Raw genomic sequence first — 54,012 nt, 5'->3', positions numbered from 1 at the left:
AAATACATCATTACCTACATCATCACACACAAATTTCTAATTTTATAACTCTTATTTTCAACATTCAAATATTCAACTATTACTTTTTCAACATTCAAATATTATTTTCAACATAAATAACAGCTCTGATTCTTGATAATAAATTAGATATGCCTTGACGACATGAAATAAAAGTATAAAACACAGCAGGCCCCCAAAATTATCACATACTCGATAAAAAAAAAAAAAGAAGTCTTGGTCCTACTCCAACCACCCAAATTAAAACATCAAATAAAACACAGCAGCCCCCCGAAAGGGATAAACGACATGAACTGGAGAAAAGAGGGAAATTTTTTTGTTTTTGAAAAAACATTTAGACGGTCTCACGAATCTTTATTTGTGATACGGATCAACTTTATCGATATTCACAATAAAAAATAATACTATTAGCATAAAAAGTAATACTTTTTCATGGATAATCCAAATAAGATATCTGTCTCATAAAATACGACTCCTGATATCGTCTTACACAAATTGTTACCTTTAATTTTTATATTCGAATTTGAAATCTTATATTATTCTTTAAATACTTCAAAGATATGTCAGACTAGTGACACTGAATTGTTAAATAATGTTCAACAAATAAAATAAAGTTGGAAACTTGATAGAATCCATTACATCGACCTGATTTTGTACAAACAGTTGGATGTATCATTAATGCATTTTAGGATCATTTCAATTGTAATAATAAATTATAATGATTATTTAATATATGTTCTAATTTTATTTGGAGTTATTGGAAAAATATCACATTAAAGTAAGACACGCTACATATGTCATGTGTGACTTTATACTACTCCGAGAAATTTGCTCTCAGTTTTTATTTGTATAAGATAATCGAGTGATCATTGACTTGAAAACAAAAAATATAAGATTCATCAACAATTTTTTTATTTTATAATTAGATGATCGGTCGATCATTTTATATAAACAAACCAAAAATTTGACTCACCCACGTTTCACAAAGCTTATCCAATTTAAGACAGACGGGGTAAATGTACGCTTGCTTGTTTCGTTATTCTTTGTCTTGGTTTTATTAAATATACTAGTAAAAGATGCACATGCATTGCATGTGTTATTATTATTTTAAATTTGATCAAATAATTTTAAACAATTAACACGAAATTATTTTCAATTTCGAAGAGTTGTTCGATTTAAAAGGGAAGTTTTGTTTATATTTGTTTCTATGTAAAATATGGAGTGAATTGTGAATGTTTTTAGTAGAGTAAGAAGGGTAATTATGGAATTAAATATTTCGGTGTCTTCTAAGATAGTTACTCTAAGAGTCTTATACTTAATAATATTGTATAGATAGTATAGATATATGTTACATCTTTTTCATATTTGTAACACCTATATTCTGTCCGAGGTACAAATGAACAAAAAGATAATAGTCCATTTGCATAATATGTTTAAAATTTGTATTAAAAAATAGAAAGTTCTCCCCTAATTAATTTCAAATTACCGTTTATCTAATCTCCTTGTACTAAATTCAAGCTATTACACAATGAATGAGTGAACCTATTGTGAGACGGTCTTAAGCACGAGATATGTGAACTCTGCCCATATTTACAATAAAACAAAATACTTTTGATATTAAAAATAATATTTTTCATTGATGACCTAAATAAAAGATTTGTCTCACAAAATTGACTCACGAGACCGTCTCTCAATAGTTTTTTGTATTATACAATATACATATTGAGTACTCTCGTGAAAAAAATTAAAAGTAGAGGACAAAAATGTAATAAATTAAAATGAAAAACGTGTAATTTATAAGATCAAAAAAATTAATTTCTCTTTCTTAATTAAAGAATAAAGTAATTTTTTTATCTATACGATTCAAAATTGTCATTTTTTTTTTTTGAATGATCCTTAAAAAGAAAAAAAATATTCTATGATGAACGAGGATAGGTATAATGTATATGGTAGAGAGACGAGGGTGAATTAATTCAAATTTGTGTGGGCCCGTAGTTTTAGCCATCTTGGGCCGCAAAAAGTCGTCTCTTAGCGGATCTCCTGCACGTGGTGTCTTCAAGAAATAATCCGAGTCCAATGGAGTGGTAAAGCATTCCAATAATATCGAAGAGTATCGAGACTCGAGAGTTCGAATTTATTTAGATTGTATTTTGATTTTTAGATTTCAAATTCATGGATTTTTAATATAATTTTATCATTATCAATGAAATAATCGATAAAATCTTATATCCTAAACATTTCCATTGCTTTCCATATATGATATACTTGCGAAACATATATCCTCACGATGGAAGCTGATATTCTCAACTCTAGTAATTCTACCAAAAATTGCAATGATTGTGAATTCAATTCCTGCGCTACGTGAGAATCAGAACTAGTTGTGTCAGCATCATTTTCAACTTCAACATTTGGATAGTCCCATAGATTACGTGGTGTATAAGACTGCACCAATTTTACATTGGGCCATTCTTGACAGCTCACCATGGTAGTCCCACATTTTGTATGATTGTTGTATCCCATATTTTAGTAGGTGTATCTCTACTAAGCGCAATGGCTGATACAGATGATTGAAACAAGTATGACATGGACATCTTATCCCTCTTCATTGACGTACTAGATAGCTCGTGTTACAAATGTCCGAACACCATTTTTATATTCGAGAGAGATTCTATTCGTCACACTCATCCAACTTATGTCAATCATCATTTTGAAAACTAGTCAACAAATATATACCTTAAGTTTCATTCAATGACATGAAAATCAACAAGATTTCATACATTGCTGTCTACCTCGGTATTACTAACTATAGAACAAATTATTAACTTCTAACAAATGATCCACGAACATTTTAAAAAAAACTACTAACAAAATTATCGACAAACCAAATAAAACTATGGAAAAAGATGTTGTAGTCATGTCTTAAAACACATGAGACATATATTGTAGTTCAACAAATAATACAAAGACCACATAGAAATTAAGCAACAAAATGCCGTTAATTGAAATTCTTGCACAATGAACAATTAGAAACAATGGAAATTTGAAGGCCCAATAATCTTCGGTAAAAGGGTTTGATATTTGAAATAGAAAGTGCGTAATTATATACTCAGTCGAAATATTTAAAAATTGACAATCAAATATTGAGTAACTAAAATTAAGCAACTTTCTTCACCTCAACAAGATTTGACGTCGATGAAAGCCGGCCCTGCCTCTTCTGATTAACAACAAGTCCTCTAAAAATCTTTCACTTGAAGCCACTTCCCGATAGAAGAAAAGAACGATCACAATGATTGAGGATTCTATGAGGCGGGAGATATTTGGGGATTCTATAAGGCGGGGGAAAATTGGGGGAGAATGAAAATACTTATAATAAATAATATAAACATAATAAAAAATTATAATTTTGCATATAAATATAATATATATATATATATATATATATATATAATACACATAAAAAATAATTTATAAAATAATAAATTTTACCAAACAAAAACTAAATATGAGTCAAGATAATAATGAAATAAAAGTTTTTATAATACGTGGAAAATTTTTCATTATAAATTTAACAAGTTTAAGTTTTTAAAAATAATTGGCACAAAAATCTTAATGTAAAAACTCCCATTATATTGTCTAACAAGTCAATTTTGTGAGATAACTATCTTTTTCGATCCGACACATGAAAAATATTTTTTTTATGTCAAACTTATTATTTTTCATTGTAGATATGAGTATAGTTGATCCACTTCACGTATATAAGATCTGAGATATGTTAACAAAATTATATTTAATTAACTAAAAATTATTTTATAAAATAAACTTTTGGATATGATCTATATAAAAAAAATTAACAAACTTATACTTAATTCACTAAAAATTATTTTATAAAATATATATGATCTATATAAAAAAAATTATTAACTTAAATTAAATTTTGGATATTTTCCGTCCTTTCGGTTTTGAAACATAATCTGAAATGTAATAATATAAATTTCATTTTTAGCATTTGTATCCAAAATAAAAAAACTCGGTTGTCGGTTCGATTCAGTTCGGTTACGTATTTTTTCGATTTGAATTTCTAATTTTCGATTTTAACAAAAGTTTGAACACCCCTATCATAAGACATACTTAAAACTTAATGGAAAAAAGAAAAATGTATTAAGTTTAGATGTTAATATGAGATGTGTAAATGAACTAAATCAATCTGAATACAATGAAAAATTAATGGCTCGAATTCGGATTGAAATACATATAATCGTGTTCAAACTCGATTCAAAGTTCAAAAAATTTAAAATGTTTTGCTCACGAGCTATTCGAATCATTAAATGGTTGAAATTTATTTATTAATATATATTAATATTATATTAATAACATATCAAAGCTCGCGATCGGCTCGCGAACTATATTATATAGACCAAAATAATTTGAGCTTGAGTTAAGTTGAATTCGAATTAAATATTTTCTGAGTCGGTCCAAAAAAACTCGTGAATATGCTCAGCTCGTAAGCAAAACATTCCTTGATATTGGTTGAAAAATAAAAGCTATTCGGCGACACACAAAGGCCAATGAGTCGCGTTGTGAAAGGACACTCCACGCTTTAGCGACGTTGAGTATACGAGGCGCCGTGAAATGTAACAATGAAATAACTTTTCCATCAAAAAAATTCGGCAACGCTTGCTACGCGTCGTGAAAAGATTTACCACTTTTGCGACGCTCTAAGATTATCTTTCTGCGACACTTTAGTTGAGTCATGTTGCCAATGGACCCAGGATGTTGGTGGGAAAATTTCCCGCTATGTATCAGCGACGTTGAGTGTGCTCGTCAAATGCTTACATTTCGTGACGCGTTAGCTTTGTCTCGTCGCCAAATAACCCAAAATAAAGGTGGGAAAATGAAGGCACATGATTCGCTATTTGAGCGACGCTGAGCAGATTATGCGTCGCCAAATGGTGCCGTAAGACGACGTTCAACGTGCGATGCGTCGCGATAGGTCATATTTCTTGTAGTGACATTTAAAAGAAAATGGTTTCACGTAATATAATCATGTTTGAACTAACTTATTCAGGGGCTTAAGAAGTTATAATTTTTTTTTTGAAGATATAAATTAAAGATTTTAGTTCTTTTACTTCTATTTTTATTTGAAAAATAGATTAAATACTTCTTATCCTTCTTCTATCTATCTCATGCAAATAGAAAACCAATTTTAGCTTATACACAATGAATTAAATAAATAATACGCAATAAAATAATTTGTTAACCAAGATAAATTTGTCTACAAAACCATAACAAGAAAACAAATCTCAACAAAAAAAGAAGACATTTTAGATAAGAATATAAAATTTGCAAAATCTATCCTCCAATTGCAACTCGTATCCTTTCTTTCTTTCTTTCTTTCTTTCTTTTTTTTCCTAAACAGCAACTATGGTACGTATAATCGTATATCGACTTATACAATGAAAAACAGCCAAAAGTTGAAAAAAAGAAGGCAAAGTTTTTTAGTGATGATCGATATTCCTACATCTGTTTATCCTGAGTCCTCCAAAATTGTTGCTCCCACGCTTCTACTTGTTGTATATTCTTCTGTTTTTGCTCAAGAACTGAACGAAGGGTCGCAGGATCGTACGGTGGAGGCATGGCGCATGGATTCGAATAGCTATGGTCTTTAACCAGAGAATCGGTCATGAATTTCTTCTCCAGTCCTTGTGCATGGCAAGCCATTGATTCTGAACAGAGTTCGACCGCTTTCTCGGGGACCGTAGGCTTGTAGGTCAAAAGCTTAGCATACTCGTTCAAGAGATGAAACATGTAATCGTAGACATAATCCATCTTTAGTTCCTCTAGAATGAATTTGCTTGCAGTCTTGCCAATGGCTTGAGCCTGTTTTCCAGATTATGAAAGATTCAAAGATGGGTTTGAATTCCGATCAAGAGGAGTTGATAAAACCAAGGACAATGCAAGAACTCAAATCTTTTTGCTCGTAAAGCAGCTCAAACTCTACATTTCATCCCAGCAGGGGAAATTGAAAATTTGAAACGTAGGAGTGGGAACGGGTATACCTCTTGTTTATGGCTATTTCCACGGTCAACTGCATATTTAATCGATCTACACTTATCGTCCTCCTTAATCGGCCAGTAATGTTGCAATGGCATCAAGTTTCTAGTGAAAAAATCGTAGTAATGAGGCTTTACGAGTAACGTCACAGAATTGCAAGCTAGAATGTATTTCTCGCTCACGGACCATGCTGACCCTTCAATGTAAATTTTGTATCTGTATATATCGCATGATGAAGAAAACAAATGAAGAAGTTTATAGGAAAAAGGTCCGTAATAAAATCACATTCCCATGTGAAAATAAGCTGCAGTTTTGCTACTGGGGAAAAACGAACCATAAATAAAGAGTTCATCCGTCTCACCTGTGAATGCATTGGTTTGCCAAATCTGATTGCTTGTAACCGTGCTCTTGTTCTTGTTTCCAATCCTGCAAATTTATCTAGAGTAATTGCTTCAGTGTTCTAACATTTTCCCTGTCAAATATCAATGGCTGTGAATGAAGAAGGAACATGCCCTTAAAAACCTTAACGTCAGTGGCGGAGTGGACGCAGCAATTACCGTGCAGTACAGCCACCCTTCAAATTTAAAAATCCAACAATTTCGTGAACAATTAAAAAAATGTATGTTCTGCACTTCAAATTACGTACACCAAGTCGAGGCTTTTTTCAAAGTTTTTGGGCAGATCTCTTGTCAAAATTCTTGTTCTTGATTCCGCTCAGGAAAGCCACACCGTTAGGGTATGTTTGGTATGGGTGATAAGCAAAGGATAGATTGTTAAACCATGTTTGTCTCATTTTTTATTGGTCCAATTAATCAAGAAGGTCCTGATAAAAAAACCTATTGGGTGAAAAGACATCTCATTGTTTTGGGAGGATTGATAATCCAATTCCTAAAATATAAAGTAAATTACCATTTTACCCACAACTGATGGTTTATATTTTTTTTATTTGCACACACATCACATAAATAATTTCATGATGAAACTAAATAAAATTTAAAAATAGAGAAAAAAATAATTAGAAATCTACGTATCATCCTCTGCGCTTAAAAAAATAGAAAAAAAAATGAGATAAAATGCAAAATCATATTAATTTTTATTAAAAAATAAATTATCAGATAAATACATAATCTATAATTTAAAATTTTATAAAATATTTATTTATTAATAGCTGAACACATGATTTTGAAAACATTACTACAAATATCATTTTATATACCAAATTGTCATCAATGTTAGTTTAGGGTATTTTTATCTCAACAACAAAAAATGTAAAATTTATCATACTCATTAAAATCTTATCAAACAAAATATTCTTCATCACTACACATTATATATCCTTACCTTAAGTTTTATCATCAATCGAATTAGTTATCTTATCTTACACACCAAACATAGCCTTGAGAGATTTTTAATCTTATCACTTCATATAATTGTTTCCTATCCTAACGCTCAATTCACCTTCACAGCTCAAAACGGAGCTTCTAATGATTCAAAACAAATATAATTTGATCCATTCTTGAAGTAAAAGTCCAAGTGAAAATTAAACTTCACCTGCGCATATACACGAGCATTCCAATCTTGTTTATCTGAAACATTACAATTGAGCAAATCCATCCTGGTGGCAGCAACGGCTGGATTTCCCTTCCAGTAAGCATGTGGTTCCCTGTCCTTCCATCTAGTCCGCATGTTTCCTTCTTTGATATCTTTGGACAAATTGTCCCACGGTTTTATATTTATCTCCGGCCTAAACAATCAAATCTAGTCTATAACTCCACCCGTACTTTAGTCACACTATATACTCTATAGTCAAGATTATTATAAGTACTCCAACGAAATACAAACTTACCATCCCCAGAACGACCAATCTGGAAACACGATATCATATGTGGCATCGTCGCCACAGTATCTGAACAATGGTGGTGGAGATTTATACTTGGGCTCGTGGAAAGTTTCTTTCCTGATGACCGGCCAGTCTACACAATCAAACATCAACTCCAAATCCGGGACTTTTCCAGGGAACTTCCTTAACAATTGCAAGATCCCCCAAAGAGTAAATGTATCTCTACTTTGAAACGACTTTGTATATGTTTCCACGTATGCTTTCCCGTTTAATATCACCAATCGGAAATTTGCTGTTCGACTGGCACTCATCACCGCTTCTTTAATGATTCCTGTCTCCCTCCATGGCCACAAATCATCGTGAATCCAACGGAAGTAATCAGGACATGCAGGCGGTGGGCTTAAGTTAAGGTCGTCGTTTTCTGACGGAACTTTGGAAGGGTAATAATTGGCAGGGCAGATTCGAGGCAAGGTACCAGGTGAACAATTCAGAGGTATTTCTATGATCTTGGGATGGATTTGAAGTGTTTCGGGAGCACGATGGTACATTGTTTTCGTGGTTAATACTGGTTTCTGAGGGTTTCCAGGCATGACCTGCAAGAGGAGATATTAAACAAAATATGAAAATGATTTAGCCTTCGTTTGAATGGCAGATTTGTGAAGGAATACACACCCAAAGGAATCCACAAGCATATGATGAAATCATGTTCAAGTTTAGACAACTATTTCTTTTGCATTCTCTACAAATGGCAATGGTCTCTTCTTCCCTTTTTTTTAGCTTAGGAGGGGTTTGGAACCAAGATTTAGTCCAAAATTTGAGACCTTGATGTAAGATGAACTATCCGTCATCGGCAAAACGACATTGGTTTCTAACAATCGCTATGTTTTGATATTTTTACCTCTATTTAAAATTTTTAATATACTACAAAAATTGATTTTTTGCTGGTATATATATGTTCAAAGAATAAAAAATCCCACAAGATTGAAAGAAAAAATGATCGCCACTTCCAAATGATTTTAACAATCAAGATGGAATGGACCAAATTCCTATAAATAGGATAAAATCAAATATTTGAGAAAAACATTATTTTATTATATATTATTCACAAACAAGTAAAATCAATATTTTTAGAGGTAATAAAATTAATATATTATAATGAATACAAAATTTTTCATTGCTACTTACTATCCGCAGCAGGTCTGAAAAAGTATAAGGGACATATTGATACTAGACTCATCTGAAGTCGTCGGGTCACACCCATAACCCATTACGTGAAAGCTTTATCAACATCTGTTTCCTCCATTCACAAGACTTGAAACTGAGACCTTGTCTAAGGGAACTTGAAGCTCCAACAATTCGAACAAGACAAAAACTTGTGTGAGACGGTCTCACGGGTCGTATTTCGTGAGACGGATCTCTTATTTGGGTCATTCATGAAAAAATATTAATTTTTATGCTAAGAGTATTACTTTTTATTGTGAATATCGGTAGAGTTGACCCGTCTCACAGATAAAGATTCGTGACACCGTCTCACAGAGAGACCTACTCTTCTAACAAATATCGTCAACGATAAAATTTTCAACTCCCATTTTAAAGCCTGTTCAATCGTCTACATTTTTTTAAAAATAATTTTAATTTATTATGTTCGTTTTTTCGCAATATGTATAATCTATGTTGTCACGTTATGTTTTCAGTCTTATATCTTTCAATTTTTGGCAATTTTCAGTTGTTTCTCATTGGCAGGAGTGCTGATGTGGTATTGCACACATCAATCTCGTACTCACACCATATTAGCGCCACATCAATGCCACATCCGAAAAAATAACAAAATTGCAAAAAAAAAAAAAAAAGAAGCCAAAAGATGGCAGCTAAGACTAAAATTACATTTCCAATATAAAAGACTACCAATATAAAAGACTACCAATATAAAAGACCACCATTGCACATCAAACGTACTAAAATTGCAATTTCCCCTTAGAAAAATAAACATTTTTAGAACAAACCGAAACAAGAAACATAAACTCCATTGCTCCCGCCAATTTTGCATCCAAAATGGCCTCATTACTAATTCGGTCTATACCATTATACTAATCAAGATATATTTTAAGCCCAAAATTGGTAAAGATAAAACCAATAAAATTAAAGAATACGTGAGAAAAGTGAGCCCGATCCATAAATAGACTTAAAAATACTAGTTTAGATATAAAAAATAATAATTTTTCAGAGTCGGTAATGGTAACAGTAAACCAAACCAATTTCAGCTATCATTTAATTAATCACTATCATTTATTTCTTTACCATTAATCGAGGAAAGTACCAGAATTACCAACCGAACAAACCAAACGTCGCCGCTTAAACTAAAAACATCACCTAAACAAGAACGCATAACAGAATAGCCTCCGCTAATTAATGTTAGCAAACAAACCGATGAAAAAGGGTCAACCGAACCATCGGAGGAAATCAGAAACTCACAGAAACTGCAGATTCCAGGCGGCGCGTCCAAATGAACGCGCCGAAAGACACGAGGCCGACAAAAGGGAGGAGGAGGGCTATCAACGAAGATCTTCCAAGTAGCCGGCGGATCATTGCCTCCATGGGTCAACTCAAATGTCGAAATCCCGCTTGAATGCCACTTAGCTCCACAGATTCATTTTCTTGAAATCAGTGGTTTGAAGTTTTTTTATTATTTATTTTTGGCAACAATCGAAGCAAAAGGGTCGCAACTTTTGACTTTATATGCACACACGAACACTAGTTATATATATTTTTAAAATACAAAAACTTATTTGAGACGGTTTTATTGCTCCTATTTTGTGAGACGGATATTTTATTTGGGCCATTTATGAAAAAGTATTACTTTTTATGTTAAGAATATTATTTTTTATTGTGAATATCAGTAAAGATTCATGAATGAGACCATCTCACAATAAAAATGTTTTTTTAAAAAATATATAAAGTTACAAATATTTAATTTCGGTTTATATTAGTAATCTTACGTGCATGTTTTACAAGAAAATATCGAATAAATAGAATTGTTTAAATATTCAGTACGATAATTTAACTATTTTCAAAAAATTAGTAATCGTACATATAAACCAACAAATTATTTTATATTACTTTTTTATTACAAAATTTTACTTTGTAAAGTTACACATTTATTTAGTTTTGACTTATATTTAAAAGTTAAACATCACAAGCCTATTGAAAAATGGCTGACCTTTTCTTTTTCGAATGTAATTCAAATTCATTAATCGGTATCAATCGATACTTTAAAACTTAAAAAACGAGTGCCTTAGTTCTTACAACAATGTTTTCTTCAATAAATCATTTGGATTAGTTTGTTTTAGCTACCTTTGATATATAAGAAAAGGGTAGAGAAAATGAGTTAAAACAGTTGATTTGTAATGAAAGAACAGAAAGTTATTTGATATCTACAAACGAATGTCTTGTATTATCAAAAATTGATAATAGTTTAATTATATATAATATTTTCAAGAGTTAAAAATACTTACATAAGAGTTTTTGAATAATGAAAAACAATATTTTGATAAAGGAAAGTTCCGATTAGATTATGAATAAACTTTCATATATGTATAATCAATGGTTGAATTATATACAACATTTTTACCTACAAGTTTTTGTCCACCAAATTTTTTTCTCTCACCTGCACAAAAAAAATTCGATCACCCCCTTTCTCTTTTGACAAGGCACGGGTCGCCGTCTCGTCGGATTTATGAAATTCCGGCGATCAATTCTCGACGCAAATTTCGTTTAGATCTCTAATGTGAATGAAGTGGGTGAAAGGGTATTTTAGATAGTTTAAAAACAGACGAAGATATCTTTTAATTACTCTAGCATACTCAACTTTAATAAATAATAAAAATCACTATTAAAATAAATTTCATATATAAAAACTTAGAACATATGCATCATGGAAAATTGGGTTTAAGACAAAATAAGAGTGAATATTTATTATTAATAGTAAAAGACGTACATACGTTGCATGTGTTATTATTATTTTTAATTTGATCAAATAATATTAAAAAATTAATACGAAATTATTTCAATTTAGAAAAATTGTTTGATTTAAAATGAAAATTTTATTTTGATTTTTTAATATGTAAAATTTAGAGTGATTTGAGATTATTTTTATAAAATAAAAAAATAATTATAAAATTAAATATTTTAATATCCTTTGTAATTAAAATTTTTTCACATTTGATAATATATTATAAATTATTATTTTTAGTATAAATAAGAGGCAACTCCTGCAAAATGGGGTCTAAGACAAAAATTCAACGTCCTTCCAATCCGTGCCGGCAATGGTGTCGCCGCATGGAATTCTACTAGCGGCTCACATAATATCTTCTTCTTACGGAGAACAGTGCTCGGTGACCATTCCTATCTGATTTTTCATTCTCCGCGGGTCGTTTCCTATTCTCTCAATTTACGTTTTCTGTAATTTTTTGGCGTTGCAGAAAGTATGCGACTGTTTATTGCGCCGAGGAGCCCTAACCCTAGGTCAGATAATCCGATTCACGGAGCTCAGAAAGGAGAGTGTCATTAACTGCTTGCGCGTTTTAGTCAACCAAAATTGTGTCCAACCCTTTACATCCCAGCGGGAAGGTAGAAGTGGCAATTGTTTTCAAATTAAATTCTTTTAGAAGTATTTTTTTAAAAGTTTTGGTAAATACTTGTTTGAAAGCTGAAGACTAAATGTTTGGGGCGACGTGGATGTGGGGAACGTAGGGGTGAGCTTGTTTTTTTTTTTTTTTAAGGATTAAATTTCAAGTTTTTCTCGTGAGGGAGATTATTGGTCCTTTCTCTGGAATTTTGAGTATGAAAACTGTGCTATGTTGGGGATCAAGTAGTTATGACATGGGTATGCAAGAGAAGACTAAAAGTTGGATGATTTGAGTTGCTGGACTCATGATTATAATCTTTCAACTAGCAGAGCCTAATTTTTTCATGCTTGTTATTCATGATAGATTGTTAAAAACTTATTTCGGGTCAAGTAATGTTTTAATTCATTTAAATTTAGGTGCTTATGATGAGGCCCCGAAGATTTTGACCGAGTATATTGCCTTATTTGACAACATTATTCACAAGTCGAGGGCTCGGAAATTTATGAAAATCGTTTCGGAGGAGCTTGGAAGTGATGTGAGGATTGTTTATAGATAAATTTTTTTGCTGGTTAATTTGTTGTTGCACTTGTTCCTTCTTGTGCTGAAGTTGGTTTCTGGAGCTATTTATTAATTCTTTTCGATACAGTGCCTAAATATTTTTCATGGGCTGATTCAGCATGGAAGGCTGTCTCTTAATCGAATAATTGAGAGGAATGAGCAGACCACGGGTAATTCATGTATTATTAATATTTTTATGTTTATTTTTATGACTGATTTATTGTTAACACTTTAATGGGTGGTCACTTCGGATCGTGCAATCTGGAAATGATTTGTAACAATTTCTGAAATTGTTGACCACCTACCATTACCATCTGCGTTTGTTTTTAGAGTTGTTGGTGACAAGGTTTGTAAGAGAGATGGGGAGGGATTTGGGCGTTGCTTTCCAATTTGATATCCCAATCCCTTTGATAGTTTGATCACTGATCCTAGCTAGACTGGTTCAGGTATTTAGTTTGGGTCCGCCTTTTTCCACACAGATATATGTCACACAACATCCACTCTATGTCTTTCATCATTATCATGATAGCACGTTACCGCTAGTTGCGGGATCGGCTACAAGATATTATTTCTCCAACTAAGTGATTTTCCCACATATCTTCTCTTAAATCAAGATCTAAAATATTCTCCTTTATCCAAGTTTTCAATGGCCTACCCCTCATTCAAATTCTTCCATTACCCTGTCAATATAAGATATGTCGGATTGAGGCTGTGTTTAGTCTCCTCTTGACATAACCAAACCATGTTATACGTCCTCCCTAATCTTATCATCTATGAGGGCTACATGTTAATAGCTCATAATCTTTTCATTCCTAATTATATCCTTGCGTGTTTTGCCACACATCCACTCTACGTGTTTGTATGAAATAAAATCATTGTCATGATTCTGATGCCTTGACGCCAAATTCATGCCTACAAGTCTTAATAAATGTCGATACTTTGTTGTTGTGCATTGTTGAGCTAGTTAAAAAGAAACATTGACATGGGTGATATGCAGTATCCAACCTCAATCGAGTATCTTTAGACATATGCACTTCCTGACAAAGTTTGTAAGCAAACGTCGTATCTCAATCTGATATAATAGAAATGTTTTTTTTTTGGGGGAACCCTCGATTTTAAAACTTTTTTGAATAATCCATGGTTCATTCACTTGTCAGGAAACATATTGTTGAGCACTTAATAATATTTACATTTTTTCTCTAAACTATTGAAGCAGGAAAGTCTGATGCTATAGCTGTAAAAGAAAGCTTCAACAGGCTTCTTAATTTCAGATTTATTGAACGATGTCCTAGCCCTGAGCCATTTCTTGCGCCTGTTGACGAAGAGCCTTCTGCGAGGAGACGTGGTGCTAAGAAAGGCAAGGTAATCGTTTGCTGATTCTGTTTTATGTTCCCCCCAAAATTGGTTATCCCCAGCAATTCTTCCTCATGCAATAAAATAGAGCTTTAAGCTGTAGTTGCCCGATCTAATGTATATGAATTTTAATTCATGTCATAAACTTCTTATTATTTTATTTTGTTAGTGCGATTTGTTAGAAGTATGTTTTACCCTTAATTTCTACATATTATTAATGAAATTTGTTTCTCATAAAAAATTTCACGTCTCGAACTGAAAAGCTTAGTTGATAAATCATACATAGAATTTATAGAAATTCTGAGTGGTGTTGTGTAGGTTTTAGAGTATATTTGAGTAATAGTTAAGATGATGAGGCACTGTTTCAGTTGTGGTTTTATTTATTTCAGAATGCTAATATGCTCACTTTGTTGTTCCTGCATAATGTCTCCTTGGCAACTCTTAATATTGTGGTGGTTAATTCTGAATTAGTTTGTACATTTCTCCGACCCATTTGGTAGCTTTTCCTGACGTGTTAGTGCTCCTTGTGTAAAAACAGACTGAACAAGTGCAGACAGTAGAGCAGCGTGTTTTAGAAGCAGCTGCTCCAATGGAATCACTAAGATTCTTAGTGGAAATACACTCTCCTTCTGAAGAAAACATCGAAGAAAGGAATGCAACAGTGACACTTGGAAAGAAGGTTAGCGTGCTACCCTGTTGTAAAATTTCTTCAAATTTTTGATTGAGTTTTGATATATGATTTTTTTTATTAAGTAGCGTAAAAAAGAGGCTATGATTCCAGATGAAGATTTGTTGGGAGCTGGTGAAAAGAAAGATGTTATGTGGCGTGTAAACTATGAAGAATTTGTACGACGTTTGAGGGACAAGGTTTGTCGTAATGGTTACTTCTTGGATTAGTGCCTATGGTTTAGTCTCATTTGACCAGGGGAGCAACACTTGATAAAAAGTTGCTAAACTTTATGGATTGTATTTCTCTAATGAGTGTCCATTGTGATGCATATTCTCTCAAGCATTTGATTCTTTGCATATGTGGTTTAGACTCGCATTTCATATGTAAAAACAAGACTTAATGACGAGGCTTCGATTGTGCTGAGTGCAATTTTGGAGCTAAGTAAAAACTCTACTGTCAGGCAGAAAGCTGAAGAATCGGGTAATTAATCCCTAGTTTTCATTCTCAAATCTACTTTATATAACGATGTTGCACATCCTTTACGTTGCTTGGTAGTTACTCTGAGGAATTATATCCACCGTGGGACCATTTTCGACTGTTGAGTCTCTTTCATTTCGCTTCTAGTGTACATTTAGAGATCCATCAGTAAAGTTTTTTTTATCTCTATTTACTCTTTTAGTTTTTGCAACATTAAATCTCATTTGATCTTATAATTTGCTTTGATATATGTCATTCATCAGAAGCGTATCATTATGAAGCACCACATGACCTTATTTCATATTAGTATGTTACATGCGTCTATTCTCTTTATCTAGTTTGATAAAAAAATATCTGCAAAGATATCATGATCACGAACTTTTTGCTATAAATCGACTCGAACAGAAAGGAAAGAAAACCCCCTTCTAGTTTTCTATGACTTGAAATATAAAGGAATACAAAACTATAACCAAATTTTCAAAAGCGAAGATTACTGCCCCAGGGGAGAACCGTTAACAAGAGAATGATTTCTCTTACCTCTAACTCAATCTAGACAACACTTAGTAAAATGATATACTGAATAACACACTCCCTTAACACACGCTTTCTTATTTTTCCACTGTAGATATGCCTAAAAATTGGGTTCAATTTGTTTAAGCCCATAACTAGCCCAACGACAACTGCTCAACTCCTCATGAGTTACTTGGATGAAGTATCCGGGTTAACCTGTTCTGCATGGCTCATGTGCCCCATTAACTTTGATTTCTTTAATTTTTCCAACTGGTGCATCTAGAACTCTGTAGGCGGTCTGTGAATTATGAGGGTCCATGTTAAATGCTGCTCATTGATTTTTCGCATCATGGTGCTTAGTTTTGTAAGATCTGTTCTACTGTGTAGTTGAACTTGATGTTGCACTTCGTAATTTCTCCTTCAGCTCATCTATCAATAAATGCTATATATGATGAGGTGATTAAGAAGGATGGTGGTGTTGGTATGGATTTTGATCGTATTAGAGCTTCACTTGCCCAGCTTGGCTGTACACGCTCATCAGCAGATGGTGAAACTTATAGTATTGGTATGGACATACTCTTTATGCTGCTTTCTGGTGCAGTGATCAAATGTTTGCGTATCAGCCGTTGTTTGCCCCTCATGTTATAATGCACTGGCTTCACCCTTTTATTCTCTCAACAGATTTGAAGGGCATCACTGAAATGGCTCAAAATGAAGAGGTCTGTCGTTTTCCTCCATACTCTTGGCTTCTTTCATGTATGTGGCTTCTTATATTAATTGCAATATTTACATAGGTGGAGTCGGTGGTATTGAAGAGATATGGGAGGGAGGCCTACAGGATATTCAGATTATTGTCCAAGGCTGGTCGTTTTCTTGAGACTGATAAGGTAACTCTTATAGATTATTATTGTGACGCTTTTTATTTGGCATGTTAATTTGGACACTGGAGCTGTCACTCGATGTCGAACTAATTTGCCATTATACTGATTCATCCACTTGGAACATTTAACTCTTCCTGCAAGATGGATTACTCTTGTAAAACCTTTTTGGCATCTAATCTAATTTTCCACAAGCTGTTCTTATATTGTAACAAATGTTTCCTACATTCTGTTCTTGAGACACTTTTTCTTGGATCGAGTTGTTATAGCATTTAACTAGCTTTGAGAGATTGGATTATTATGACATTTGGTGTCAATTTCATGTATTTAGTCATTATATATTCGAGGCTGTTCAATAGTCTTCACTGATTCGGCATTAACCTCATGTTCTCTTTTTTTTTTGTGCTTTGCTGGAAAATGATAACTTGTTATTATGGTTTCTGATACCCTTTTCTGCTCGGGGTAGTAAACTTTATCCCGTGTTATAAATTGTGAGATAGGGTAGAATAATGTTTTTATGGTCCTGTTTTGACGGTATATTTGAGATGTTTAACTATTCCTGTGAAAACTAAATATGATTAGATTTAAGCTGATTTATAGGAATTTCTTGTGGAGCATCTGATATATTAACGCCTGTAGATTTCAGATGACACATTTGTTGAAAAGAAAGATACACTCAAGATTTTATACAAGCTTTGGAAGGATGATGTCTTGCACATGGAGGTAACTTTAATTGCTTTATCATTGTTCCTGAGTATACCTCATGTTTAAGCTAGACACTAATGTAATTTGATCCCATGAATCAAGTCTTGCATTATTATTCTGTGAAGTTTCACAGATAATATTCAAAGATATTAGACCAAAATGAATGCGTATATAATGAAACATTATTTGGTAATTGCTCTTGGCTGCTGGTGAATCAGTGAGGTGAACTATGCATAATACACCAGTCTCTATTAAATGTGCTTCGAGAATGCAGCTACATACGATAATGTTGACTGGTGAAATTGCAGAAAAACAAAGACATAAAAGGGACTAGATGCACTGGATTAGTTTTTATTGGTGGCATTTTAGTGTTGAGATGCTTTGGATAATATAATGTTTATGTTGTAAATGGAAGCGCTTCGATATAATTTTTATTATTTTGCAGAAAATTACGGTAAATGGAAATAAACAATCTGTATTCCTGCTGTGGAGAGTAAATAAGCAACCTTTATTTGAAAAATTTCGTGATGAAATGTACCATGCCGCTTTAAATTTGCGGCTAAGAATCACACATGAACAAGAGCAGGCAAAGGAGGTACGTTTACAAGAGCTCATTCTGTAGTAGTGATTACGTGTTGTATGAAAATTTTAAGCCTCCCACTACCTCTCGGGCTTTTATATTCCTGCCACCATGAGTACATTTTCTGAGTCAATTACTGGAAACGATGATTGAAAAAAATAGTATATTGAAAGTATATACATTGTCAGTGATTTGAGTTTGCATTATACCTATGGCAGGTTCTTCAATTACCAAGAGAAAAGCTGGTTGGAGAGATGGAAAAGAAATATAAACGATTCTTTAGAGTTGTGGTTATTTTGGAATCATCGATTATAAATCTTGATGATGTTATCATACTTTTTCATAGTTTTGAATAACGCTATTTATCCATCATTTTGCATCTCTGACAATTAAATAAATCTTTATATTGTTTTTGCTCTAAAATTTCAGATATTGGGTGGTATGTATATACATAGATTTAAATTTAATACATAATTTTGTTTCCTATCGTGTGTGTTTGTACAATATTTTTTTTCTTCAAGTACTATCATCGAAAAAGTTAAAAATAAAATTTGGAAAAATTAAAAAGTTTAATTTTTTTTATAAAATAAATTTAGTTTTTTTTCCCAAAAATAAATAGATCTCGAGTCAGCAATGAAGATGTGAAGTTTGAGGGGATTTTATTGTATAAAGAGTTGAATGTTCGAACGTTGATAAATAATCCTTGCGCGTGTAATTTATATTGTTCCGCAAAATGAAAATGGATGTACATCGCAATAAATTGAGAGCAACCAAAATGTTAATGATACATTTTTTATATTATAATAAATATAATTTCTAGTACAACCCATCGCCAACTAATCTCCATATCCTAGTAGCAATAATTACGGGTGCGCAAAATTTCGGTTAAACCAAATTAACCGGTCGAATCGAATTAATTCGAAAATTCGGTTCGGTTAATTCGGAAGTTCGATTTTGAAATTTTAAAAAATCGGTTAATTCGGTTCCGTTTTATTTTAATTTGAAAAATTCGATTAACCAAAAGAACCGATTAAACATTTATATTAATTTAAATTGTATATGGGTCATTAGAAATTCGTTGTAAAGAAGCACAAATGTTCATCTATGGGCCAAACTTGTCAACCCATTATAATTTTCATTTGACATAATATCGAACATCTTGTCATTTTGCCATTTGCGTGAGAATTGAGATAACCTTCAACTTTTCATTTTGGAAGGCATCTTAAGTGAAGGACATTTCACGAAGAACAATACTCTGTATTCTATGACTTGTCACGAGGATGTATTTCGAAGATGACAGATGAGTGCGGGAGGCAAGTGCTGAGAGATGGACAGTTGCACGTGATATTGTTAATTTATATGAAGTTGAGAGAGAGGTTAAAAATTTTCTTGAAAAATTCATCACAAAGAGTTTGTTTGTCCACAGATACATGGACATCGATTCAAAAGATCAATTATATGTGTCTGACAAGTCAATTTATTGATAAAAATTGGATTTTACGAAAAAAGATTATCAATTTTTGTCTAGTTACAAGTCATAAAGGTGATTCCATTGGTTTAACAAATGAGACATGTTTAAGGGATTGGGGAATTGACAAAATTTTGACGATTACTGTTGACAATGCAAGTTCAAATGATGTCGCAATCAGTAATTTGAAAGAAATATGGCAAACTGGGATTCTACTATCTTAAAGGGAGAGTGCATTCATATGAGGTGTGTAACTCATATAATCAATTTGATTGTTGTTGATGGCTTGAAAGATATGAGTGAGTTAGTGACAAGGGTCGAAGATGCAATGAAATATGTTAAACAATCTTCTTCTAGATTAAACAAGTTTAAAGAATGTGTGAAGATTGAAAAAATTGAAAGCATGAATTCTTTATGTCTTGATGTATCAACAAGATGGAACTCAACTTGATGTTGAATGTAGCTCAAAAATTTGCAAGGGATTTCGAAAGATTTGATGAACAAGATCCATGTTTTAAATTGGATCTTCAACTCACAAAATGGATTGATGTTGTGAATGATTATGGAAAGGTTGTATTCGGTGCAGATGGTAAACCTAAAAAACAAATGAGAAATTTCGATGGAAGGCATACTAGTGCCGATTGAGAAAATGTAGGATTTTGCTGCTTTATTGCAAATATTTTATGAACTAACTTTGAAAGTTTCAGGTTCATTGTATGTCATATACAATATTTTGCACATGAGATTAGTTTCATTCACACAATATTGAAAGAGTGAAAAGAAAGTGACGATATTGGTGTATAATCTATGGGAATTAAAATGAAAAAATAGATAAATTTGACAAGTACTGGGGAGATCCCGAGAAAAAAATAATTTGCTCTATGTTGTGGTGGTGCTCGATCCAAGACACAAATTGGATTTTGTTGAATTCATGGTGTTAGAATTGTACGGAGATGAAATGGATGCAAGAGAAGGAAAGATAGTAAAAGAAACTTTGCTTTCTTTGTATAAAAATTACAAAGAGAAGATGGAGCCCCAAAGAAGCAAATCAAAAGTGTTATCTATTCAATAAGTAAGTGATGTTGAGCAAAAAAGTGCAAGTCAAACAGATTTAAAAAGACGATCAATTCTTGAGAAGTACAAAAAACAAAAGGCACGGAGTTTTGGTGATTGTAATATTTCAGAATTGGACAGATATCGAAATGAGATGGTTGAGGAGTATTCTGAATATTTTGATATTTTGGGATGGTGGAAGCAAAATTGTCATAGATTTCCCATACTTTCTGAAGTTGCTCGTGATGTGTTGGCTATTTAAAAATCAATTGTTGCTTCAGAATCTGCTTTTAGTACAAGTGGTCGAGTACTTGATTGTTTTAGGAGTTCATTGACTCCTAAGATAGTGAAAAGCCTTATTTGCACACAATATTGGCTTCGTTCATGCCCAATATCAATTAATGTTGAAGTGACTTTGGAGAATATGGAAAACCTAGAAAATCGTAAGTTCTCTTATAAAAATGTTATAGTTAAATTTCTTTATTTATATAAACTTCAAATTTATTTTACTTGTATTTCGTACTTTCTTTTTCAGATATAGCAAAACTTGGGTTAGACTCGTCTTCCTCAACAATACCTGTGGCTAAATCATAAATTAATTACGTAAGTGATAATGATAAATGATATGTTTTGTTATGTATTTTATTATGATGAGAAGATTGTACATCGAGCTTGAATTCTAGAACAAGCTTAAATTTTACTTTGCTTTTCTGGGTGATTTACGTATTTTGCATAAATATGTCCTAGTATTCTAAGTTTAGATAAGACTAAAGTATGTGTTCTTTTCGTAGGTTTGCTTTGATTTATTCAGTATTGTCCAAAGATGAGATAATTATGTGTATAGCAATTCAAATAATTATCTATTAAAGTTCATAGGATTGGCTTTATTTTCTTGAATATCATTTCTGCTGTTTGTTTGACAACAGAATTTATGCTCCCTGTTTCATCTTTTGAATTCTTACTTCTCGTACATTATTCTATGTCCATCCATGGCTGATGCTAACACATTTTTCTACGATAAACTTTGTTTATCGCCTCTTATCTTGTGCTCTTTTTTGTGTATTTTGGACTTTTGGTTTCGAATTGTGGATACGAGGACGTGCAGATTATGTGGAAAATGCTGAGAAGAATATAATCCAAGTAATATCACGCCACGACAAGCACAAAAGTAGATGGTTTTGGAGAAATTTTTTATGGTCCAGCACCCATTCAAACCATGATGGAGCAGCAGTTTCCTTTTCTTAAAATCAATCTTGATGAAGAAAAGCTCCCCATCTTTTGCACAATAATATTATGATGAGAGACTAGATTTCCTTCAAGATAGTCATGCACTCATGCTTATGTTTTGGTGATTGTAATATCTTCAAGTTTGTATCGTTTTAAGTTTTGTTGTGCTATTTTTTACTTGCAAGTTTTTTGGGTCTTGGCTACAAAACCCATATTTTTAGTTATCGGCTGATTACAGGTTGAATCGCACATTTGTAATTTGAAAAAAATAATTTTATCTTTAATATTTCTATTGGTTATTGATAATTTTTGTTCAATCTTTCATGTTATTTATGAGGTCGGCTTGTTTTATTTTTCTTTTTTTGGTTACAATTCACAATGTTTTTTTAAAAAAATATTTTTTATTTACCGATTTAAAAATTGATTCGGTTAATTCAGTTTCTATGGATATTTCGGTCGATTCGGTTATTCAAAAATAAAATCAGTTAAATCATTTATAGGTATGTCGGTTCGGTAATTGAATAAACCACTGAACCGAATAGACCGATTGCCCACCACTCGCAATAAGTTTGACGTCTAGAGTTTTCAGCTTAACATGTATTTTTAAAATTTTAAAAAAGTATAAAAACCTTGGTTTGACAGCTTAACATGTATTTTAAAAAGAAAACGACATTAGATCATGTATAGATGATTAAGTTGTGCACATGAAATCATTCAATGGTTTAGTTCAAAAACATGGAGTAGTTCATCTATGTAAAGTGAACAAAGGATGAAACAAAATAATCTTGGAACTTACCATTCTCACCCCATAACCATAAAGAAAATCAGCTAAAATTAGAAATCTTGAAAAAAATGTACAAATTCTACATTAATATTACAACATAAGTAATGGTCGTAAATGCACTAATTGAGAAAGAAAAAACAAAGAAAAATCGGAATTTAATTGTGTTAGATTAGTACAGATACAGAGATGATACACCGAAACTGCAGCCTAAAGGGAATAAAATTGTGAATACAGATGATCCCGGATTTTGTAGTACTCTTCCGATAAGGGGCCTTCAAGAATTATATGTTGTATATTGCCACCACCCTACAACACATGCTCCAAAATTTTTCTCAATCAAATTATGAATAAATATTTGAGCCTAGGCCTAGTATGAAAAAGTTAAAACCTTATTTCATTGAAAAATCAACTTGTTCCGAAAAGCACAGCAATATAAAGGTTTTTCTGTAGTTGATGACTGCTAAAAAGAATGAGAAACAAGGAAATATCTTACAAATTCAAGCAAAAGTCACCAACCTTTTGGTTGGAATCTCCAACTTTCCGCAGAGTCACATAGTCCCCACAACGCAAGGCGCCACTAGCAAATTCAACCTGAGAATATAGCACATGTTAACCACATAAAATCTAAAAAAAATTGAAACAAAACAGAGCAGACTAGTGGAGTGCCAAAGGCCAATTGTCAGCCCCTCGAATAAAACAATAATAAAATTACATGTATTTTTGTTGAAAATTTTGTGGTCATTTCTTAATCAAACAGTACAAGAACATATGGCTCGTTTACATAGTCAAAGAGGGCTGTCAGGGACCCAGAGGAGCATATTTTGTTTAAACAAGTGATTCGTTGTAGCTAATATACCTGGATCCCTTTGCTAGCAAGAAACTGTTTGAAGTCTGCCATTTTTATGTCCCCAACCAAGACTGTTTTATGAGTTGGAGCAGGAGTTGAAAGAGGAAGCAAAGACATTGTTCCACTTTCTGTTTTCTCTACTTCAGCGTCAATCCAAGCTACTTCATAATCTCCAAGCTATAATAAGAATGTGTGCACTTTTGAGACAGAAATATTATATTTTGAGTAAACCACAGCCATTAACACATGGTGACAAAACCCTGCAAGCTGCAACTTCAGAATTTGGCGTATTTGGCCAAAAAAAATTAGGAGAAAGCCACTGGCCAAAATCTTATCAGCGTTACACTCGCATACATTTATACAGTGAAAGTCACAGGAATCAAATATATATTGTCTACGAATCAAGATTATTTCTTTTTATAAATCCAATTGTTCGAACCAAATGAATGGTTAAAGCTGCCAGATCTATAAAAACAAAGTAGCAAGAGTTCCTGCCATCTATTCAAAGTGACTTCTCGATATACATAAAAAGTAACCGTTGGCACAGCTTCTTAAAGGAAATACCGAGATGCTTATTGTAAGGAGCAAGAATTAAGGACAAACTGCTGAAATCGATGATGAAGTGATGGAAGATTCAGAAATTAGAATTAATCAGAGGATTTTATTTAGTTTCTTTATTTAATATTGCATGCGTTCTAGCTAGATAGGGGAATTACGGCAGATTTCTTGCTAGGGAAATTAATTGTCTTCCTTTTATTTAAATGACCATTGTCGCAAGGAACCATAAAAAGTTGGTATCAGAGCCAGTCGTCATGGGGGGATTCCCAGCATTACAACAGCAATTTGAAGCTTTTGTAAAGCTGTATCAAGAGGACATGGCAGCCAATGAAAGAAGGCAGCAAGCTCTTCTTGATCAATTGGAGGAGATATCAAAATCTCTGCCAAGTGTCAACCATGCGATTGGAAGAAGATCGGGGCAAAGACAGCAGCAATCAATGGGGCTCCACTGACCAGCATTTTGAAGGAGAGCGAGACAACGAGAATGACTTATCAAAAGTACCTCAAAATTTGAAGCTAGATTTTCCCCGGTTCAATAGCCAATCAGACTTGACGAGATATCTTAGTCAATGTGAAAAGTTTTCGACACCAACACAGACCAGAGAAAGATTGGCCTCTTTCCACTTTGAGTGCGATGGCGAACTCTGATTCCTCAAATGGGAACGAGATCGTCCAAAGTTAAAGTGAGAAGAATTTAAGAATTATTGCCATTTGCGCTTAATCCTTGAGATACTACTACAACAATTGTTCTTGAAGTGGTGGAGAATTTTTCAGAATAGGAAGAGAGCAGCAACAATTTGAAAATCCTGTAATCTTTATTTTCCAAGGGGAGGTAGATGTAATGGGCAAGAATTAAGGATAAATTGCTGAAATCAAGGATGCAGTGGTGGAAGATTCAGACATAAGGAATTATTTAGAAGGATTTTATTTAGTTTCTTTTTTTAATATTGCATGCGTTCTAGCCATGAATAGAGGAATTGGGGCAGATTTCTTGCTAGGGAAATTAATTGTCTTCTTTGTATTTAAATGGCTATTGTTGCAAGGAATAAAATTATTTGGAATTCTGAAATCAAATAGTTAATGTGAGGTCGCGATGTTCTCTCAAAACGAGCCTCGAAATCCTATTCAAAATATATTGATCATCCCATAACATGATCCAAACCTGGGACCATAACACTTACCTTCTTGAATAGAATGTTGCTCATTAATTTCTCTGAAAGTTGAACCTATATTTCAAAAAGAGAAACATAATAAGCCCCAGATTACATGGTCAATTGCTCAATGAATCTCAAAAGGAGGTCAGAGCATTTTTTATACGTAACAAAACATGGAGAACTTACTTTATAAGCACACAAATCTGAAGTGACATCAATTGATTCCTCAATCTGAGGAGCATATACATGGGGGCAAACATTTTTCAGACAATGTTGCTTTAAATGCTCGGTGGCTTCTGCTGATCCATGTACTAAGACCTAGGTCCGAGACAAAAAAGAAATCGTCGAAACAACTTAATTCAATCACTAAACTCTTCGTAAACAGTCGAAGGCAACAAAAGATATCACATAATAAGATATCAGTCACGGATAATCTCAATATACTACCAGAATCTTCCTTGCCCCCAAACATATAAAATTGCATGTTCTAAGCCAGAAAGAAGTTGTTTATTATCAACAAGAGATATCACAAACTTAAACAGAAAATTACTAAGTATCATATGATGTTGCTTGCTTTTAAATTTTTAGAAAATAAATCTCGTACGCCACTGCGCCGGTAATAGTGTGGGAGGAAACTTTACTGTGATTTGATCACATTTTCGTGTTAAAATTATATTCAACAACTACCCCGGAATACAAAATATTGAAAACTTCTATGTTTATGACAATATCTTGGAGCAAAGATACTGTTAACTTCTTTAGGAAGGAATATATATGAAGCAAGACACAAGGGTACAAGAAGCCCAGGAAAGTTCCTTACGAGCTTCAAGGGGGAAACATGGGCGAGAATCTTTTTGATCGAGCTTCCATCGGATCGGCCCTCAAAATCCAAAAAGAGCAAGGAACACTTGACATAGACCTGCAATGTTGCGTTTAATGAAGACCTATAATTAATGAAATAAATAATTCTTCTAAAGTTGCAAGGAAGAAATCAAACAGGTGGACTGTAGATTCAGATCTGACAGGAACACAGTAAAATAATTTAAAGACAATCCACAGTTACTAGTAAACGGAAAACTGTAGACCTTAGACATGTGATTCATGTATGGTATAAAATATAGGGTGTGTAAACAAGTTGAGCCCACCAGAGTAAACAAATTTTGATGTTTCAGATCTAGGTCGAATTGAATTCAAGCAGGCTCCAGCTCAAATTGAATTTGAGTGATATAGAAATTTTCAGCTCAGGCACAAGCTATAAAGAAGTCAACACAATTTTTCCGTTTCTGAGAAGAAAAATCCAATGCAACGTAATGTTAATTTTGGTAATGTGGTTTTTTTGTTCATGAGTAACACATTGTCGAGAAAATAACTTCAGCTTCTTCAGATCTAATTTCAAAGAACTTGGGAAAATCAAAGGCATATTCTCTACTCTAGTTTGCTCAGAAGACATTACTTTTAACAAATGTTTTTTGCATTTGTGAATAACACTGAGTTGAGAATATAACTTCAGATGTAGTCAGAGCTAGTGGTTGGTAAAATTTGGAAAAGTAGAAGAGATTCTACGTACAGTTTGCTCAAAAGATACTACTTTTGACGGAGTTGTATCAAATATAAGACTAGCAAATCCTTCATCAAGCTTTCCATTAAGGTCACCATCAGCCTACAAAATAGATGCTGTGAGATATATATAGCGCCGCCAATAATAAAAGGAGTTGAAAATTTTATTTTTAGAACCAAGTGTATGTGTCCTATGTTCTTCCAGATGTGAAAAAATCAACACAATAACATATGAAGGAAAGAGACGACTATTCTTACCCCTCAAGTTGATGAAAACTAATGCACATAAAGAGGCATGTTATTAAAAAAACTGACCCGCATCAATGCTTGGTCCATGTCTTCATCCTTGATTATGTAATCATCTGGATTGATGACTTCGCCAAAATCATCCCATTCTACAGAGTTCTCATAGAATGGGAACATTGGAGCGGCCGCAGATGGAAGGGGAACAAACCCATCAATTAATACGTCTCTGAAAGCCCCATGTTGCAAACCAACAGCTGAAAGAATGTAACGTGTTTGAGCTTGCAAAACTTGCGGCCCATGCAGAAATGTAACTTCCTTTTAGTTGGCTATAAACTATATATAATATACTTGAGGACCTCGGTTTCTCTATCCTCTTGTAGGGCAGTCTGGATTATTCAAATTGTGCCCTTTCTCATATATGGATTCATTTTCAAATTATATGTTGAAATAATCTTTTTTGTAGCTAAATATTTTGGCAAAGAAAAGTTACTAGGTAAATTAGCAAATATTTTTGAGAGTCTAGGGATTACAAATTGAAGAAGGATTGGCGATGCTGGTATCAACAACCATAGGATCACCCCCAGCAGGCTCAGCACTGAGGGAAACTTTTGATTCCTCCTTTTTGATAAGAGCAGCTTTAAGAGCTTCCTCCTGTCTTCTCTGATCTTGCTCTTCTTCGTAGGCAGCTAACTCCTCTCCAACCAAGGGAACTCTCTTCGACATTATTACTTTAACAGCTTTAGGAGGAGGGTCTGACTGAAGCATACGAGCTAGGGTCGCAAACTACAATGTGCAGAAGTCAGGACAAATGCGCTTGAACACTCCGACAGCAGCAGGGTAATGAAACCAGTTTTCTCCTCTTTCTTATCATTTTTCCCTCTTGAATGATAAGGGAAAAATTATATGATTCAAGAACAAATGCATGAAGTGAAAAAAAACAGAGATCCAAAATTTTCAGGCAGTGGAGAGCAGCCAAACTAAATAGTTCAATCTTATAACAGATGCAATTTGTTTTCGGAAATGCAACTTGATTAATTGAAAGGTATCGGAAATTATGTTGATGGCAGAAACATCATAGGAACTGAAAAACACAAACTTATCACATATCTAATGAATGCAAACATAAAAGCACTTGAACAAACCAAAATAATACAAAGCCTCCCCTAGACCTATACTATCGTAAGAGCTTAAAAAGGGCTCTAGCATAAAAGCGAAATGGCAAAAAAACTCCAATAAAATTAATTATGGAGATTTCCAACACTGTCCTAATTTGGGGCCCAAGACATGATTAAAATATGCAACTAATTACTAAAAGATTCACAAATAGAAAGGTAAAAGCAAACCTGGCCTCTCTCAGTAAAAAGTACAAGGTTCTTCACATCAGCAGCCCATTCAACAAATATATCATGAGAGAATCCGGCCTCCAAACTTGCCATTGATGCTAAAACAATCTGACAGAAAAACAGTGCCAAGGAAATCATGAAAATGCAAAATTCAGAAAAACTGAAATGATCACGTAAAGTAATTGTGCATCCTAACCTTTGGGCCATCAGGAACATTTTCAAGCTCACTTTTATTAATCAAAAGAGTGACATGTCTGCAAGTGTTGTATAAAATAATGAATAAGAACCTCTTCACAGATTTTTGTGAGCTTGATGATAACAAGACACAATGAGTCAGCATTTGCATCAAAACGACCAATCAATTTCTTCTTGCTTAAATTTTGTTTATTGGTCAAGCGCTAGGGTCAGCACATGTACAAAAGAACTAAATCAAAGACCGAAACATCCAGTTCCTAAAATTCTCAGGACAATAGAGTATAAAAAATGCTGCCCAGATAATGAAATTATTTCAAGAACTGAGTGAAACTAGATGGAAAATTTCACAATCATCTTTGACAATCCAACAGTTTAATTAACGCACCATGCAGCTTTTTCTGCATGCTTTCAAAGCAATTCACAACTAAACCAAAAGGGATCAAAGAGATAAGAAGATGAAGATATCTTACTTCAAAAGAAAAGCATTGTCGCGTGTGTGCTCGAAGGATTTAGCTATTGAATCGCTCATCCACTCGAGAAAACTCTTGGCATAATCAACGGTACTTGATGAGACATATGTAAGGAAGAAGATGGGAAACGTCAAGTTGTGCTGCTCCCAGTACTGCAATTTTCTTTTTTAATCTTTCTATGTTCGATATAAATCTTAATATCCAATTAATAATAACCAGATGGATAAACTCCAATATCATGAAGGCCAACTTACCTGTTCCAGGATTAAAAGTACCTCCAGCACTCGCCCAGCTGTATCTACTGGCACCAATATCTTCCCGTCCGTTCTCAATATCCTCAAGATAGCATCTAAAATATACAAGAATAAAGAAAGTTTTTTCCAGTAAATGGCAATCAAACAATTAACAGATTAGAAGGCCTGATTAGGATTTATAGTGCATGCCGTCGAATCATAACAAAAGAAATATACATGGAAGATGTTTCTTTTCCGTCAATAAAATAATTTTAAAAGTGGCTGAGTATATGAGAAATTAGTGAGCTCCTTCCCCGTGTGTGCATACATATGTTTACATATTACTACCATCCAGACCAACAAGAGAAGAGGGTTTTGTTAGTTCTTTTTAACTGAAGTTTGGTCCAGACAGCAGAAACGAATCTTTTCTGGGTGACTGAACAACAGAAATGGAAATGGGAATAAAATTGAAATGCAGTTCAAATTTATGAATGCTAATGTATTACCTAGAAATTCTTGGTCCCTCTGACGCCTTGGAGGCTGATTACTTAATAGAGCATTATAAGCATCCGTTATTAGAACTGCAGGGCGGACAAAAGACTCTAAAACAGTTCCATTCAAATGCCTGATAAAAAGAACAGTGGAGTTAGCTTCTCCATATCATGTACATGAATATCACTTTGGTACTAAAACTTCTCGTGCGCGGGGGGCAGGAAGAAAACCTTTCTTTACGATGATTGAAGTCAACAGCATATATGACATCTTCGCCATCTTTTGTTATCTTCCAAACTGTGCCACCTAAAAGGTGACCAGCTAAGTGAGGAGCAACAACGATTCCTTCTCCTTTTCCTAGCATTAGTTAATAGGAATTGAAATACATGTAAAACAAAAGATAAGGCAATGTTTAACATGTTAGACAAGCATAAAATGACGAGACACGAGTTCACGTGGAATCACCAGCAACTAACAAACTGTTCTCATCTATACTTTTTGACTAATTTACATGCGCTCTCAAGTCTCAAAGCAGTCATAAAAAGATAAAACAATCATGTTAAACAAAACTACAAAAGAGAGCTGAACAATGCAAATATCAAAATCAAAGCCTAAACACTGAAATTTGAATAAAAAAAACTTATTTACAATAACAATAAAATAAAGTCTGAGTTGTAAGTTTATCATTGCAAAATTCCAGCGTAGATGATACAGCAATACATGATGTGCCACACCCCAATTCTACGTTCTTCCCTTGAGAGGTAAACTTAATAGAATAAGAAGAACAATAAAAGAAATCTTGAAACTCAAAAAACAACACAGGTGAACAGAATTGACAGAGATAATAAATGAAATAACTCATAATGTGCCCAAACACCAGAAGCTTTTGGAATACAAACTCTGGTGCAAACTAAGTCGAAAGAGAAAACTTACCAGACATATAGTAATTCTGAGAGTATGTCAATCTGGTAATGTTTTGAAAAGCAGAATCGATGTCATCGAGTGTAAATAAATCAAACTCTGATACTTGCTGCAAGGAATCAAATACAATCGGATAGGGAAATGTATTGAGAATAAACATTGCTCAATAAGATGGTACAACATTTCTCATACCAAATTGAAAATTGTGGTTTGATCTTCACTGTTAATTGCTATCACTTTTTGACGTCAATGTACAAACACCGAATATCAATTTTCAGGTGCAGAAACAAAACTTATATAACTTATAATCAAGAAATAACATGTGTTATATCGTCATCAGTACTAAAAATATAATAATTGTATAATTATTTTTGAATCGGCAATTGATATATGAGTTGAATTACAAAATTGTTTTATTTTAATAATTTTGGTTTAACATAGATCCCTAACTGATAATATGAGAATGGATATTCCATCAGTAAAAGCATTTGTGCATTTTAAATTCATCTGAATTTTGATTCAATTTGGTAAACCATAGTTCTTACTAGATGAAAACTTCCCATGCTACCATCTAAACTTAACCCAGAAGAAAAGCATAAAACATACTCTACTCAATTAGATACACACGAATATGATCAGTAGTTGGAAAGAAATGCCAGAAATCAAGTCTCATATACTCTCAGAAGGAATATCACTTGGTTCATGCTCCACCTGGTTACATTCTTACAAACAAACATCGTTTTTCATTGCCATCAACAGAAAGAAAACAAATAATAAAAAAGAGAGGCAAATGAAAGGTGGTTTCACACTTTTTAATTTCAATAGCACTTATAGATGCATTAACTAAAAGGAAACTACTTGCTTTCAACTGCTGACATATTAGACAAAAGTATACCGTTCCATGATGTCAGCGTTTGTATACTACAGAAACAGTAGAAAAATATTGATTCCTAGCGCAGTCAAGAAAGCTAAATCACGTACACAACTGAGAGGGTCTAAGTTTGCACAGCTGTTATACAGTAGCTAATAGAAACAAGAAAGAAGAGCAAGCAGGCTCCTCAAGAACAAAAAGTTCCTGATTAACATTTCACCTTTCGTGAAAGATAGTGATCGTACATGGTCAGTAGACCCAATCTGTACACAGGCTCGGTCGCATAAACAGGAGCACATAGTCCAAGTTCTTTCACGGCGTAAGGTAATGCGCCTAGATGGAGTGTGTCCGGGTGCGATAGCAATACGGCATCCACAGTTGAAGCGACCCTGGTCCACATTGAAAGCTTTCTCCACAGTTATAATCGTAAACTTCGAAACCGACAATGACAAGTAAACCAATTCCATCTAGCGAACACAAAGATTCCACAATATGTGTGTTATATCAAACCTGGCGAGGGGTTGAAGAAGGGAAGCATCAAAATGGTCGTTCCAACCGCAATCAATGAGGACATTGAAGCCGTCGATGGAGACCAAGTACGAAAGTGGATTCTCATTGTACACTCCACATAGAGGCTTCACTTGCACCGATGTCCCCATTTCCGTACGAATTTGCTCTGTTTTTTCGCTTTGATTGATTTCTTCTTATTTTGTTTATGTTCTTCTGCGCTCAGGATGGGGAATGAAGGGTTTTAGGATCCGTCTAGTTTATCCGGGTTAAGATCAACCCGTTAAATATGATTTTAGTCAGTGAAATTCAATCTTTAATCATTTATTAGCGACGTGTGTTATGCATAAAACAAAAACTTGTGTGAGAAAATCTCACGAGTCGTATTTTATGACACATATATCTTATTTAGATCGTCCATGAAAAAATATTACTTTTTATTGTGAAAATCGATAAAATTAATCAGTCTCGTGTATAAATATTCGAAAATTATCGGAGAAAAAAAGAAATTATTCGGTTTAAATCTTGTTGAATTAATATTAACCAAACTATGTTTAAATTTCGATATCATAGCCTGATATTTAATAATAAAAACTCCTTAAGAATGGTGTATATACGCCCTATGATTCTACCCAATTACGAAGATCATTGTGATTTCTGTAAATGTAAGTGAACAAATGTAATCATCTTTCGAAATAGCCATAAAATAGTATTCAAGTCTTGCTCCCAAATATAAAGTTCCTCATATGGCCTCAGATTTCTCAGTACATGCCAGACTGCTCGGCGTTTTATCATATGCCGATTTGGTATCAAGTGGACCAAATCATACCCCCTTCATATCTTTTCCGAGTTTCTAACGTCTACGACGGCGGACGGGTTTGAGACCACACGTAAGTATCAGGGCACTGTTAGATGGGCTTTCTCATCTACATTTATCGCATTTCCCTCCCACAGCTCGGCCAGGTTGTTCTTCACCCAAGAGCGAACAATTACGGGTCCCAGGGTTGAAGGCACCTGCAAAGGCGAAGTCGGATAATATCTGAACGTACTAGTACAAGTCAAAATCTAAAGGCAATGTGGAACTCTTCAACTCTTAATACAATATATATATATTTGAATTTCACCTTAGTTTCAACTGTCTTTAGTATAATGTCAGAATAATCATGTTTAAACATACCAGATACAAAAGAGCTGGTTGAGGTGAGCGTGACAAAATGCCAGCTGCTAATGCGGCCACCAGTCCAATTGCATATCCAGTAAGCGCGTGTGGAAAGTACTTGAAACTCTTTGAAGATTCTACATCAAAGGCAGTAGCAGAATTCCTCGATGATCAAAACAGAGAACCATAGCTAAAAGCATAGATGGAATCGCCTGCGAGAAAAATAAGCATAGCAAGAGCTTAAATTGTTGTCACACAATATGTACAAAAAGCAATACACAAATTATGCCGGAAAATTAGTAGGATGCTGTAAACTCATGCTTTGAGAGCCAAAATGCAGTGAAGGTGACCGACAATATTAATAAATAAAGATTTAGTAATGGTTAAACAGTTCATTATTCTTTTAGCATCGCAATAACATGCTTAAAATGCTTTGCATTTCGAGAGAGGAACTTGAAAAAAATATGAGCCTACGAGGCTGTGGACAAAAGCTGTGTGAGCTTTCACAATCTCTGGAATGGTAAATTATGTCCATAAAAACTGGTATCTATTGAAGCCATGGACAAATTTTGACTAATATGGATAAAGATCGGTTAAAATTAGACAAACTACAGACACCAAATTGCTTGAAAATAATGCAAAAGAAAGACATTAGGGCAATAGTGGTAAGATCGAGATGATTTTTAACAATATGGTCCCACTGAATATGTAGAGCTAGCTCACACGCTGTGAGCCAAAACAACACAACCCAAATCTCAAAGCATTTTAACTGTCTCCAGCCAAGCCAGCAACCAAATGATGTATATCTAAATCACCAGGAACATTTAACTGCATACTTACCATGTCTCCTAGGCCAAGCATCATGTAGTCAGAAGTATTACTCCCAGGTGCTGCACCGCCTAACATATTTCTGGGAAACACAATCTTGACAGGTAACTCAAGTTTTTTCGCAATCAACTTTAGCCCAGGAAGACTCAAACTATCAGCCACTGTATGTACTGGATTAGATGCTTGTTGAGTTGCAACCGATACCATAACATTAGCCCCAAAAATTCTCTCAGAATAGAAAACCCAGAATATGTCATACAAGAAAAGACAAAACAGAAGCATTGCACATATCTTGATATTGGGAAGTCGAACATGGCTGACAAAGGCAATGCAAAGAGAGATACCCAGAATGTTGTTCAATATCCAGTGCCCAGATACAATCCACGCCATAACTAAAGCAATGCAGATAAACAATAAAAGACTTTGGAAACGCGTAAATGGCTTGGAACAGCACTGAGATACATATGGGTCAGACAAACTGAACTGTGACTTGATGTGAGTAACATATGGAGACAAGCAAAAGTATAGGGCGAATGCTGAGGCAACTGTGGTAAAAACAGTAAGAAATTGAGAAACTGAAGAAAACAAATAAAACATAACAAGCAAGCTGCAAGAGCTCACTATTGGGATCATCAGAGCCTGAGAGCTGTCCAAAGTAATGGAAGCTTCTGAGAGGTCACGGTTTCGTTCCATTTCCTTTCCATAACTTAACGCCCTAGAAGCAGAGGCATATGTCACCACTACGGCTGTTATAAGTAGAATGATTGAAGGCGGTTCCAGCAAATAAACAAGTGTCCAGAGAGGCTCCATCTTGAAAATAAACTAACACCTTTTGAAACCCAAAGTTGCCTACTAACTTCAAAAACACAGTGGTCAACAATCAGTGTCCGTTATAATCCAAACTCATCCCTTTGAAAACCATAGGCATGTTTTCTGGAATCTGGAAAACACAAACTGCAAACAAAAGAGGAGTTTTTATATCCTCAATGTCTGCCCCAAGAATTGCCTGCAAACAAACAAATTCATGAGTAAGAGATCATACCAACGAGAAAAAAAGTATACAAAATTAAGTGCATCAACAATACCAAAGAATAAAACTCACAAGCATAATGCCAACAAATTGGGTCTCGGAGAAGAAAATTTACCTTGAAAACAGACCCACAAGACTGCGAAAAAACACCACACAGACAAGCACATTCCTCCCTTCTTTTTCACTTTTCTTTAAAAGAAAATCAGCTCATCGAGGCCGTTTTAGTAATTTCTGACTAAATTAAAAATTCCCCACAGATGATTCGCGTCAAATCGCAGAGGAAAGGGATATGCATTTTACTTGATTCTTGTTCACTCACAAAAATCACTAGCAAAAAAAAACAGTACAAATCCAGAATAAGAGATAACAAAATCTTTAAAACTCGGAGAAACTTCTATAGAATGGAAACCAAATCACTAGATAATCAACAGTGATATAAATTTGTTCAAAAAAACATGCACATATCGCACAAAAATCAACGATAAATCATCGGCAATTCATCAAATAATTTCACCTAGGGATTTTCGCAGAGTAAGATCACCTTTGACTTGAAATCTTTGAAAGCAGACAGAGCTTCCAGGGAAGTGAAGGGAAATATAGGGGATAGGGAGTCCATTTTGAAGTATTTAAAAAAAATGATTTATTAATCAATTTATTTAAATGTTTTTTATTTTAAGTTTAAATATATCATTAAATTTGATTATATATATATATATTTACTTTAAACATGTAATTCATTCTCATCCGTCGACTCAACCTAAATCCTCTCCGTCGACTTCATTTTCTTTCCGACTACAATTCTCAGTACAAATCGACGCAATGACTAATAATAATATGATAATATTAACGTTTATTTCGATTTATTTTTTATTTTCATTGGTCGATCGACTTATTGAAGAAAAAAATTTCTCAAACGTGAGTCGACCAAACTTAGATCGACCATCTATTCACTCTTGAATCTACCCAAGACCCAACAATGATCGATCAAAATTAAACAATGGTCGACCATTTGACCAAAGGACCAAAGCTTTGGTCAAAGACCAAAGCCAATTGGTCGACCAAAGCTTTGGTCGACCATTGTTGATGGTCGACACTGTTGATCGACCAAAGCTCTTTGGTCGACCAACAATTGGTCGACCATTGATGGTCGATATTGTTGATTGTTGGGTATACTCATCATAGTCGATTAAATTGGTTTTGAGTCGATATATCTCGATTTGGGGAAAAAAACTCGTAAATTTTAATTGGGGGAAGACTGTGTGTTGACAGAGAAGAAAAGAAGGGGATAATTAATTAAGTTAAAGAGTTTAATTGCAGTTAACGTAATAATCAGAAGTCAACTACTTGTTTCTTAAAAAAAAAGTCAGAGTCCTTATTTTTTAAATATTTTCTATCTCACTCCTACTTTTTTAACTGACCCGGAAGTGAGAACGAAACGAGTTTAAGCAATCTAATATTCACCCTCTCCCCCCTTCCTTGTGCATATTAGCGAATTGGCACCCAAATTCTTGGACATTTATTTTCAAACCAGTATTTGACATGGACCGGAGCCAACCGTCTGGTGTCTGGGCTAAGCCCAGATTAAATGCATTTACAAAAAGCCCACCCGGAAATAATGAAAGTGACCCGTTTAACTTCTCCAGAATATTTTTTTCCCCTGAAGCTTTGAGGACCATTTGGTCTTACGGATAGATTTATGCTTTGGCCAAAAGATTTTTTTGGAATACATATTTTATGTATAACTAGAAAATAGGAATGTTTTGGTGTCATATATATAGATAGCATAGATACACAATACACTTTGACCCTGTCGATCCGTGTCATACTACAATTTTACATCACTGACGTTCACGTATCAAGAGAAAACACAATTTAACACATTCCATACCGTTGGATTCTCCTATTCTTTGCCCTCTTCATATATATGAGGAAAGAAGGGTCGCAAGTAGATAGGAGTGGAAAAAGACGGAGGAGAAGAGAAACCCGGCTACAACAACTCTGACAGAAGCAACTCTCTTGACAGCGAATAATCCCTGCATTGTTAGAAGGCCCAAAATCGAACACGTGTTTTTTGGGTTACCGGCTACCAAACAAAAACAGGCTCATTTCAAATTTTTCATGCTTTCATATATGTAGATAATAATAATCAGAAATTGAGAGAATATTAAAATAAATATAAATTGTTAAATATGAATGAGGAAATATGGCCAACACACTGCTAATATAGTTTTTTAAATTATGAACAATGTTTGGTTGATGATGCATTGTGAAATGGTTATCCAAATCCAAGTCTGTCCAAAAGAATTTAATGTCATTATTTTTTCAGAAAATCGAAATGTTTGATCATTAAAAAAATAAAAATTGGTAATGAGAGAATAACCACTTTTATACAAGATAAAAGAAATTAAACTGAAATTTTTAAAAATGATAATAACTAGTAGATAGTTTAAGAAGAGGTGGTTTTTATATATTAAAAATAATGCTTCATCATCTAATAAAGATGCTTAGCCCGGTAGCCCCCGTGGCTGTAATTATATCTAGATGCCCAACTTAATACCCTTTTAGCGATCTTTTTTGACTTGGCAATGTTAACTGCCAAGGGGGCAAATTATTTTCCAAGAGAATATGTCTTTTATGAGACGATCTCACGAATCTTTATCTGTGAGATGATTCAACTCTACCGATATTCACAATAAAAAGTAATACTACTAGCATAAAAAGTAATACTTTTTATGGATGACCCAAATAAGATATCTGTATCACAAAATGCGACCCATGAGACCGTCTCACACATGTTTTTGTCTTTCAAAAAATACAATTAAGGATGTAAATTAACTAAATTGGTCGCAATCAATTTGGAGTTTGGTTTGATAAAAATTTCGTTTGAGATAGTTTGTTAAGCCTATCGAACTCGAGCTTAAGAATATTCGGCTCGTAAGCTCTCGAGCTCCTCGTAAGCTCTCGAGCTCGAGTTCGGGAGCTTACGAGCCGAATATCCTTAAGTCGAGAAGAATGAGATACAATTTATATTATATTGTTGAATAACAAGTGTTTTATTTTCTATTTCAATCTATAATATAGAAAATTTGTCTATGGAAGTCCCTCATGATTAAATGAACCAATATTTTATCATGACTTCAATTTTAGAGAGACACAAAAGCGAAAGCTCAGGAGTTTATGTGGCCCAAGCTCGAGCTTTGCTAATTTTTTGAGTTAGTTTATTGGGCCGTGAACGTGACATTGGAAGGCAACATGCATTGTTTTTTTGTTTGTCTCAAATTGAAATTGTGATGAAAGAGAAACATAAAAATTCTATAAAATAAAAAGTATAGTCCTTATATTTTCATACATTAGTTGACCTTCTGGCTAATATTACTCAAAGAGCTCGGAATTGAGCTTGTTCAACGAGTTTGAAAATGAATTTGTTTAATGAGCTCAAGCTCGATTCGTCATGAATGATAAACGAGCTATTAACGAATTGAGTTTCAGTTATTCATGAGCTTAGTAATTTTCAAACGAGTCAAGCTCAAACCTAATGATAAAAGCTTGAATCGAACTAGAGTTTATATATATTTAAACGAGCCGAGCTCGAACCTAATATTGTTCGACTCGGTTTTACTCGTTTCCCTAAATACAATACAAGTAAACAGTTGCGAACTCGACTTCTATTTCACTGGAAATCAAATTAAACATTGTTAATAGTTTTAGGCCTTCTTTTTCTTCGCTATACTTTGACCACTTTAACCTTAAAATTTTTTAACACAGGTTTTGTAGTAATTTAAATAACTAATTGAAAATATTAAATTTCAAAAACTGTATAGTATGTTATCTCACATGGACTTGAATATATAGTAGATGTTTAAATGAACTTATATTGAAATACATTAGAATTTTATCACACTTTGAGTTAAATATTTTCATAAGCAGTGATGAATGTGAATTAGTTATCACATAAATCCATTGTGCAGCAACGCAATGCTTGCGTTGCCTTAGACCCGAAGAATATCGAATTAGTAGCAGATAGTCACCAACATGAACATCGAGAAATAATTGATACACACCACAAAAAGTTACGTGTGTAATAGTAACTTATCGAACTTGCTGGGCAATATGCTATATCATGAGAACCACATCTTAAACTTGTAGGAGTCACATAGATACTCTTAGTGGTATTGGATCAAGGAATCAAGTCGCGATGATGATTTTGTTATAAGATCATGTTGTATCTCAATATGAAAATGAAGACGCTATGAATTATTTGATATTCTTTGTATCTTTCATGCATGGCAAAGTGACAATATGTGGACAATTCAATCAAGGGGGATAGAATGAGATAGAAAGATGGTTTTTTTTTTTTTAAAAAAAATAAGTTAAAAACAAAAGATATATAACACGACAAAGTTAATTTATCAAAAACAATCGGCATTTTTTCACTTGAACGATACATTCGACTAAGTGGCCTATGAATCGACTACTCAAAGTTTGCATATCCAAAGAAATTTGATGTTTTTAAATGCGATACTAAAATTTATATGTAAAATTGTAATAAAATATTTGGTAATAAGTTATTTATTTGAAATGTGTAAAAAAAAACATGGTCTTAAATTTTTAAATTTTATTTATTTATAAAACCTAATGGAAAAAAAGGGAGTCTAGTATCTACTTTTCACAGTGTATATATTCTCCCCATTTCATGACATTCCCACCTTCATTTCAGTTCTCTCTTTAAAAACCTTCGCCGACTCTTTTCTTCTCCCGTTTAAGTAATAGATTCATATCTACGAATCCGAGGACGTCGTTTCCGCCGACGAGCAACCGTTTCACTTGTTGCCGGCGATCATCCTGTCACTTAATTGGACCGGTACGTGATTCTTTTCACTCATATATGGACTGGACTGTAAGTTATATGCGGATCGCAGATCACGTGATCTCATGAACCCTAGCATCTGTTGTTTGTTTTTCTCCTTCATTTTAGCCGCGGAAAATTTTTTCAGGCCGACATGTGTGGGATTGCTGATTGTTTATATGTTTGTTTTTATCTGTCTATTTGATTTTGTTATGGATTTTGAACTGAACCATTCGGTACGTTGCTCGTTTGTTCATCTGAGATTAATGAGATTGTTTGCGCTTATGCAGTTGATCTGTTTTTAATGTTTTCTTTTCCGCCCTTTTCATTGGAGGGCAAGTTTTATGTTGTGGTTCTAGGTTTTCCATGTAGAATTTTGCTTGAGTTTGTCCTATTTGGAATTATTTGCATCATTGAATCAGTTGACGGATAAGATTTTGACACGTATCATCGGGAATTTCTTTTGTGGTGGTGGGATGGTCAAGGGAGCAGGGGCGTAGCGAGAATTTCAAAATATGGGCACTAAAAAATAAAAAAAATATTAATCTAGAAATCAATACAACATTTTCCATATGACATAAAGATTAAGTGCAATCCACGATTTTAACAATATAATCATCAAATCTGGATAAATATTTTCCAAAAGTTCAAACATTAAATCATATGAAAGAGTACGCATAAAAAAAAAAACTTACGCGAAAGAGGGTAACTTAAATAAACACTACTTTAGTCGCAACCTTCGATTTTTCAAAAAAAAAAATCTATCAATTATGTAATCTATATCAATGTCATGAGCAATCTCTCTCTCAATATACAAAATCATTGCATTGTTTAAATATTCATGCTCCATTTTTTTGCGAAGTGGTGTCTTGAGAAGTTTCATCCCTGAAAATGCTCGCTCAGTTGTAGCAGTGAAAACTGGAAGAGTCATGACCAAACGAATCAGTCTATCAATAATGAAATAAATCATCGGCTTCTTTGTTTCAACTAGTAGTCGACATAATTTAGGAAGAGAATCAACATCTTTAAACCTCGGATCCTCAAATACATCAAGCTTGTAATGATCCAATTGAGTTTTCAAATGTTTCATGTCATCTTTAGAAAAATCATTGGGATAAAATTTATCAATCAAAGAATAAATAGCACTTTCAGAGAATGATTTGAAGCCATCACTGGGATTCAAGGCTTCACAGAGAGTGAGAAGTTCTATTGAGATGAGAATTCCAATTTCCAGGCGCTCCTGAAGCTGAGAGAGATGAGCTTTTTTTCTATTGTTTTTTTACTCTCTCTCTTTTTTTCTTTTCATTTTATTTTTGTTATGGATGAGCTTAAGGAAATAATTGGACTACACTATGTCTATATAAAAAAAAATTGATAATCTTTGCTGGGCTCCTATACTATGGCTACACCCCTGCATGGCAGGAAAGAAGAACATGGGCTTCAGCTACGGTGTATTTGCTGATTATGTATGTTGGGGATATGATTATGTTGTGCATTTGGGAAAATTTGATTCCTAATCTTTGTGATTCACTATATATTTATTGTTGGGTGGTGGGTGTGCAGTGTGCTGACATGGATATCACTTGTTAGTACAATAACGTAGATATAGGGCTAGCAAAAACATTGAGCTTATGAAATTACTTTATCAAGCATTGTTTTTTTAGTGCGTATACAGCAGAAACAGTTCCTGTTGGACATAAGACTTTTTTTTTTCGATCCTTAGTTTGAATTTTCTATTTAATCACACTCATAGAATATTTTCAGACTATCTTATGTATGCTATATGAATAGCATAATCTTTATGTTGGTCAGTGGTCAGTCGTGAGACTTAAATAATTACGTTGAAAACTTCGGATGATCTGTTATACGAGATTCTCTATATCTATATTAATTATTAATGTTTATCACGTTGCAGAAGATCAATCTATATTCTAAACAATAACATCATTTGACGTACCCTCACTCACCACCTAGTCACTATACTGCCTCCAGGGGCAATTAAAAAATCGTGCTTGTCTACATAGAAAATTTGACTCGATTTTCATTTGGGTTAAAATGCATTAGTTTTGCCATATTAACTATTGATACTTGGTTGTCTAGATTTTTTTGCCCAAGCTTTATTTCCTTCATGTCGCGGCTGCTTTAGTTCTTTGCATATGTCCATTCATCGAGGTCTTGTTTTATGACATTGGAATTCAACTAATTGAGCCATTATGAATCCTTATTTTACATCCCTTTTGAAAATCAATTTCGACCTCCTACTCATGAGATGATGGGTTTTCACGAATGAAGTCAAATATTTTTCTTACCATAATTTGAATATTTTTGTATAGCTTCATTATTTGGTTAAAGTATTCTATATTACTCTCTTCTTTTGGTTCAATTGAGTCTGCATTTTTTGCTCTCCTCCATATATGATCATGCAATCTATATATCCGTGCAGTGCCACCATACGATCTTCTTGTAGTTCGAGCTTAGATGTCTGTTGCAAATCTCTGCACCAGTGAAAATCTCAATGCAATGAAATCAGATGAAGGGAATGATTCCCTTGAGAATTTCATCAGACAAGCTGTTGGAAAGGAACCTGTCCTTCCCTTTTCAAGAACTGGGGACAGCCCAGTGCAGTGGATTCAGTTGCTTCACTCCTTAGAGCAGCCAGGTGCGTAAACAATTTAAGCCTATCTATTTTAATGTAATGCTCTTATGTTGCTATAGCCTATAAGCCATTGACCCGTGGAAAAATCACTGGATATCATCAAGTTGTCAACAGCTGCTATAGTTTGCTTATTAATTTTTGCCTCATTCGACTTTCTTACAGATCTTCCTGGTTGGCCCTTGCTTACTCCCGTGAAAGTTCAGATGCAGAAGTGTGAGAAGTGTTCCCGAGAGTTTTGTTCGTCAGTTAACTACAGGAGACACATTCGAGTTCACCGTCGGTCTCTGAATGTGGATAAGGTTTTATGAATTTTACATGATTAAATGAGAAATTGTAGAATATGGACAGCCATTTCCTGAATTCTTGAGCTTTCATAATAACATTAGTTTATCTATTCTGTTATCATATGACAAATTTTCCTAGTGTTACGTTCTCCTAGCATATTGTGGTGAATCTTAGATGTCAAAATTGGTGAAGACAGACTAATTGTTTTTTTTTTTTTGAGTTTGCGTTTCTCAAATATTTCTGATTCTTGAGTTCACATTATGTAGGAATCTCACAAAAACAGGAATTTATTGGCGGCTTTTTGGGATAAGGTAATAGATTACGTTCCCCTGTTGCATTTGTTTCTTATTAATTTCACCATTATTTAATTAATTTCACCATTATCCCACAGCTATCACTGAAGGAGTCCATGGAAATAGTGTCGTTGAGTGATGTGATGCTGAAGGTAATTGCCAACTAAATTATTTTCTACGTGGGGCGTATATCTGTTTTACACAAATATTCAACCTCATGAATGTTTGACCTCATGTTTAATTGTCTGCCTGTCTGCATTGTTTCAAGGGAATTGCTTTGTTTGATGATAAATCAATATTGTCCATGGTAAGAAAATCTAACCTGGACTTGGTAGTTCAACAATATGGACATTTGCCTTTCCTTTATTGTCTGTCTTTGTGGAGCTGAGCATCGACTTTAGACAGATATGGAAGCATGAAAGAAAGAAACAAACCATATGTGGCCAGTACCACTGACAAATAGTAGGAAAAAACGATGGATGAATCAAATGATCTCTTTCTGTGTCAAAGTGTTAATGTAGGCTAGGATTTTCTTTTGGTTAGTTACCTGTTAGTTTGTTTCAGATACTCCTATCTTACCATTTTGTGTTTTCATTTTTCATGTAAATAATTTTGGGCATTTATTAGCTATACCAGTTCTTGACCTCAAACACGTCTATTATGCCTCCTATGATATTGTCGTAATATTTTTGTACATAGCTCTTGAATCTTCGATAGCGATCTAAACAAGTTTTTAGGCGAATGAAAGGTTTTCAAATATTTGTTTCACCATATCTAAAATGTGAATATGTATGGCATGCTGCTCAGTTTGTAGATATTATATCTGTCTTATATTTCATCTGGATCCTTTATGAAATAGGTTGAACTTTAGTATTTTCTCATTTCGTAGGAATTTCTTGGCTGAGTACTAACTGAATTCGGAAGTCAATGGACTTTGTCTTGTATATTCTGAGAAAACAGCATTTGGCTTTTTCATCCATAATGACACTGGGCGCATGAAGAAGATTCGCGTGTGTGTTAATGAATTTTCTACACATATCAGAATCTTTTACATTCTTATAGAATGTCTATATGCTTATCTTTCTTTCTTATGTCTACTAGTATTATGTTATGATCCTTGTGCTTTGACGGGGTTCAGTGTTGCATTTGTGATGGTTCTAGGAGTTTCCTTAAAAGCAGAACACTCATTTTAGTAGTTAGAGTAGATACGTTCAAATGAAAGTGCACGCACTTAAAATCATTTCTAAATAAAACTGTGTGTGCTGTTATGTTCTGTTTCATTATTCTGTTTTCTATTCTGTTTTATTGTTGTCGTTGACTGTGTTTTTGTATCTAAAAATACTTGAAATATTGTGTGCTTTTTTGGGTTGACGAAAATCACTGACAATTGATGTTGCCTACAAATATGAGAAGCACAATAATACTAGGCAACTATTTAAGGATTTCAATAGCTAGTTTCATAAAACGAGTTTGAAATATGGGGTCTTGTCTTCCTTAGGTTGTTTTTATTTATTTTTGAATGATTTCAATGTCTTCATTATCAACAAATATCATTTTCTTTAAATTATGCATACATTATTGCCTTTCCTAATCCTTTTATTCAAGAATAACATGGTCTCCCAATTAATGAATTAACAATGCGATATCCGTCCTTTCTTTTTTGTTGAATTACTGGTCTTTCCTATAATATTCACTGATTAAACTGCTATGTCATTGTTCAGGATATTCCTGGATCGTCGATAATTAGGGCTTTGGCATCCTCTATTCGCAAATCAGGGCTGTGGACTCTTCCGCCAGTTTATGTGAAAGCTGGCTCTGCATTATTGGTGAGGAAGCATAATTTTAGGCCAAACTGACACCTGTTCAATCGTCCCTACGTTCTCTACACTGCTATCATTGCTTTTTTCTTTTTGTTCTTTTTTCCCTAAGTGAAACTTTCTTTGGTCTCAGGACATTATTCATGCTAAGCCTCCCAGGCTGCCAATATCCTCACAGGAGTTGTTCAGCATCCTTGATAATGCCAGCGAGAGAACGTTTTTATGTGCTGGCACCGCTGATTCTGTGCAAAAATATGTTTTTGATGTAGAAGCGGCTAAAAATAGCCTTGAGCTGAAAAATTTAGTTGCTTGCACTGGATTCCTCTTTGAACTGCAGCTGGTATTCACTCTTCATCAATCTTTTCTTCATTTGTTACTGTGATTAGGTACCTTTGAATCACTGCTAGTTTATCTCACAATATGCGGTCTGAAAGTATTTTTGTGGTTGAATGGTTCTGTCTTGTAGAACTGTGAGGATGTTTTAAGGAAAACTTACCCAAATATAACTGCATTAAAAGCAGAAACAAAATCCTTGAATGTCTATTTTCCCTTACCACATACTGAGCCAACCATGAGGGATTCTATCATCTATCCTTTTCTTCTTGTTTTGGAGGTGGATTTGTGGTTTACTATTGAAGATTATCATCCTTCCATTAGACAGAGCCATAGCTTAGTCTGTTGGCTCAGTCTTGTCTCTTGAGTAAATTAATATGGTATACAATATATATGGCTCGTGCTTTTGTAACCAGGTGAAAGCATGGGTTGCGGACAAAGATGCAGAGGCTTTGAGATGCCACAAGCTGCTTGTCGAGGAGGAAGAAGCTGCTCAAAAAAGGTATTGAGCAATGGACATGTTATGCATGAAACTTTACTTACATCTCTAGCTTTCTCTTGTCTGTGTATGCATGTGCATAATTTAATAAATGTATTTGTATGTTTAGTATAATCCTATATCATATATGTATGTGTTATGGAATTATTATGCCTTTGGAGTTAACCTTCTTCTAATTGTAACCTTCTTCTAATTGTAAAGAACTTATTTTGTGGCTGTCCTCTACATGACAGAACATAGTTACTTGGAATTTGGCTGTTGTTTGTTGGTATTACTTAATGAGTGTGATGGCCATTATGTCTAATCAGTTTTGTTTCTGTTCTATGTAGTTGGTCTTGAGTATTGTGATGTCTGGTATCCGCATATATTATCCGCTGGTTAAGTAAATATTTCCAAAAAATGTAAACTTATACTTTCTTTTGGACTTCTTTGGTAAATTTTATGGATCAAATGGTTCTTGGAATTTGCATCCTACGTTGAGAATTTCTTGGATGTTGGGGTTGTAACTGTATGACCTCCTTTTTTGTTAGTGTTAGGAGTGTTGATCCAATTAACCTCGAGTCATATTTCTGCCCACTTAATCCTCAGTACTTTTTATTGCTTCATTTTGTTTTTACACTTAGCTGTGTTATGTTGCTAATTGATTCAATTTGACCCGTTTTTATTTTTTTGAATTACCCCTAATATGTTTCAATTTTTTTTAACTATTGAAGTCATTGAAAATTGATTGTAGTTAATCAAATATTTTTAATCGTAGATTCTGATGTAGCTATAGTTATATTTTTTATTCAAATTATTAATGAATCTAATATAAATTAATTAAAAAAAGCTCCAATATTTAGTTGTTTAATTTTAAAAAATGTGCTACATTGGGGGTTAGTTAATAATATGAGAGGACATTTGGTGCAATTAATAAATCAAGGGGTGAAGTGTGTATTGAAATAGCTGGGAGAGGAAAAAGGATTGATTTAAGAGTGTGCTTGAGGTATTGGAGGCAAGGTGGAATGAGTTCTAAGATTAACATAGCTTTTCTTCTATCAATTCATGCTTGTTCAATTCGTCAAAAAGCAAAAACAATGGAGTCTATTTTAAAACCTATTTGCTGTGATGTGCTTTTGGTATTGGAGTCACTAAGTAAGACCTTAATGTATCTTAAAATTCACTTTGCTTCAATTACATAAACGAGACATGACTCATATTGAGTAATGCCAGTGCTGATGGCATTACGAGCCAATTTACTCATCCTGGTTGTGATTTTGACAGGCAAGCGGAACTTTTGGAGAGGAAAAAACAAAAAAAGCTTCGTCAAAAGGAACAAAAATTCAAGGAACACTTGTACGAGGGGAATATATACATGAATGTCACCGTTGATGCAGTAGATGGACCACTTTTGGCTGAAGCATCTGCGACTCCATCCCCATCTGATTCTGATTCAAATTCACCAAATGCGGACAAGTTTATTCAGTCCTACTTAGACTCCTTACAGAATCGTAGCAAAGAAGAAACAGATACTGAAGCACAGTTGAATTTTAACACTGAACATATAATCCTAGACGATTTTCAGATAATTGAGCCCAGTGCATATGATCACCAGCATGTTGCTATCAATAATTGGCAGGTTCTAAAATCACACAAGGCCGGCTGGAATGGCTTTGGTTTTAGGAAAAATCTTCAAGCATTAAAACCCGAAGCTACACAAAAACTCCGACCTTCCAAGGGCCAGGTTCTAGTTAATGGGAACAAAGTATGGACAAGAAAAATTAAACCAAATAGTGCTGGGGAGAGCTTGAAAGCCACGTTGCCAAGAGAGGTTAGTTCCCAAATAGCAGACACTAAAAGCGAGGTGATGATTGGTTCTATTTCTGTCGCACTAAAAGTTTGTGAATGGATAGACACTCCTAGCATGGAGCATGTGGGTGAACTAACTGAAGCAGACAGTGTCCGGTCTGGCACAAAAGGCGAACCTATAAGTACCTCCCCAGTTCAGAGCGGTAAGGAAGAATCAGACGAGATGTTTAGTATGTCGAGTATGAATGATCGATTTTCATCCAGTGAAAGATGTGTACCATCACACTCGCCAGACGATGACGATGATGATGAAGACGATGATCGTGACAGTGGAAAGGACGTCTCTCTACTTTCAGGCGAAACCCCTCAACAAGAACGTGCACCGTTCTCCAGCATTACAGCTAAAGAATTTCTTGCACTGAGTATGCATAGTTTTACTGTTTTAGAGTGATCCTTCTTTCGTAGTCTTAGCAATTTGCACCGACAAAATTCACCTGTTCCTGAAAATACAAATTTTATCTGTTTGTTGTGAAGGATGGAAGAAAGCTGTATCTGCTGACCACGTGAGACTAGTCCTTTCTTCGGGATCAGAAACTCCCGGAAACTCTGACAAAGTGGCCACTCAAGCATCCGTTCTTGGAGAAATTAATGTTCTTGGTAACGTTGAGAACCGGCTTGGCGGATATTCTCATGTAATGTCCAGAACAAAACTGGAGAAGAGTTTGCGAATTAAATAGAGTCTGAAAGAAAAAGGTGTTGTCTAGTATAGAGAAGAGTATAATCAGCTTGTGTAATGTTTTACTCAATCGCCCTTTTCTAGCAGAGGTTCCGTTTTACTAGAGGTCTTCTGTCACAAAATTGGACTAAGTTTTGGAAGGAATTAGGTCCGTTATTATTTTTATTTTTTACATGGGGGCAAGGATGGAAGGCAAGATTTATGCTTTAAATAAACCTAGTCTTGTTACTGTTTCGTGAGAGTCGACAATCGTGTTCCATGTCTCATTGTTACTCTTATTTTTACATGGACCAAAGTGGTCGAGCCATCATTCAATCTAGATTTTTATTAGTTTGCTTCGAATTTTTTTCCCGGGTTTCGCTTACAGTGTTGTTTTCTGCGGTTTGCTATGACTTGATTGTGATAACCATTGAGATTTTTATATCTATGGATTTTTGCCTACTTTTAATGGGAAAATCAAGAGAGACTTTTTTAAGATTTTTAAAGTATGCTTTTGGTGTTTTGAAATCCATCACGATTTTTTTTTTCAAAGTTAAATCATTCATCCCAAATCATATACATGCAATACATGCATGCACCTGGCTGTTTGCATCAAACATAACAGGTTCCATATAAAATATTTCGTTTGAAATAACCAATGATAAGCATTTGATATGAATAAATTATTTAGTTATATTGCGATTGTTTTATTCACATCCAATCATTTAAAATATATATCGTGGACTTTTGTATGACTAAATTTGTGCAAGCTTGATTATCAAATATTTTATATATAATATTTTCAAATGAAAACACCACATATGAAAACTCCTATAGGCTCGAGTGAAAAATTGTGCAAAGATGATGTTGTCGAAAATGTTGACAACACTTTATATCACAGCATCATATGTAGCCTCCTTTATTTGGCAGATAGTCGATCTGACATCATGTTTAGTGTATGTTTGTGTGCAAGATATCAAGCTAATCCTAAAATTTTTCATCTAAAAGGTGTGAAGCGTATTCTACGTTACATAGCAGGAACAATTGAATTAGGATTATGGTACACTCAAGAAACCAATTCGAATTTAGTAGGTTTTTCTGATGCTGATTGGGCTGGTGATTTAGATGATAGAAAAAGTACATCTGGATGTTGCTTTTATCTTGGCAATAATTTGATCTCATGGCATAGTAGGAAACAAAATCGTGTCTCACTTTCAACTGCTGAATCTGAATATGTGGCAGCTGGAAGTTGTTGTTCTCAACTTTTATGGATGAACCAAATGATAAAAGACTATGGACTTAAGAGTGAATATTTAGTTGTGTACTGTGATTAGATATTGAGAGATTCTCCAACCTTAGGAAATCTCACATCATGTGTTCTGCCTAAACTTACATAGATGTTGTCTCAGATGTTACAACATCTCGGACAACACCTAACATGCATGTTCATTTTTAGGACTTAGGCATTTTCCATTACATTCATACTATGATATGTTGTGTTGAACTGTGTTGCTTATTTTTCTGATGCACTTACAATTCCGTGTTATATTTTAATCTTCACACTTATACGTATGAACTCAATCTCAAAGGATTTGAAGTATGGTCACTTGACTCTGACCAATATGACAAGCAACTTTAAAGATAAAATAACAAAAAATAATAGTAAAAATTTGGGTATGTGTTAGAAGGAAAGATGGAAAAAGCTATCTAAAGGAGCCCAATGAAGGGTGCACTTTCAGTGTGAGAGCTAGCTACCCCTTCTAAAATTAACACAGAAATAGAAGAAAATGGAAAAAGCTACATAGAGGAGTCCAATGAAAACTGTTATTCTAGTGTGAGAGCTGTCACTTCTATGTTCAGAAAGTTATTAAATCATTGTGTGTGAAGAAAAATTAAAAGTGTTTTTCTGGAATTGTGAGTGCTGTTGGAAGATGTTGCCAACATTTGGGACAACACTTATCTTTAAACATATCTCATATTTGTTTTCATGGTTCTATTTCTGTTACATTATATTATTAGGCATAAATATGTCATGCATAAACATAACATTGTGAATATTGTTATGTCATGAGGTCATGAGTATTTCAACAAAGAAAAATTCGATGAAAATCCAGATTTTACAGAAAAATTGAATTCGTGTGATCTTTAATGGTTCAGTGGTGTTAATTTGATGTGTGTTTTAATTCTGAAAATTACCTTGAAAAATTATTGGACGAAATTATCTCAGTAATTTCTGAAAAGCTGTTACGATTAAAACACTACCGTTATTTTCTTACCGTTGGATCGAATCGAATGTGATTTTTTTACCGTTGCACTATGCTATCATAATTATCACCTTACTTCACACGGTTTCACTTCTCGTCAATTTCAAAAGTTCATTCTGCAAAAATTTGCGATTTTCCCTATGTGAAATTCCTCTAATTTTTCTGCAATTTTCGCGATTCTCTTCTTTACCTACAATTTAGTTTGTATCAATGGCAGGGCGTGGATACGACCCACTTGACATCAGAAGCGAGATGAGACACAGAGAAGATGTTGCCCCCACTTCGACAACATCTCCTGCAAAACCTATGGTTGAACCATCTCTGGAGATGGTACCCGCTCTTGAAGAACTAGTAACGTTGGAAGTAATTGCCCCGGGGGAGTCGGGAAATGAAATTAATATCGAAAATCTTCCAGACTTCACTATTCTAAGAAGGGCGTGTCCACCTCGACCTCCAGTTCGAAGATCCAAGAGACAAGCAGGGTATAACCCTGATTTAACTACATCCAAGCGATTTCGCCGCAAAGGTGAAGGGCCGAGACGACCTTCCCTTGCTGACCCAGAAAACTCTTCGGGGGATGACTCTGAAGATGCGGACTACGAGTTGGTCGCCTGGAAACAACCCACTCAAACAGCTGCTGAGAAGTCCTCTACTTCTTCTAGTGAGAAAGCTTCGAGCTCTTCTGATGAAGCACAACAAACTGAACAACAGAAATCAACTTCGTCTGATGAAGACGAAGTATCTTTGGCTCAAGTGTTAGTCAGTCTGAGGAAGTCCAAACAATCTGCCCCTGACCCTGCTGCTAAAGTGTCCACCATGAAGGTGTTCATGAGATGGTGGAAGCATCCGACGCCGAAGGCTCCACAGGATCCAGTGACTCCTCCTCAAAGGGTCCTGATGACTTGCTGGAAGAAGAATCTGACTCCTCATCTGATGGTGACAGTGTTTTGCCGGATGTTGATGACATTTTGGACAACACGGACCTGAGCGATTATGATCTTGACAAAGTATCCAATCCAATCTTCTACACAGAGCAGGCTGTCTCGCAGTGGCCCCTTTATACCAACCGTGACTTTATTGAGGAGCGAAATATTGGCATGGAAGCATTCCCCCAGAACAATCTGGTGCAATTTCTGAAGTCGATAGGTATGTTCTCTACTGTGTCAATTGTCCTCCCATTCTGCCGCAAAGTTGTGCTTGAGTTCTACACTAACCTCTCTCCAGGAGTAAGTGATGAACGGTCTGTCAAATATGGCCGCGTTTTTGTCCGCAACAGAGTGTATGAATTCAATCCCACAGTTATAAATGCCTATTATGGCACACCCGAGATTGATGATGGTCCACTACCAGATCTTAATGAATTCATCTCTCTGTTGACTGGAGGATTAATCCAACATTTTCCTACACATCCTGAGAAAGTTTCTGCTGCAACATTGACTTCTCTTTTTTTTGTACTCCACAAAGTTGTGATCAGAAACTGGACACCATCTTCAAATTCCACGGTGCTGTCTAAGTTTCAAGCCCTGACATTGTTTGCTATTGGAACGTGCACACTCAACTTTGGCATACTGGTTTTCAAGACAGTCCTCCAATATGCTGCAGGATGAATGAAATCTTCCAAGCTCCCTTTTCCTTCGCTTATATATGGGATTCTTACAACTCAAGGAATTCACTCGGAACATTGACGAGCAACTCTCTGATGTCAGTGAATTGTTGAAGATTGTCTCTGCCCTATTCAAAAGTAACAGGAAAGTAGACCTTCCCTAGTCTGAGCCCCGTCCTAACGCTCCTGATTCTGGAATTCGCCAAGGCTCCACTTCTACTCCACCGCCCGATGGATTTGTGAAGTTCACTACGGCGGAAATCCAAGCTCAAATTAATCATGCCCTCACCAAGATTTTTCAGGCTAAGGCTGACATCGCATATTATGAAGATCTTGTGGCCAAATACAGGCTGCTTTTGGATGTAAGTATCTTTCCTGGCCAAAAAAGGGGAGAAGGAGATGGTGAGCAAACTCCTACTGAAGCTGGTCCATCTGGGACCAAGGAAACAGAAGGGAAGATGAGAGTGTGCTTTGTTTGATGCTTTACTTTACTTTTTATGTTTGTTGTTTGCTGTTTTATCTATCATTTTGTTAGGATTTTTGTTTTACTCTGCGCCTGATGTAATTGCTTAATGAACTGTTAATGAAATCGTGTAGGTGTTGTCCCAAGTGTTGCCAACAAAATTAACAACACCCGTGCTAACTATATTTTATTCAGGGGGAGAAAAATTCTCTAACTCAGGGGGAGATGACTTGAGTTAACAAGGATAAATGAGTTTGATCTCATTTTGTCCAGAAAGGAAAAAATGGGGAGATTGATGGGAAATATTATTTCATAATTTAAATGATATAATTTCTTATCTTATATGATTTCCCTAATATTATCTTTTTCTTGTAATTTGATTTTGTATAATATCTTATGAGATTTTATCTTTCTAGATAATGAGATAATTATGCAAATATTATCATGATATGATATCAATATGATATCAATGTTTAAAAGAAGTTTGTTTCTAATTAAACTCTTACTTTCCTTGTGCAATAAGTTTTTCCAAGGAGATTAAATCTAGGAGAGAGAGAATGTCTATAAATAAGAGAAACAAGGACATTGTTGAAGTTCTCTCTTCCTCGATCAATCATACACGCACTTGTGCACGTCATAGATTTCAGAGAAATATTTCTTCAAGGGACGTGCTGTTTTGAAGAGTGCAAATACTGCGTGTTGCCTTGAATGTTGGAGACATCTGCAGACAACATCCGTGACGAAGTTGGCTGAAGATCGTTTTTGTTGCTCCAGTTTTGGCATCACGTTTTTTGTTGCTTTTTTGAATAAGTTTTATTCTGAGTATTTGATTTTAGAAAGCGTTTATTTTCTCAACGTGTTGAGGAAATTGATTTTTGTGAAAATCACTACTGATAGGTTTTGTAAACGTTTTAGTTTTTTAGTGATTAATTTTTGTCATGAGGCACCGCACAAGTATTTATACTTGTGCAAATTTAATCTTGTCCATCGTATTTATTTAAAGTCAATTTGTGTTACAAACTTTAATATTCTGCTGCATGTTGTCTTAAATATTGTAACATTTGATACAACACTTAATTCTGATAAAACATAAATTTATAATTTTACACTGCTACTATTATATACACTCACATCTGTCAAGCAATATTCCTTACAAACATGTCCATCCACTATCTATGTTTTGATGCATTGAAAGTTCAATTCTAACTCTTCATGTTTTAAAGGGTGCTTCAACCACTTGTT

At 34.3% G+C, this 54,012-nt stretch overlaps 5 protein-coding genes across 10 annotated transcripts; 2 read left to right on the top strand and 3 right to left on the bottom strand.

The window, feature by feature from the left end:
- Window positions 1-5,284: 5,284 nt before the first annotated feature.
- LOC142525274 (uncharacterized) lies at window positions 5,285-10,635 on the bottom strand. The gene is made up of 6 exons (XM_075629508.1): window positions 10,382-10,635; window positions 7,916-8,502; window positions 7,621-7,813; window positions 6,431-6,495; window positions 6,075-6,285; window positions 5,285-5,895 (listed from the first exon to the last, which is right to left on the bottom strand). Exons 1-6 carry the CDS (start codon window positions 10,502-10,504, stop codon window positions 5,533-5,535), a joined length of 1,542 nt encoding a protein of 513 aa, XP_075485623.1. The 5' UTR covers window positions 10,505-10,635; the 3' UTR covers window positions 5,285-5,532.
- Window positions 10,636-12,156: 1,521 nt separating this feature from the next.
- LOC142524410 (uncharacterized) lies at window positions 12,157-18,751 on the top strand. 5 transcript variants are annotated; one of them, XM_075628386.1, is made up of 14 exons: window positions 12,157-12,300; window positions 12,388-12,535; window positions 12,951-13,069; window positions 13,211-13,262; window positions 14,309-14,454; window positions 14,984-15,124; window positions 15,202-15,312; window positions 15,484-15,595; window positions 16,527-16,667; window positions 16,784-16,821; window positions 16,897-16,989; window positions 17,620-17,703; window positions 18,131-18,280; window positions 18,484-18,751. In XM_075628386.1, the coding sequence occupies exons 1-14, from the start codon at window positions 12,232-12,234 to the stop codon at window positions 18,619-18,621; spliced, it is 1,542 nt and encodes a 513-aa protein (XP_075484501.1). In that variant the 5' UTR covers window positions 12,157-12,231; the 3' UTR covers window positions 18,622-18,751. The 5 variants fall into 5 exon arrangements, with proteins under 5 accessions (XP_075484501.1, XP_075484500.1, XP_075484499.1 ...); XM_075628385.1 differs by having other exon boundaries at window positions 14,306-14,454; XM_075628384.1 differs by having other exon boundaries at window positions 13,181-13,262.
- A 4,077-nt stretch (window positions 18,752-22,828) lies between these two features.
- LOC142524375 (cleavage and polyadenylation specificity factor subunit 2) lies at window positions 22,829-32,472 on the bottom strand. 2 transcript variants are annotated; one of them, XM_075628334.1, is made up of 18 exons: window positions 32,195-32,472; window positions 31,905-32,073; window positions 30,826-30,922; window positions 30,123-30,249; window positions 29,907-30,025; window positions 29,422-29,516; window positions 29,168-29,319; window positions 28,699-28,756; window positions 28,503-28,610; window positions 27,690-27,942; window positions 27,229-27,413; window positions 26,924-27,016; window positions 26,177-26,275; window positions 25,543-25,674; window positions 25,384-25,428; window positions 23,654-23,821; window positions 23,314-23,388; window positions 22,829-23,103 (listed from the first exon to the last, which is right to left on the bottom strand). In XM_075628334.1, the coding sequence occupies exons 1-18, from the start codon at window positions 32,341-32,343 to the stop codon at window positions 23,005-23,007; spliced, it is 2,223 nt and encodes a 740-aa protein (XP_075484449.1). In that variant the 5' UTR covers window positions 32,344-32,472; the 3' UTR covers window positions 22,829-23,004. The 2 variants fall into 2 exon arrangements, with proteins under 2 accessions (XP_075484449.1, XP_075484450.1); XM_075628335.1 differs by having other exon boundaries at window positions 31,930-32,073; window positions 32,195-32,437.
- Window positions 32,473-32,860: 388 nt separating this feature from the next.
- Window positions 32,861-35,793, bottom strand: LOC142524802 (signal peptide peptidase-like 1). Its single transcript, XM_075628904.1, is given in 5 exon segments — window positions 32,861-33,205; window positions 33,369-33,517; window positions 33,520-33,562; window positions 34,191-35,184; window positions 35,723-35,793. Coding segments are annotated over 4 exon segments (1,107 nt in total). The 5' UTR covers window positions 34,989-35,184; window positions 35,723-35,793; the 3' UTR covers window positions 32,861-33,088.
- Window positions 35,794-39,887: 4,094 nt separating this feature from the next.
- LOC142524640 (uncharacterized) lies at window positions 39,888-48,902 on the top strand. Its single transcript, XM_075628688.1, has 10 exons — window positions 39,888-40,069; window positions 42,498-42,713; window positions 42,873-43,009; window positions 43,262-43,306; window positions 43,387-43,440; window positions 45,010-45,114; window positions 45,239-45,445; window positions 45,855-45,940; window positions 47,201-48,147; window positions 48,260-48,902. Exons 2-10 carry the CDS (start codon window positions 42,533-42,535, stop codon window positions 48,460-48,462), a joined length of 1,965 nt encoding a protein of 654 aa, XP_075484803.1. The 5' UTR covers window positions 39,888-40,069; window positions 42,498-42,532; the 3' UTR covers window positions 48,463-48,902.
- Window positions 48,903-54,012: the final 5,110 nt, after the last annotated feature.

Source organism: Primulina tabacum, chromosome 14 (assembly GCF_025594145.1).
Source record: "Primulina tabacum isolate GXHZ01 chromosome 14, ASM2559414v2, whole genome shotgun sequence".
NCBI lineage: Eukaryota > Viridiplantae > Streptophyta > Magnoliopsida > Lamiales > Gesneriaceae > Primulina > Primulina tabacum.
Note: the sequence above shows the minus strand (reverse complement) of the source record. Positions and strands in the feature narration are given on the sequence as shown.

Bases quoted from the DNA above. Each gene is read 5' to 3' on its own strand.
- LOC142525274 (XM_075629508.1), bottom strand. From the start codon at position 10,504: ATGGAGGCAATGATCCGCCGGCTACTTGGAAGATCTTCGTTGATAGCC. The intron at 8,503-10,381 runs GTGAGTTTCTGA...CTCCTCTTGCAG, and splicing joins GCCTGGAATCTGCAGTTTCT to GTCATGCCTGGAAACCCTCA. The intron at 7,814-7,915 runs GTAAGTTTGTAT...TTGATTGTTTAG, and splicing joins GATTGGTCGTTCTGGGGATG to GCCGGAGATAAATATAAAAC.
- LOC142524410 (XM_075628383.1), top strand. From the start codon at position 12,232: ATGGTGTCGCCGCATGGAATTCTACTAGCGGCTCACATAATATCTTCT. The intron at 12,536-12,950 runs GTAGAAGTGGCA...ATTTAAATTTAG, and splicing joins CTTTACATCCCAGCGGGAAG to GTGCTTATGATGAGGCCCCG. The intron at 18,281-18,483 runs GTACGTTTACAA...TACCTATGGCAG, and splicing joins AACAAGAGCAGGCAAAGGAG to GTTCTTCAATTACCAAGAGA.
- LOC142524375 (XM_075628334.1), bottom strand. From the start codon at position 32,343: ATGGGGACATCGGTGCAAGTGAAGCCTCTATGTGGAGTGTACAATGAG. The intron at 30,923-31,904 runs GTGAAATGTTAA...GATTCCTTGCAG, and splicing joins ATCACTATCTTTCACGAAAG to CAAGTATCAGAGTTTGATTT. The intron at 27,017-27,228 runs GTCAGTTTTTTT...TCTATTTTGTAG, and splicing joins TGGACCAAGCATTGATGCGG to GCTGATGGTGACCTTAATGG.
- LOC142524640 (XM_075628688.1), top strand. From the start codon at position 42,533: ATGTCTGTTGCAAATCTCTGCACCAGTGAAAATCTCAATGCAATGAAA. The intron at 42,714-42,872 runs GTGCGTAAACAA...ACTTTCTTACAG, and splicing joins TCACTCCTTAGAGCAGCCAG to ATCTTCCTGGTTGGCCCTTG. The intron at 43,441-45,009 runs GTAATTGCCAAC...GTCATTGTTCAG, and splicing joins TGAGTGATGTGATGCTGAAG to GATATTCCTGGATCGTCGAT.